At 39.0% G+C, this 72,089-nt stretch overlaps 2 pseudogenes; one reads left to right on the top strand and one right to left on the bottom strand.

Moving 5' to 3' along the window:
* Positions 1-18,071: 18,071 nt before the first annotated feature.
* Positions 18,072-44,979, bottom strand: LOC117077794 (annotated as a pseudogene).
* A 3,192-nt stretch (positions 44,980-48,171) lies between these two features.
* On the top strand, positions 48,172-55,883 carry LOC117077793 (annotated as a pseudogene).
* The last annotated feature ends 16,206 nt before the right edge of the window (positions 55,884-72,089 follow it).

Genomic DNA, 72,089 nt, shown 5'->3' with positions numbered 1-72,089 from the left:
ATGCTTCTAAAAACCTCTGAAAGGCAAATGCTAGTGGGAGGCAGTTTCCATGGTGACTTCAGGGTTTGTATTGTTTTTAGACTTCATAAATATGGGGGCTGTTTTTGCTTATTACTGTGCAGATCTTACTCATGATACGAAAGGTCATAGGGTAGAAGGTGAGAACAGTGTACCCAGCCCAGAACTGACTGTCTGATGGTGTTCATTTAGAATCTTTGTATCTCTCATGTCTACGTGTCTAACTGTATCATTTGATGCTGAATCTAATCTTGAATGGAAATACAACCAGATACCCCGGGGAAGCCTACCAGGGAGATATGCAGGCAGCATACACAAATGGAGTTGGGGGAAGGTTTGTCGTCACAAGTGAAGAAAAGTTGATGGTTACCTTAATAAAACAGAAATATATCACTGTTTTCTGGACAAACTCATTCTCTCTCTAAACAAAGCTATTTCTATGTTGCGTAAAAGTAGGAAGAAGCAGCTATTGCTTCCTTCAAAGTCAAATTTAGATACATTTCCTTTACTATCATAACATACATACTTATAAAACGTTAATATTAAGAGAATGAGAGACTGCATGTTATACAATATCTGCAATAACTTCATTTAAATTATGACAAAGACTTCCAGATAATATGCTCTTATAGAGTTTAAGTCTCTATTTTTTTTCCTTCAAATGTTACCTGGCAACTTGTAAAGAATTTAACTCTACCCAAAGTAATGTCTGGTCTTTGCCCCTGACTCCTGGGACTCTCTCAGGCCCTGGAATACCCTACCTGACAAAAGTGTCTTTGTTTGTCTGGTGACTGTGGGCCACATTTGATAGTTTAGTAATGTAATTTATGGTGGGGGCTTTGGGTCATGCAGTATCACAGGAGCTGGACCTCTAGAGGAGCTGGAGACTGAAATCAGCCACAAGAGTAGACAGACAGGTCTGTATGACTCAGCCCCAGTAAAAACTCTGGACATCAAGGTTCAGGCGAGCTTCCCTGGTTGGCAATGTTCTGTGTGTATTGCCACACATTGTTGTCAGGAAAGTTAGCACTGTCTACAACTCCACTGAGAAAGGACAACTGGAAGCTCCACATGTGGACATTTCCTGGTGTCTGCCCCATGCATCTCTTCCCTTCGCTGATTTTAATCTGTATTCTTTCACTGTAATTAACCATGAGTATAACTACTTCCAGTGAGTTCTGTGAGTCCTGTTAGCTAATTATCAACCTGAGTGTAGTCCTGAGGGACCCATGGACTTGCAATTGGTATCAGAAGTGAGTGTGGTCTTGGGGACTGTTCCCTAATTTTGCCCAACTTTAGCTCCCTAATTTTGCCCAACTTTAGCTAAACTAGAACACTAAAACATGGGGAAATTGGTGAAGTCCTCTCCTGTTGTAGATTGGGCTCCCCAGAAAGCAGATTTTGGGACTCTGAGATTTGTGTGCAGGTGATTTATTGGGGAATGCTCCAGGAACAACCTCTGTGAGGAAGCAAGGGAAGCAGGATTGGACAGAGGGAGGGGTTGAACTAATACAATCATAACAGGAGGTCTCAGCCAATCCCATGGGAAGCCCTGGAGCTGGAATGACCTTTTAGAGTTGTCATGAACTGAGGCGGATGGACTAGGCCTTTACATGAATCCTCACCATTCTCTCCACCACAAACCAGTGATTAGATATGGGTTATACCCAGGGAGTATGTGTGATCTTTGGGGCGGCAGCAACCATTAGCCAAGGTTAAGGCCTGGGGAAGGACTCAACTGTGATCTTCAGCAGCTAACACTTCTAGCAGCTGGGAAAGTTAGTACTTCCAGCGTAAAGAGAGGATCTGATTTTGCACCAGATTATTCACTACACCTTCCTTTTTAATTTTCTCTGGGTTCTACGGAGTGACTGTCAGGACCAGAGCCAACTTGACTGTCTCTCACTTTGTGAGATGAACGTCATAAAACACGGTCTAGATGTGTCTCATTTGGAAAACCTCATAAAATTATGTGTCTCTGCAAAATGAAATACTTGAGGAGAGACTGTTTCAATTCACCTCTCCACCCTTCCCTGGCAGAGGAAAGAGATGATGAAAATCTGTGGGAGCAAGGTCAGAGAAAACAAAGTTAAAGCGATAAACACAAATTCTAGTGGAAGCATAATCACAAATGAATACAAGACATCACTGAAACTGTCATGCATGTTTGTGATGAAAATAGTTTAGAATTTTAGAAAAGTTCAAGTGCAGCAGATGCTGTCACTGCCCTACCCATATCCCCTCTGCCCATGCTGGAGGTTACCCCCAGAAAGTTCCTTACATAGCTTTCTGTGTCTACCCAAGTGTTTTCTGACCACTTTCACCATCACTTGAGGTGGTCCAGAAATACTACAGTGTTAATGCCTCAGGAATTAATGTGGGACAAAAATTGGGGGATACATACCCTAGCGTCCTTGCCCCACAGAGGGGTATTTATGAAGTATATCCTAAGGGATGTCCTATACCGCCTACACTGTCCACTAGTCTGATTAGAGATGTGCTGTGAGTATAAAATACATGCTGTAGTTCAAATACTTAGTATGAAAAATAGAAAGTAAATAATGTCATTGATTATTTTATTTATTTATTTTTTATTTTATTTTATTTTATTTTTTTATTTTTTTGAGACGGAGTCTCACTCTGTCACCCACGCTGGAGTGCAGTGGCATGATCTCAGCTCACTACAACCTCTGCCTCCTGGGTTCAAGCAATTCTCTGCCTCAGCCTCCCGAGTAGCTGGGATTACGGGTGCCAGCTACCTCGCCGGTTAATTTTTTGTATTTTTAGTAGATGCGGGGTTCACCATCTTGACCAGGCTGATCTTGAACTCCTGACCTCATGATCCACCCACCTCGGCCTCCCAAAGTTCTGGGATTACAGGAGTGAGCCACCGCACCTGGCCGTCATTGATATTTTAAATACTGATTTAAAATATTATGGAAATAGTATTTTAGATATATTGTGATAAATAAAATATATTATCATTAATTTCATCTGTTCCTTTTTATTTTATTTTATTTATTTATGAGACAGAGTCTCATTCTGTCGCCCAGGCTGGAGTGCAATGTCACAGTCTTGGCTCACTGCAACCTCCATCTCCTGGGTTCAAGTGATTCTCCTGCCTCAGCCTCTTGAGTAGCTAGGACTACAGGCGTCTGCCACCACGCCCGGCTAATTTTTGTATTTTTAGTAGAGAAGGGGTTTCACCATATTGGCCAGGCTGGCCTCGAACTCCTGACCTCAGGTGATTAGCCCACTTCGGCCTCCCAAAGTGCTGGGATTACAGGCATGAGCCACCGTGCCTGGCCCCTTTTTAGTTTTAAAAATGTAGCCAGAAAATTTTTAACTAGAAAATTTTTAATTACATTTAAAAACGTAGCTTGCATTTTATTTCTATTGAACAGCACCTTTCTGAACGGTCTCAGAAAATTCTGAGAAAAATTAAAGACAGTTGCCAAGAGTGTAACCAGCTCATTAGTAAATCCTTTGTTGGTTTCCTCTCTTCTCTGTCTCACTTCCTCACTCCCTCATCATGCTCCTGGGATCACTTACCAAATAAACTGCCTATACCCAAACCCTTGATTCAGGGTCCGCTTTGCATGGGAGGGTGGGAGTGAGGGGCAAAATAAAGACATCAAGCGTCCTTGTGACAAGGACTACTATTTTATAACCTGAAATAGTGAGCTACTATTTTATAACCCAAACCCAGAAGATTCTTGGTGTTACTAGAGTTAGGATCCCTTCTTCCTTCCTCCCATCAAAAACCTCTCTTGACTCCCTAATGTACATAGGCTAAGGTCCATACAACTTAGCATAGCATATAATACCCTTTACCATCTGCTCAAGATATCCCTCACTTTGAAACTCACAGTCTTGCTACACTGCACATCTTTCATCTCTCCTTGCTCTTATACGTTCTTTCCTCCAAGCCTGAAATTTACTTTTCCTTCGTTTTTCCTCTTCCTCTTCTGCAAAACTCTTACTATATTTTAAAGCCCAGCTCAAATGTTAACTATTATGTTAGCTATTCCCCCAAAGTATCTAACCTCTTGGTATCTTACTTTTTGGTAATCACACAATTCCCTTATCCATGTTTTAAAGCATAGTAAGCCAAATGATAACTACCGGCTTTTGTCTATCTCCTACATTCTACTTACTATGTGTCCTAAGAGTAGTCTCTTTGTCCAGTAGCAAGCAGGGTCTCTGGCACAGAAAAGCTGCTAAATGAAATTTGGACTGAAGATTCTGATGGGCCTTACAACAGAACTTCTCAAAGGTTTCTGTAACTGAAGCCCTAACTGAAAGGGATGGTGGGATGTGGAGTATGGAATGCATAGAATGGGAGTATTCACTACAAGATAAACTCATGCTAATCTCAAAAATCTCTATGAATTTCGGCTTCCCAAAGTGCTAGGATTACAGGCGCCAGCCACCACGTCCAGCCAAATTTTGAATTTTGCCCTATAATCTATCGCTGTATTTTAGTATTAAAGATGTTTTAAATTGACACTAAGGAAGCAAAACATGTGAATTCTTTTCTACTTGTCTCATTAGCTAAGGGGCAGGCTGCTGCTGAGTTGAATTTATTAATTCCAAACAGAATTGTGCTGAGCTCAAGTTAGCAAGAATTACCTGAAAGATTCAGTATAAGACAAACCCTTGCAATCTCTAGACAGACACAGTATGTTGAAAGCCCAGATGCACATAAGCATGTGGATATAAATGGCAACTGCTTTGTTTCCCTCCGTTCCCCTGCCCTCCCCTCCCCTGCTCTCCTCTCCTTTCTTCTCTTTCCTTTTCTGTTGTTCTCTTTTCTTTTCTTCTTCACATAAGGGAAATTCTCCAGGAGAGATACCCCAAAAATCTGCCAGGGAGAGAAGCTCCTTGAAACTTCGTTAGGTTGAGTTTTTTTTTTTTTTTTTTTTTTTTTGAGAGGGAGTCTCGCTCTGTTGCCTGGACTGGAGTGCCGTGGCCGGATCTTGGCTCACTGCAAGCTCCGCCCCCCGGGTTCGCGCCATTCTCCTGCCTCAGCCTCCCCGAGTAGCTGGGACTACAGGCGCCCGCCACCACGCCTGGCTAATTTTTTTTCTTTTTTTTTTGTAGTTTTAGTAGAGACGGGGTTTCACCGTGTTAGCCAGGATGGTCTCGATCTCCTGACCTCGTGATCCGCCCGTCTCGGCCTTCCAAAGTGCTGGGATTACAGGCGTGAGCCTCTGCGCCCGGCAGGTTGAGTATTTTTTGAGTGTATTTGCTTGCTGATAGGTCAGCAGTGTTTTATCTTTCAAAATTAATTTTGTTTCTTATGAAATAATCCACACTAAAGAACATATATAACTTATATATAAGGTATAAAGGATAATTAATCACTCATACATTCAACACCTTTGTAGCCTCCCCTGTTTCTTCTCTAATCTTATGCATGTTCTCTCCCTGTGAGAGGAGTGACTTTTAAGTTTTTTGATTTGTATTTTATTTATATATATGTAATTTTTTGTTTTTTTGTTTGTTTTTGTTTGAGACTGAGTCTTGCTCTGTCACCCAGGCTGGAGGGCAATGGTGCAATCTCAGCTCACTGCAACCTCTGCCTCCCAGGTTCAAGCAATTCTCCTGCCTCAACCTCCTGAGTAGCTGGGATTACAGAGGCGCACCACCACGCCTGGCTAATTTTGTATTTTTAGTAGAGACGGGGTTTCACCACGTTGGCCAGGCTGGTCTCAAACTCCTGACCTCAAGCGATTCACCTGCCTCAGCCTCCCAAAGTGCTAGGATTACAGCCGTGAGCCACTGCACCCGGCCTTATTTATATATGTTGTAGGGATGGGGTCTCACTCTGTTGCCCAGGATGGAGTGCAGGACACAATCATAGCTCACTATAGCCTTCATCTTCTGGGTTCAAGTGGTTCTCACACCTCAGCCTCCCAAGTAGCTGGGACTACAGGTGTGCATCACCATGTAAAGTTTTTATTTTTATATTTATCAGTCCCATGTTTTTTATTTCCCATTTTGGTTTTACTATATATGTACGTGTCATTTAAAATGTGCTTAATTTTACCTTTATATACATTTAGGGACAGATCCAATTTTGTGGGTCTTGAAGCTTACATAATTTGGGAAGCCTTCTTTAAGCAAAAGAATGTAAAATTAGTAATACAAAATTAGATAAGGGAATATATATTAATTTAGAGAAAATGCTCACAGTAATTATAATGCCACAGTACAAGAGAAAAAGTGTGACAGAAGAGATATCAGAGTCAAAAGAAATAGTGGTCTTAATAGATTGTGGTTAATAATTTTTCCTCCATGGATCCTGCTTTTGGTGTTATATTTGAAAATTCATCATTAATCCCAAGTTAATACAGATTTCTTACTTTTCTTTCTTTCTTTCTTTTTTTCTTACCTTTTTTTCTAAAAATTTTATAGCTTTACATTTCACATTTTACATTTTATAGCTCTACATTTTAGGGCCAGGCATGGTGGCTTACACCTGTAATCCAGCACTTTGGGAGGCTGAGGTGGGAGGATCACTTGAGTCCAGGAGTTTGAGACCAGTCTGGGCAACATAGTGGGACCTCATCTCTAGAAAAAATAAGGAAAATTAGCCCGACATGATGGCTTGTGCCTGTGGTCTCAATTACTCAGGAGGCGAAAGTGGGAGAATTTCTTGAGCCCTGGAGGTCGAGGCTGCAGGAAACCAAGATCACGCCACTGCACTCCAGCCTGAGCAACTGAGTGAGATCCCATCTCAAAAAAAAAAAAAAAAAAAAAAAAATCCCACCATTTTACATTTAGGTCTATAATCCATTTTGAGTTATTTTTTTAATAAGTTGTAAGGTATGTGCCAAGGTTAATTTTTAAAATATGGATGTCCAGTTGCTCCCACACCATTTAGTGAAAAGACTATCCTTGAATTTCCTTGGCACTTTTGTCAAGTATCAGTTCCTTCTTGTGTGGGTCTATTTCTGGGCTTTCTATTCTATTCAATTGATCTATTTGTCTATCCCTTTGCCAATACCAAGCTGTCTTAATTTCTGCAAATCTATAGTAAGTCTTGAAATAAGGTAGTGTGAATCCTCCAATTTTGCTCTTCTTTTCCAGGATTCTTTAGATATTCTAGTTCATTTGTCTTTCCATATACATTTTAGAATCAATTTGTTAATGTCTACAAAATAGTTTGCAGTGTGTTGGTTAGATTTACATTGACTTTAAGGATCAATTGAGTATAATTGACGTCTTAATATTGATTCTACCACCCCATGAACATGATATACCTCTTCACTATTTTCTATCTCCTTTGACTTCTTTTATTAGTTTTTTTGAGTTTTTTGTTTGTCTGTTTTTTGGTTTTTGGTATATAGATTCTACACATATTTTATTAGATTTTATTTCTAAGTACTTCATTTTTTGGTCGCAATTGTAAATGTTATTATTTTTTAACTCAAATTCCAATGTTCATTGCTGATATTTAGAAATATGATGGACTTTTGTATATTGCCCTTATAATCCTGTCATTGTAAATATATTTATCAGTTCTAAAGCTTTTTTTAGAGACTTTAAAATATTTTCTACATAGATAACCATGTCATTTTCAAACAGAGACAGTTTTATTTCTTTCTTTCTGTATGCCTTTTCATGATATTCTTATTTTATTGCACTGGTGAGGTCTTCTGGTATGTAGTTTAATAGGAGTAGTGAGAGAAGATTCCCTTGCCTTGTTCTCTAGATGCTAGTTTCTTGTTGCCTTGTTTCTATCTTAGGCAGAAAGCAAATAGTTCCTCAGTATTAAGTATAATGTCATCTGTAGGTATTTAATAGATGCCTTTTTATTAGGTTATGGAAGTTAACTTCCATTCCTAATTTGCTGAGAATTTTTTAAAAATCATGAATAGTTGTTGAATTTTGTCAAATACATTTTCCACATTCATTAGGATGATTATATGGTTTTTAAATTTAGTTTGGTTAAATACAGTGGATTACATTGGTTGATTGTTCAATGTTAAATTAGCCTTGAATTTCAAAAATAAACTCCACTTAGTCATGATGTAATCTATTTTTTTTTTTTTTTGAGACGGAGTCTTGCTCTGTCGCCCAGGCTGGGATGTAGTGGCATGATCTTGGCTCACTGCAACCTCCACCTCCTGGGTTCAAGCAATTATCCTGTCTCAGCCTCCCGAGAAGCTGGGATTACAGGTGTCTGCCACCACGCCCAGCTAATTTTTGTATTTTTAGTAGAGACGGGGTTTCACCATATTGTCCTGGCTGGTCTAGAACTCCTGATCTCAGGTGATCCACCCGCCTCGGCTTCCAAAAGTGCTGGGATTACAGGCATGAGCCACTGCTCCCAGCCTCTTCTTTTTATATATTGCAGAAGTTGATTACTAATTGTTAGGGATTGTTGTATCTATTTTTATTAGGGACGTTGGTTCATAGTTTTCTTTTCTTGTAATATGTTTATCTTGTTTTGGCATTAGGGTAATGCTGGCCCTATCAAGTGAACTGGAAAATGTACCTTTCTCTTCTACTTTCAGGAGGGGTTTGTGTAGAATTGTTATTATTTCTCCCTTAAATAGTTGGTAGCATTTGCCAGTGAAATCATCTGAGCCTGGTGATTCTTTTCTTGGAAGATTTTTAACTACAAAATTTCTTTAATAGATATAAGACCCTTCGGGTTATATATTTTTCTTCAATAATGTTTTATAGTTTATGGCTTTCAAGGAATTAATCAATTTCATCCAAGTTGTCTAATTTATGGGCATAGAGACATTCATAGTATTTTCTTATTATCTTTTTAATGTCTGTGTAGTCTCTAGTGAAATTCCCCACTGTCATTCCTGATATAGATAATTTGTGCCTTGTATTTTCTTGGTCAGTCTCACTTGAGGTTTATCAGTTTCATTATTCTTTAAAGAACCAGATTTTAGTTTCATGATTTTTCTTTATTGCTTTTCTGTTTTCAATTTAACATATTTTATTATTTCTATTTTTTTGTTTAATTTTATAGATTTCCCTCTAAACACTGACAAAGCCTCCCTCCTTGACCAAACTTTAGCTGGGGTCCTCTGAGCCTTCTTCTCGGCTACACTATAACCTTTAAGCCTCCAAACTGTGTCTTTGCAGAAAACAGTTTAGCAAGCATTCTGCTAAGTCAGTTTAGTGAGAATCCCTTGGTATCTGATCACTCTCAATATCTGGTCAAATTCCTCACCCTCCATCATGTCCCAGGTGATATATGATCCCCCTGGCCTGCCTTCAGCAAGAATCCTGTTAGGTCAGTTTAGCAAGAATTGCCCTACTCTTAGTAACTTTTTGTCCACCAACCCTCCATGCTGATCCTGGGCTATAAATTCCCACGTTTCCTTGTTGCATTCAGAAACCAGATCAGTTCTAAACTGAGATCTCTTTTTCCCTATTGCAACCGTTCCTGAATAAAATCTGCTTTTATTACGTTGGTGCAAAAGTAACTGTGGTTTTGGCCATTACTTTTAACACTGCTTTACTGGCCAGCTCTGATTCCCTTTAAGAGCACTGTTTTAGCTACAGCCCACAGATGAATATGTTGTGTTTTCATTTTTATTTAGTTGAAAATATTTTTTAATCTTCCATGAGTGTGTGCTTAGTATTCAAATATTTGGGAATTTCATTGTGGTTTGATTTGCATTTCTCTGATGGCCAGTGATGATGAGCATTTTTTCATGTGTCTGTTGGCTGTATGAATGTCTTCTTTTGAGAAATGTCTGTTCATATCCTTTGCCCACATTTTGATGGGGTTGTTTGGTTTTTTCTTGTATATTTGTTTGAGTTCTTTGTAGATTCTGGATATTAGCCCTTTGTCAGATGAGTAGGTTGCAAAAATTTTCTCCCATTCTGTAGGTTGCCTGTTCACTCTGATGGTAGTTTCTTTTGCTGTGCAAAAGCTCTTTAGTTTAATTAAATCCCATTTGTCAATTTTGACTTTTGCTGCCGTTGCTTTTGGTGTTTTAGACATGAAGTCCTTGCCCATGCCTATGTCCTGAATGGTACTACCTAGGTTTTCTTCTAGGTTTTTATGGTATTAGGTCTAACATTTAAGTCTCTAATCCATCTTGAATTAATCTTCATATAAGGGGTAAGGAAGGATCCAGTTTCAGCTTTCTACTTATGGCTAGCCAATTTTCCCAGCACCATTTATTGAATAGGGAATCTAGAATGGCAATCATTAAGAAGTCAGGAAACAACAGGTGTTGGAGAGGATGTGGAGAAATAGGAACACTTTTACACTGTTGGTGGGATTGTAACTAGTTCAACCATTATGGAAAACAGTATGGCGATTCCTCAAGGATCTAGAACTAAATGTACCATATGACCCAGCCATCCCACTACTGGGTATATACCCAAAGGATTATAAATTATTCTACTACAAAGACACATGCACACGTATGTTTATTGCGGCACTATTCACAATAGCAAAGACTTGGAATCAACCAAATGTCCATCTGTGACAGACTGGATTAAGAAAATGAGGCTCATATACACCATGGAATACTATGCAGCCATAAAAAGGATGAGTTTGCGTCCTTTGTAGGGACATGGATGCAGCTGGAAACCATCATTCTTAGCAAACTATCACAAGAACAGAAAACCAAACACCGCATGTTCTCACTCATAGGTGGGAACTGAACAATGAGATCACTTGGACTCGGGAAGGAGAACATCACACACTGGGGCCTATCATGGGGAGGGGGGAGGAGGAGGGATTGCACTGGGGAGTTATACCTGATATAAATGATGAATTGATGGGTGCTGATGAGTTGATGGGTGCAGCACACCAACATGGCATAAGTATACATGTGTAACAACCTGCACGTTATGCACATGTACCCTAGAACTTAAAGTATAATAAAAAAAATTAAAAAAAAAAAAACAAATATTTGGGAATTTATATCTTCTTGTTAATGATTTCTAGTTTAGTTCCATTATGGTCTGAGAACATACAATGTATGATTTCTATTATTTTCAATTTGTTGAGGCTGGTTTTATAGCCCAGAATATGGTTTTGCTTTGTGCATGTTCCATGTGCATTTGAACAGAAGGATATTTTGCTGTTTCAGTTGGCATGTTCTATACATGGCGATTAGGTCTAATTGTTTGATAGTACTGCTCAAATCTTCTATAGCCTGGCTATCTCTTTCTTTCTCGTCTTGTCCTCTTCCTTAAAGCCAGATAGTTTGAATTTCTATCCCTGGCTCTGAGAGAGATTTGAAAGTTGGTATCAAGGACATGGAAGTTGCCTTTTTGACCGCAGAACAGGCCCACCTTGAAAGAGGTTCAGAGAAAACTACTGACTTTTGACTGCTTCTTGCATTATTAGTCAATGCCTCACATGCACTAGGTACACTGAAAATGTGCTGAATATGGTTGTTTGGTGAAAGTGTTCCCCTTAAGGTATTTGGTAAGTATAATCTGGTAAGAAATGTGAGTTTGTTACTTTATTATGTCTTAGTTTAAAAATATGGAAAAGAAAAAAATGCAAAATATCAAGATCCTTTTGTAGGGTGGGGTGCAGTGCAGCCATTTGGTTTCTTTTTCTTTTTTTTTTTTTTTAACAAGTGCCTGACAAAGTTTGTTTCCAGATTTAGCCAGCAATAGATTCTTCAACGTTATTGCCTGATAGTAATCTCCTGAGACTTTGGTTTTCCAACATTATGTTATCAAATGTAGTGCTTTTCTGCTAAACCCAAAGACCACTGCTCTGGTTGTCTTGAAAGGTATCACAGCAATAGTTTCTCAGTTAGCTCAGTGCATTTAAGTGTGTGTACCAGCACTAGGAAGAAACAGTCTCTTGTGCCTTAAAATCTAGGCAAATCTGAAAATGTCTGTGGGGAATTGGACGAACATAGCATAGACATAATGGAAGGGATTTTCTTAGTTTTATTTTTAAAAGCTGGTTTACCCTAACAGTCAATCCAGGCTCTGGTAACTAATCAACTTTTTCATCACCACTACCCAGATCCAAGCTACTATTATCTCTCACTTGAATTCCTGTAGCTTTCTAACCTGTCTCCCAGTTTCACCCTTGCCCCCCAACCCCCTAAAGCTTATTCTCACACAAAGTCAGGTGATTTGATGTCATTCTTCTGCTCAAAACTTGCCAGTGATTTCCCATCTCAGAGTAAAACCCAAAGATTTTATTATGATCCTCAGGGCCTGCATGGTCTGATCCCCTGATAACTCTTTGACCTAATCTCCTACCACTGTCTCCCTCAAACTCTTCATTCCAGACTCATTGGCATTTTTGCCATTCCTTGAACTCATCGCACACACTGTTACCTCATGACCTTTGCACTTGTAATTCCCTCTGTTAAGAAAGCTCTTTTCTTAGATATCCACTTGTTTCATTCTTCATTTTCTTTAGAGATCTGTTCAAAAGTTACTTTATTAAAAAGGCCTTTTTTAAAAATTTTACTTTAAGTTCTGGGATACATGTGCAGAACGTGCCGGTTTGTTACACAGGTATGCATGTGCCATGGTAGTTTGCTGCACCTATCAACCCATCATCTAGGTTTTAAGCCCCACATGCATTAGGTATTTGTCCTAATGCTCTCCCTCTCCTTGCCCCGCAGCGCCCCACAGGCCCGGTGTAATGTTCCCCTCCTGTGTCCATGTGTTCTCATTGTTCAACTCCCACTTATGAGTGAGAACATGTGATGTTTGGTTTTCTGTTACTGTGTCAGTTTGCTTCCGGCTTCAGATGACTTCCAGCTTCATCCATGTCCCTGCAAAGGACATGAACTCATTCTCTTTTATGACTGCATAAAATAAGTTCATTCTTTTTTATGGCTGCATTCTTTTTTATGGCTGCATAATATTCCAAGGTATATATGTGCCACATTTTCTTTATCCAGTCTATCATTGATGGGCATTTGGGTTGGTTCCAAGTCTTTGCTATTGTAAATAGTGCTGCAATAAACATATACCCAAAGGATTATAAATCATTCTACTATAAACCCGTGTATTTTTTTTCATCTGCTGGCAACAATCAAGGTCTTTTGGAATTTTTTTTTTTTCTTTTGAAACGGAGTCTTACTCTGTTGCCAGGTTGGAGTGGAGTGGCGTGATCTTGGCTCACTACAACCTCCGACTCCCAGGTTCAAGCGATTCTCCTGCCTCAGCCTCCTGAGTAGCTGGGATTACAGGGATGCCCCACCACGCCCAGCTAAGTTTTGGATTTTTAGTAGAGATGGGGTTTCACCATGTTGGCCAGAAAGGTCTCGATCTCCTGACCTCATGATCTGCCCGCCTCAGCCTCCCAAAGTGCTGAAATTACGGGCATGAGCCACCGCGCCAGGCCGTCTTTTGGAATTTTTAACTGATCTGACCAAACCAACAGAAGAGCTGGTACTGCTATTAATATTAAGCAGGATAGTATACTAAGGAAAGTTGAAGAGTTTTAAAAAATCATATTGTTCCTCCCCAAGGTATTTTGGTGATTGCAAATCTGTATACCAACATACATAATAGAATGTTTTCCCTCCATTTCTTACTAGTCTAGGCCAATGGCAAGAATGATATAATGGTGTGGATATCCAGGAGGCTCACCTGATTTAAGGTCTCGTTTATCATTATTGACTCATACAGCTGTAATACAAGGGCAATCAGTAGGTGTAGTGCTTCAACATCTCTATTTAAAAACTGAAAACTATGGTGATTTGTATTAATACTACAAAAAATAACTTGGTAGATTTACTCCCTGAATGCTCTGTTTGCATGAATGTTGCTAATGGGAACAGAGATGCATTAAATATGGACTTGCAGGTGTTGTCTCATGGGATTGGTAATTAATTCACACAATAAAGCACTAACATACCTTTTCATGGGTAATTACAATACTGAATCACCAATGAAGCCTAGTAATATTTTAAATCTTTTAAGTTACAACCAGATGTGCAAGCTTTGGAATAATTCCTCTCAGTTTCTTACCAACAAATGCATGCTGTTTGTTTTATTAATTTCAATTGAATATTTTTAGTCTAAAATGGAAAGAAGTTGAGTGGCAATAAAATGGTATCCATAAAAATAAGCCACTGCTCATTTTACATTTTTAAGTTAGTGTATGGTCATCATAAAGCCTGGGCTACTCAGACTCATAACTTCTCTATTACACTGAACATCTGAAATTTAGCAGTGAAAAGACCCTAAAAAGCAAATACAGGGGTTTCCCCTTAGAAAACTGCAAAAAAATAACCTCTTGGGGTGTTTCCCCACAATAATTTCCCTTTGAGTTGGGGGAGCCATTTCCCAAGTCTGCCCTCTCTTTCAATGAACATTTACTCAGCCTTTGGCCACCCATGAAAGATCATTACCATTCTTTCCCTCTCCCACCCATTGAATTTTATGAGCCCCCATCCTGTTAAGATGGTGTCACTTGACATCACAGAGATGGATTTGAATATTTTGGATAAATCTTGTACAGCTGTTTTCAAAGTAGTCATTGTAACTCTTTACCAGGTCACAAAATCAACATTTAATCATTAAACAACCGTTAAAATGTGAAATAGAATATACCAAAGTACATAGTATGTAGTAAAGATAAATATGATTTCAAAAGGGTTTTGTATGTATGTATCTATATGTAGGTATATACATATATATATGCATGTATGTATGTAGCTACATGTATGTGTATAACTATACATACATGTAGCTACATACATACATCTATGTAGCTACATACATACATGCATACAAGTATGTGTCTGCTAGGTCACCATGCATTTAATGCATATTTCTTCCTATTAGTTCCGGTCAAAAAGTTTAAAATCGTTGCTCTAGAGTAGTTTTCCACACAATGTGGTCTGGGATGCTTCTTTAAAACAGATAGCTGGGCTCCATGTCAGACCTTTTAAGCAGTTCATTTGAACTGTGGTTCAAAGAGTCCTCACCTAATCTGATAAACTCACTTTTGTTAAAGTGCTAATGAGGAAGGGCTATACTCCGGAACAATTAAATTAGAGTTCCTGGAGCCTTCTCTACAAGATTTCAATGTGCATCCAGGATTGAAAACCACTGGACTCTACAGTGGTCTTTGGAAACAGATATTGGAGTTACAAGTCAAGTAGGAAAGAGATAGTAGAATTTGCCTGTGCTGCTTATCTCACTCCATCTATGCCAGTGGTTCTTAGACCTTAGTGTTCAGCAGGGTCATCTGGAGGGCTTCTTAAAACAGATTTCTTCACCCCACCCCCACAGTTGTTGATTCCATTAGTTTAGACTGGGGCCCAAGAATTTGCATATCTAACAAATTCCTATGTGATGCTGATTCTGCCAGTCTGAAGACTACATTTTGAGAACCACTGATCTATAAAGAACCAGCTATATCCAGTTGAAAAGGGTACTTTCAGACATAATGTTAACTACAACCAACTAGGATTAACTCTAAATAGCAAGGCTGGTTAAATGCTTGAAAAGTAATGTAGTCTATCACATGAACTGGCTAAAGAAGAAAAGTTAAATGATTATATCAACAAATGCAGAAAAAGCTTTTGACAAAATCCAACATCCATGTATACAAAAACTCTCAGCAAATTTCTTAAGGCATTTAGGTTGTTGATTTGAGATAGTTCTTCTTTTATAGTGTAAGGGTTTACAGCCATAAATTTCCCTCTGAACACAGATTTGCTGCCCATGAGTCGCTTTTTCATGTTTTGATTTTAATTCATATCACTGTATTTTCTAATTTTCCTTGTGTTTTCTTCTTGACCCATTGGCTATTAAGGATTATTTTTGTTTCATTTCCTCATATTTGCTAATTTCCCCTTTTCTTGTTATTGATTTCTAATTTCATTCCACTATGGTCAGAAAACATACTTTGTGTGATTACAACCATTTAAACACATTAACACTTGTTTTATGGCCTAATATGTGATCTCTCCTGGAAAACATTCCATGTGCACTTCAGAGGAATATGTATTCTGCCATAGAGGGGTAGAATGTTCTATGATGTCTGTCAGGTCTAGTTGGTTTGTAGTGTTCTTAAGTTTTCTATTTTTTGGGCTGATCTTCTGTCTGGTTGTTCCATCCATCATTAAAAGTAGAGTGTTGGAGTCTCCAACTATTAATGTTGATTTGCTAACTTCTCCCTTCAATTCTGTCAGTTTTTACTTTTGTAATTTGAGGGCTCTGTTGTTAGAACCCTCAAAATTCAGCATATAAGTTTATAATTTTTATATCTTGAGTTGATCCTTTTGCCATTATACTATGTCCTCCTTTTTCTCTAGTAACAATTTTGCTTTAAAATCTATTTTGTCTGATATTAGTATGGCCACTTCAGCTCTTTTTTGCTTACTATTTATATGGAATATTTTGTTCTTTCCTTTTATTTTCAACCTTTTTGTATCTTTCAAGTATATATTTTGTATGCAGCATATAGTTGGATGATGTTTTAAAAATCAGTTCTGCCAATTTATGTCTTTTAATTGGAAAATTTAATATATTTATTTCTAATGTAATGAATAATAAAATAGGATTTTGTCTATAATTTTGCTATTTGTTTTCAATGTCTTGTGTTTTTTGTATTCCTCAGTTTCTCCATTACTATCTTCTTTTGTGTTACATAGAGAGATATAGTACCATTTTAATTCATTTGTCATTTCTTTTCCTATATATTTTTGAGTAATGTTTAGTTGTTACCCTGGGTGTTATCAATAATATCTTAATTCATAATAATCTAGTTCAGATTAATATCAACTTTAATTTCAATAGTATACAAAACTTTGCTCCTAAATAGCATCATTCTGCCCTCCTTATGTTGTTTTTTCTAACAAATTACACAAATTATGTCTTTATACATTGTGTGCCCATCAGCTTACATTTATATGTATTGCATTATGAGTTGTCCTTTGAATCATATACGGAAAAAAAGTTATGACAAAGAACATGTTTATACTCTCTTTTATGTTCGTCTATGTAATTACCTTAACTAGTGTTCTTTCTTTTTTTTGGAAAATTGCTATTTATTTGACAAAAAAGCTTTTGAATTTAATAAAGAATGGCAATAACTGGCACGTACATTAACTCAAAATGTTTTCACTAAGCACCAAATAGAATAGTCCCCAGTCTCTTCACCGAGAACCCCTTTGAAAGAATGCCTAAAACTTAATCAGTTTATTTAGGTTTTTAATCAAGAAATCCATTAGCAACAATCTTCCTTAATGGAAAATGTCTCACCTCCCGTAATTTAAAACAAAAATTATACAAGCAAACAAAACTCAAAACAGAAAGAAATGATCAGAGCAAGCTTCAGCCCCTCATAGCTCACCTATGCCCCAACTGTCACACTGCTGAGAACAGGGTCTGCCTCATTACTTAAACTAATTCATTACTGCAGAACATAACAACATTTAGCATATCACAGCTCCCACGACAGCCCTCCCTGTCAAAAAGTAAATAAACGGCACACAAAATATAAACTTATGCCAAATAAAAGCATCAACCTAAGGATCCTACTGTCATATTGCTACACTAACCCAGGATATTTTAATCCTCTTCTGACCTATTTATAAAAAATCCTCATTTTGAGAGCTCTGGAAGCATTACAAATATTGTTGCATTAGATTCCTCTTCTTGAGGTAGTTTGAAGTCTTGAAACAGAGCAAATTTACATATTTTTCTATACTACCACTGAAGGGTAACTGTCATAAGAGGCCTACAACAAAAATCCTCATCCCCTGATTCTCAGGCTATTACAAATTTTCCCTCAGCTCAAGCAAACAATGGGAAACACAAATGAAAAGACAATAAGTCACACAAAAATTTAAAAACAAGCACAACCACCATAAAAAAGAATCCGTACCATCACACTAACACTCTAAACTTTGCTAGACAAAAAAAAAATTACTTGGTTTACCTAAGCTATAGACATTTTATAGAGTACTCAAGGAATTAACAGCTTGTAACAGTAGTGGAAAAATTTTTGGTGGGAGCAGAAAACTAAAATCAACTCCTTCTCTTGCAAAGACTTCTTCCCAAATGCCAAGTCCACAAGAAGGGATGTATGGCAAACCTTGCACACCAGCCCTCTCTCAGGCCGACAGCCTTTGCCCTTTGCTCAGGTTGACTTCAGAGGTGCAGGGATACTGGCAGATGCCTGCTCAAGGTAGACCAAGGAGCCCTGAGGGATGTCGGCTGGCTTTTTGTGCTGCATGTTGATGTCCTTTAGCACCTGCTACCAATGCCTCAGCTTTGTCAAATGCTTCTGGATCAGTGCATCTTAATGCTGTAATTCATTCCTTAGTTCTGAGATATCCTCTTTGATAATTTACTCTGGTTTCTGGACAGATAATTGCAATCTTTTTCAGGAAAACAAAAAACAAAAAACATTGTCTCTCTTGCAGTATCCAGAAACTTCTGGATACGCTGATTGACACCAGTTCGAATTTCTTCCTGATCATGCCATTGATACAGTCCTGACTCACCAGAGAAACAAAGCAAGCCTTGAAAAATGAATCCAAGTCATCCACCAAAGTACTATTGGAAGGGCTTGGAGCATCTGAGAAGTGAAGCCTGGCCTAGGAGGCCTGTCAGGGGTGATCGGGCCCCTGGTGGCTGCCCAGAGAACATACTCCCTAGTGGAGCCTCCTGTCTGGAATGACAGGGCCTTTATTTCTTTAAGTAAATTAGGTATAATTCTAGGTATTGTCTAGCGTCCTTTCAGAAGTTCCCTTAGCATTTCTTCTTCTTTCTCTTCTTCTTTTTTCTTTTTTAGAGACAAGGTGTCACTATGTTGCCCAAACTGGTTTCTAGCTCCTGAGCTCAAGCGATCCTCCCAACTCAGCCACCCAAACGGCTGGGATTACAGGAGTGAGCCACATGCCTGGCCAGCATTTCTTTAGTGCAGGTTTACTAGTGGCAAACTCTCAGTTTTTATTTATCTGGGGCTGTCTTAATTACTCCTAGGTTTTTTAATTATGGTTTTACTACAAATAGCAGTTTTGGTTTATGGTTTTTCTTTCAGTGCTTTGAATATGTCAGTCCACTCTTTTGTGGCCTCTATGGTTTCTGATGAGTTCATCTTATTGAGGATCACTTGTATGTGATGAGTGGTTGCTCTCTCGCTCCTTTCAAGATTATCTCTTTTCTCTGGCTTTCAATAGTTTAATTATAATGTTTGCAGGTGTGGGTCTCTTTGAGCTTATCCTACTTGAAGTTTGTTGACTTCTTGGATGCACAGATTAATGTTTTAAAACCAGTTTGAAAAGCTTGGGGCCATATTTATTCATATATGTTTCTATTTCTTTCTCTTCTTCTTTCCTCCTGGCCCTCCCATTATGCATATATTGGTATGCTTCATGGTATCCCACATCACAGAGCAGATCTCTGAGACTCTGCTCATTTTTCTTCATTGTTTTTTTTTTAATCACTATACCTCAGAACAGATAATCTTCATTGATCTCTCTCTTTCTTTTTTTAATTCCCAACTTTTATTTTAAGTTCTGTGGTACATGTGCAGGATGTGCAGGTTTGTTACATAGGTAAACTTGCACCACGGTGGTTTGATGCACAGATCAGCCCATCACCCAGGTATGAAGCTCAGCATCCATTAACTATTCTTCCTGATGCTCTCCCTCCCCCGATTCCCCACCCTCCAACAGGCCCCAGTTTGTGTTGTTCCCCCCACGTGCCCATGTGTTCTCATCATTCAGCTTCCACTTATAAGTGAGAACACGCAGTATTTGGTTTTCTGTTTCTGCGTTGGTTTGCTAAGCATAATGTAATCACACTTTATGTTCTTTGATTGTTTCTTCTGCCTGCTCAAATCTGCTATTGGCTCCCCTAGTGATTATTTCCTGTCAGTTATTGTAATTTTTAAGCTCCAGAATTTCTATTTGGTTTCTTTTTATTATTCCTGTCTCTTTTTGTTTTCTATTTGGTGAGACATCTTTCTCATATTTTCCTTTAGTTCTTCGGGCATATTTTCCTTTGGCTCTTTGAAAATATTTAAAATAGCCATTTTAAAGTCTACCTAGTAAGTCCAATGTCTGGATTGCCTCAGTGACAGCTTCTACTGATTGCTTATTTTCCTGTGTGAGCCATACTTCCTTGTTTCTTTGCACATCTTCTAATTTTTTTTGTTGAAAACTGTACATTTCAAAGAATACAATGTGACAGCTCTGAAAATCAGTCCCTTACCCTCCCAGAGTTTCTCATTGCTGCTTTAAGTAGTTGTTTAATGACTTCTATGAAGAAATGTTGTAAATTCTTTATCTTTGCCTTTGTGGCACTAAAGTTTCCACTTACTTAGCTAGTGGTCAGATAATGATTAGACAGCATTTTTCATAAATGCCTGGAACCAAAACGTCTTCAAGTCTTCCAGTCATAGGGGCTCTGTATGTGCGTGTGCTGGGGCGTGCCTTCAACACTCTACCAGCCAGTTTACAGCTCTGTTTTAGCCTTCACTTCCTGCTTGTGCAGAGCCTTATGTTCAGTCAGAGTGGAACGATTATATTCATTGTTTTTCTTGAGCTTCTGAAAAGCCCTACACACATTTGTGACGTTTTAGATTCCCAAGAATATGTTGAAACTTTTCAAAACCCCGACAAACATCTCATTCCTCAGCTTTTTCTTTTAAGCTTTCTGACTACTTTATTGTTTGCCTTAACTGCTATCCATCACTTCAGGCAACTGTGAGGTTAAAACATTTGAGAAATGCCCCTCCACCATCTGGGTAGAAATGTTAGCATTAGGAGAGTTTTAGTGAGCTCTAATAATGACAAGCCTTTCAAGTGGTATCTTCCAAGGAGCCGTTTGGTAGTGATTCCTATTTTTGAGTGGAGCTTTGGAAGATCTCCAGCTCTGCTCTACTTTCTCTAGTACTGGGAAGGCAGGCTGTTATTTTTCATGGTGGTGTGGAGCATGGAAACAGATGATAGGACTAGTGTAAGTGTAAATGCCATGAAGCTTACTGTTCTTATTGAGATGCAGCTGTTTTTCTTGACTAAACACTTCCCATGTTGTTAAAGCCATTGCTTAGTTTCCAGAGAACTGAAAAAGTTGATTTTAACAATTTTGGTTAGTTTTCGCATTGCTTTTATGGAGAGCAAAATTTCAGAGTTCCTTACTCCAAAATTTTCATTGATCTTATCCCCTCATTGTTTTTTGAGACTTCATCTTATAATGGAAAATCATTTATTTTTAAAGCTGTGAATAAGTTACCTATTTGTACTTCTTATTTGTCTGTTTTGGTAACTGAGCTGTGGGCTAGAATGTCTTTGTCAATGAAAATCTTTACTTTAGAAGCCAAACGCGATAAGCCATATTATCATTCTTTTAAATATTCTCACTGAATAGAAACAAAATTAAGAAAAATTGTAAAGTATGAATCACCATTTCTAGAACCATATATACAAAGAATCATAAATATACACAATGCTTTAAAGAAGGTAAGTTATATAGTTAAAAAAAAAAGAAATTCTGCTGTGAAGAATTTACATTCTATATAGTGCTGAAATTGCAACACATAAGCTATATTCCAAGTAAAAATTAAGACTGACACAACAGTGAACCAAACTGTATTTTACCTTTCTTTGAAGAGCTATAAGTTTAGAATAATGTATCAACTTTCCTTAACGTGGACTTCTTCTTATTACTTTTAAAGTTAACCTAAAACGTACCAGTTTTGTTCTTCATCTGAGTTTTAGACTAATTCCACATTCTGTATATTCTTCCTAAAGGAAATTATAAAAACTTGCATGAAAATGTACCCACAATAGGTTTATAAAGAAACTAATTAAAATGCAATTGAAATTTGAGTTATTTTTAAACATAAACTATCTATGAATTTCTCACAAAGTGTTTATATAATGACATCATCATGAACAGATCAAAAGTGAGAGGGGGTTTCATTTCAAAATCTTGTATAGTTTGTCAGAATATGGAAATGTGTGCGTTTGTGTGTGTGTGTGTGTATGTGTGTTTTAAAAGACGGCTTGCCTTATTTGCTATTTCAGCATACTTTGTATTTCCAATTAACAGTAAAGGAAGAGTTGGCTTAAAATTGATCAGATTAGTGGCATATGGGTGGGATTCTGGCAGCATCCAAATATTCACATGAGAAATAAATGCAAACCCTGGAGGGAAATATGCCTTCTTGCATGGAGAACTTGGCCACATGTCATAGCTAGAACCTGTGAGAGACAAAATGTACAGGATGCACCACATTTGTATCCTCTGTACTTTTAGCATTGCCACAGCGTGATTCTTTCTGTGCAAAATGGTGACAGGAATTCCACTGCCAATGTGTAGATATCAGATGATAATAGAAGCTCTGAGGACAATCCCCGAGTCTTTTATCTTCAGATTTTAGCACCAGACATTGTCTTCATATGTCAGTTTGGGAAATCTAGAATTTTTATTCTAGCCTATTTGGTAAATAGGTGCTTTACTTCATGGAAGAAACAGAGGAAGTGGTCTGATTATGATGATTAAAAAATTCCAAAATGTACTGGGCCCTCCTGCATGCAAAGCAAGTCATTAAGTCATCATACAGTGAGTTAACATTCACAGCCATAGTCCTCCAGACACTTCAAGTGTGAAGTAGACAGCATTGCCATGGTTACGCATAAAGGAGATCTGTACAAAGCAAGCCCATTGCATGGCATTATGTGCATACTGTGGGGTAGTGCAGAAGGCAATTAGGAGGCTGTATGTTGAGAGGATGTGGGAATATGAAATATGCCTTGTCATAGAATTGTGCTGGCTTTCTAACTTAGTGTATGAGCTCTGATGCAGTCTCATTTCTTAATGGTTCAAGGTATAATTAAGCTGAATTCTGATTATACAGAGACTCAGAATCATTCACTTATTCAAGTATCAAATATTAATTGAGTACCCACCATGTGCCAGGAATGGTTCATGGTGAAACCACTGGGCATGGGGAAAACAGAGCTGACAAAGCATTTCCCTCCCAGTGAATGCTACGTTCAAAAGTTCTCTTTACATTACAAGAAGCAGGTTATGCAGGTGAAGTTTGTAATTGAAGAATAATAGAATTCATTTATTAATGCATACTAGTATGTTACTCCTCTTCCGCCCTGTCAACATGGACCTTGAAGGATGCATAGCATTTAGATAGATAGACAGGGAAAGCCTTTCTTATGAGAGGAACAGCACGAGTAAAGGCATAAAGGCAGGGCTAAATAGAAAACAGTGAGGAACGCAGGTTCCTTAAAACAAAATAAGTGGAAGGTCTTGGCTCTCTGATAAGTAAATGGGTTGTTTCTTGCAGGAATTCAATTCATTTAAATGAGAAATAAAATGCAACCATAAAATTGTCACATTCTACCAGTAGACCTCTTCTCCAGGAATGTAGTCCAACATTTTTATCAAACCAGACATTGTATATAAAAGGACCTTGGGCTGGGTGCAGTGGTTCATGCCTGTAATCCCAGCACTTTGGGAGACCAAGGAGGGCAGATCACTTAGGGTCAGGAGTTCGAGACCAGCCTGGCCAACATGGTGAAACTCCATCTCTACTAAAAATACAAAATTTACCCAGGCATGGTGTTGTGCACCTGTCATCCCAGCTACTCAGGGGGCAGGAGAATGGCTGGAACCTGGGATGCAGAGGCTGCAGTGAGCCGAGATCATGCCACTGCTCTCCAGCCTGGGTGGCAGAGTGAGACTCCATTAAAAAAAAAAAAGATAGCTCTTCGGAATTTTAAAGTGCTCTTACAATGTCTTATTTATTCTTATCTTCCTTACCTAACCTATCAGAGGAAGCAAAAATGAGAGCAGGAAGAAAACTGGTGTGTTGACCACTATTTGGCTGTATCTTCTTGAATCTGGAATATCTTCTGAAGGTTTTTTTTTTTCTTCTCTTTTCTTCTTTCATTTTTTCCTTTTCTTTTCCTATCTATTTATTCTTTCAACAGATATTTAATGAGTGCCTTTTTTTTTTTTTTTTGGTCAGGTATATTTTCTATGCTTAGGACATGGCAGTAAACAAAATAGACAAATATTCCTGCCGTCATGCAGCTTACATTGTAGTAAGGGGAGAAAAATAGTTTATTAGATGATGATACATGCTATGGAGATAAATTCAGCAGGGAAGAGAGTAGGAAGTGTGTATGCGGGGCGGGGAGTGGAGCTTTAACTTTGATGAGTTGACCTCATTGAGGTGACATTTCAGCAAAAATTTGAAGAAGTGATCCATTTAGATATCTGGAAGAAGGGTGTTCTAGGCAGAGGGAACAGTTAGTGCAAAGACTCTGAGGCAGGATTATGACTGGCAAGTTCAAGGAACAGCAGATTAGGCAATGTACCTAGTAACAGCAGAAGTAAGAGAGGGAGAGAGTTGAAGGGAAAGAGTTGTATTGTGTGTGTGTGTGTGTATGTGTGCATGTGTGTAAGCTTTGTGCTGGTGGAAAGGGGTGCAGATGGTATAGGGCCTTACATGCTTTTACTCTGAGTGAGATGGGAAGCCACTGTTCATTTTGGTTTTGACATGGGTCTGTTTGCTAATGCAACCCACAAAAAAGATTAACAGGCTCTAAGTGCTAATAAGATAACCAGAAATATTAATATATCAGTGATGTGGTGGGAATATGGAGCTTTGATTTGAATTCAGTGCATTAATATCTATTTGAAACCTGTAAAAATCAGAGGAAGGACGCTGATCTACTACTTTGTGATGAATCTATCCATCTCTCAACTCTACCAAAGATAGAAGGTATCTGATGGATATTCATGACTGACGATCTATGACTCTTCTAAATGTAAAGGGATGTAGGAGGAGACCACCAACATGGTTCCTCCTCAACAGTTTCCATAAATGTCTTCATCCCCATTTACTCCCTACTCTATTACTAGTCAAGTGATCTAAAAACTTTGCCTCTCCCCTATACAAGGCATGCAGACTCCACAAGAGAAGGGGCTATGCCTATTCATGATCCACAAGGTATTTCAGAGGCACAAAGAATCCTTGACCAAAGGAGTTTGTTGGGTGAATTTAGAAAATAAAAAGGTAACTTCTCAAATATAATAGCTGAGAATTCCTAATCCATGGGGAGTCATATTTTAATGCACCTTCAGGATGCCTTCTTTCATCAATAAATGACTACTGAACAGTAGTGGTGTATGGAGGGTTGGGTGGTAGAAAGCAATATGATCTGGATGCAAGCAGTAATGGAGTATATTGTCTGTTGAGAATACAAAAACAATAAAATCAACTACCACAATCTTATGTTTATTATTACCATGAGCCAGTAAGTCTAAACTATATCAGTAATAATATAATCTCCCTGTGCAATATTTTGTTTAAGTCCTAAACAATAATGGAAATTATTCATGAGTTTTTTTATTGTGATAAAATATAGGAAGGAGGAGCCAAGATGGCCCACTAGACACATCCAGGAGGAACATCTCCCAGCAAGAGACCAGGACATCAGGAACACTGACACACACGCTGAGCAGATATTCAGAGGGAAGGCATTAAGATTGGACAGAAGTTCGCAGGTATTGGCTTGAAGGGGGAGGAAGCTGGGAAGGCTGCACATTACTGCTAAGTACCAAAACTCCTTCCTGGGTCCCAGGGACCCCTGGGGAAGGGATGAGTTGAAAAGGTAGGAAATGGCTTGCTTTTGCCATGGACAACTTCTGCAAATCTAGCAGCAGAAAATCCCAAGAGCCACACGGACACTTGAACTCACAGGAAGAGCTGCTTAGAGAGGTGGCAGGGGCAAGACTCCAGCCTGTGCGGAGCCCAGAGCATTTGGTGCAGGAACATCTGCAGTGGAGCATGGCCGGGAACACCCCTCCCCCAAGTTTCTCTGTGCTCCTCTAGGAGACTTTAGCCTTAAGGTGACTGTCAGACCTGGACAAAGCTGCGTGGTCTTGCCTGTGGGACAAGGCCAGTCCCATCTGAGTGCCCCACTGTCTGCTGGCCTCTCCTGGGATCCCAGTCTGGCCACACCCACTTGCAGCCACATGCCCAACCAGACTGCTTCCCAGGGGCCCTCGTCCTAGCTTCTTTGCTGGAAGACCATGCCTGACCATTGGAGAGTTCCAGCAGACCAGCCCCCACTGACATGCACCAGCCCACACACAGGATCCCTGCACCTTGGCCTCCCCCCAGCGCTTTGCCAGCATGCACTCACCCATGGCCTTCCACCAGCACGCACCTCTCTGCACCACCACTGCCAGTGCAAGCACACCACAATGTCCCCCTGCCTGCTGACACACAGACACCCCACCAAACCATCACTGCCAGCACAAATGCACACACAAACACTGGCAACCCCACCCCGATCATGCCACAGCTGCCACCCATGTGAACACACACAGAGATGCCAGCAACCCCACTCCCACCAGCATCCCACCCCTGCTGCTGCTACTGCTGCAGCAAGTGTGTGCAAGAACAATGCCCTGCTCTCCCCTATGCCCTGCACCAGCTAAAGTGCATGAACCCTACCATGCTACCACAGCTACTGGCACACACAAGCAAGCATGGATCCTGCTGCCACCACCCAGACAAAGTGCTTTGACTGGCACCACCCACAATGTTGTGGCCAGTGGACAAGGAACACCTTGGCCCCTCCAGCACAGCAGATTCCTAACCTCAAGGGGCCAGAGAACAAAGCCAAGGGCCTCAAACCAGAACCCTAGAGTTAGAGCATGCAGATCAGGGGTGCTGACCTGAGACTTGCCCCCTAAATCTTCTAGAAATGAAGTCAGTTAGCTGAACCCACCTTATACCACAATAAGATCCCCAAGGACATCAAAGAAGATAAAAGCAAAAAACCCCATCCAAAGGACAGCAATTTCAAAGACTGAAGGAACGTCAGCCTACACAGATGAGAAAGAACTACCAAAAGAACTCTGGCAGCTCAAAAATTCAGAGTGTCTTCTTACTTTCAAATGACCACACTAGCCCCCCAGCAATGGTTCTTAACCAGGTGAAATGATTGAAATGACAGACAGAATTCAGAATATTGAATAGGTAGGCAGATCATCAACATTCAGCAGAAAGTTGAAACCCAGCCCAAGGAATCTAAGGAATACAATAAAACAATGCAAGTGCTGAAAGACGAAATGGCCATTTTTTTTTTTTTTGAGATGGAGTCTCGCTCTGTCGCCCAGGCTGGAGTGCAGTGGCCGAATCTCAGCTCACTGCAAGCTCCGCTTCCTGGGTTCACGCCATTCTCCTGCCTCAGCCTCCCGAGTAGCTGGGACTACAGGCGCCCGCCACCTCGCCTGGCTAGTTTTTTGTATTTTTTAGTAGAGACGGGGTTTCACCATGTTAGCCAGGATGGTCTCGATCTCCTGACCTCATGATCCGCCCATCTCGGCCTCCCAAAGTGCTGGGATTACAGGCTTGAGCCACCGCGCCTGGCAAAATGGCCATTTTAAGAAAGAATCAAATTGATGTGATAGAGTCGAAAAACTTACTTCAAAATTTCATAATACAATTGCAAGTGTTAACAGCAGAATAGACCAAGCTGAGGAAAGAATCTCAGAGGCCAAAGACCAGTTCTCTGAATTAACTCAGTCAAACAAAAATTAGGAAATATAATAATAAAGAATGAACAAAACCTTGGAGAAATATGGGATTATGTAGAGAGACCAAACCTATGACTCACTGACATTCCTGAAAGAGAGGGAGAGGAAGCAACTTGGAAAACATATTCTCCAAAGATGACATGAAAGAAAAATATTAAAGGCAGCTAGAGAGAAGGGACAGGCTACCTACAAAGGGAACTGTATTGGGCTAACAGTGGACATCTCAGCAGAAACTCTACAACCACTGGGCGCGGTGGCTCACGCCTATAATCCCAACACTTTGGGAGGCTAAGGCAGTTGGGATCACCTGTGGTCAGGATTTTGAGACCAGCCTGACCAACATGGAGAAACCCCAACATTTAGAAACTCTACTAAAAATACAAAATTAGCCAGGTGTGGAGGCACATGCCTGTAATCATAGCTACTCGGGAGGCTGAGGCAGGAGAATTGCTTGAACCTGGGAGGCAGAGGTTGTGGTGAGCCGAGATCACACCATTGCACTCCAGCCTGGCAACAAGAGCAAAACTCTGTCTGAGAAAAAAAAAAAAAAAAAAAATCCTACATGCCAGAAGAGATTGGGGACCTATATTGAGTATTCTTAAAAAAAAAAGAAATTCCAACAAGAAGTTCATATCCAGTCAAAATAAGCTGCATAAACGAAGGAGAAATAAGATCCTTTTCAGACAAGCAAATACTGAAGTAATTTGTTACCACCAGACCTGCCTTACAAGAGAGGTCCTGAAGGGAATGCTAACTATGGAAAGGAGAGACCATTACCAGCCACCACAAAAACACACTTAAGTACTTAGACCATTGACACTATAAAGCAACCACACAAACAAGTCTACACAATAACCAGTTAACAACATTATGACAGGAACAAATCCATGTATATCAGTATTAATCTTGAATATAAATGGGCTAAATGCCCCAGTTAACAGGCAGAGTGGCAAGTTGGATAAAGGAGCAAGACCCAACTGTAGACTGTCTTCAAGAGACCCATCTCACAAGCAATGACACCCATAGGCTCAAAGTAAAGGAATGGAGAAACATCTACAAGCAAATGGAAAACAGAGAAAAGGAGGGGTTGCTGTTCCAGTTTCAGGCAAAACAGACTTTGAAACAGACTTTAAACCAATAATTATCAAAAAAGACAAAGAAGTGCATTATGTGATGGTAAAGGCTTCAATTCAACATGAAGACCTAATTATCCTAGATATATATGCACCCATCACAGAAGCACCTAGAGTCATAAAGCTAGTTCTTAGAGACCTCTGAAGAGACTTAGATAACCACGTCATAAGAGTGGGAGATTTCAATGCCCCACTGGCCATATTAGACAGATCGTTGAGAAAGAAAACTAATGAAGATATTTGGGACCTGAACTCAACACTTAACCAAATAGACCCAACAGACATCTTCAGAACCCTCCATCCTAAAACAACAGAATATACATTCATCTCATCTGTACATGGCACATACTCTAAAATCAACCACACAATCAGCAATGAAGCAATGCTCAGCAGATGCAAAAAGCCGAAATCATACCAACCACACTCACACTCTCAGACCACAGTGCAGTAAAAATAGAAATCAATTCTAAGATTGCTCAAAACTATACAATTATTTGGAAATTAGGGAACCTGCTCCTGAATGACTTTTCAGCAAACAATTAAATTAAGACAGAAATCAAGAAATTATTTGAAACAATAGCAGAATTCATCTTCCTCTCAAATGCACAGCCTTGAAAAAGACTGATATCATGTACTTTGCAGCACATGGATGGATCTGGAGGTGATTATCCTAAGTGAACTAATTAAGGGAGAGAGAACCAAATACGGAATGTTCTTGCTTATAAGCAGGGGCTAAACATTGAGTACACATGGACATAAAGAAGGGAACAACAGACACTGGGGCCTACTTGAGAGTTGATAGTGAGAAAAGGGTGGGGATTGAAAAACTACCTACTAGATACTATGCTTATTACCTGGGTGATAAAATAATTTGTACACCAAACCCCCGTGACACCCAATGTACTTATATAACAAACCTGCACGTGTTTCCCTGGACCAAAAATAAAAGTTAAAAAAAAATAATATTTTTCAAAAATATCTATGAAACATGCAACTCATCATTTGCTTTCAATTATTTTGGATGTATATCCAGGAGATGAATTGCTGGATCATATGGTAATTCTATTTTTTAATTTCTTAAGGAACCATCACACTGTTTTCTCTAGTGGCTGCACATTTTACATTCCACCAATAATGGACAAGAGTTCCAATTTCTCTACATCCTCAGCAACACTTGTTATTTGATTTTTTAATAGTAGCCTTTCGAATGGGTGTGAAGTGGTATTTTGCTGTGGTTTTGATTTGTATTTCTCTTATAATTAGTGATGTTGGGAATATTTTTAAGTGCTTTTTGTATTCCTATGTCTTCTTTGGCGAAATATCTATTCAATTTTTTTCCCTAGTTTTAAATTGGGTTGTTTGATTTTTTTGTTCTTTAGCTATAGGAGTTTTTTAATACCTTCTGGACATTAACCTTTTATCACATATATTATTTGCAAATATTCTCTCATTTCATGGGTTGCCTCTTAATTCTGTTGATAGTGCCCTTTAGTGCACATATGTTTTTAATCTTAATGTAATTCATTTTTTTTTTTTTTGCCTCTGCTTTTGGTGTCATATTCAAGAAATCATTGCCAAATCCAATGTCATTGAAGGTATTCCCCTACATTTTATTTTAAGACTTTAGAAGACTTCAGTTTTAGCTCTTATGTTTGGGTCTTTGATACATTTTGAGTTAATTTTTGTGACTGGTATAAGGCAAAATTCTAACTTCATTCTTTTCCATATGCACATACAGTTTCCCAACTGTCTTTTCAACAAACTATTGGGAAAACTATATATGCATATGGAAAAGAATGAAGACTATTCTTTCCCCCTTCAAAAGGTCATGGAAGCATTGGCAAAAAGCATTTGATTATATGTAAGCTTATTTAGGGGTTCTCTATTCTATTTTATTGATCTATATGTCTGTCTTTATGGCAATACCCCACTGTTTTGATTTCTGTAATTTTGTTGTAAGTTTTGAAATCAGGAAGTGTGAGGCCTCAAACTTTGTTGTTCTTTTCCAAGATTATTTTGACTGTTCAGGGTTCCTTGAGATTTTATATGAATTATAGGACAGATTTTTCTATTTCTATAAAAAAAACACCATTGGTATTTTGATGAGGATTATACTGAATCTGTAGATCACTTTGAGTAGTATTGACATCTTAACATTATTAAGTCTTCCAATCCATGAAGAGGATATCTTTTCATTACGTGTGTCTTAATTTCTTTCACCAATATTTTATAGTTTTTTGGTGTAGAAGTCTCTTGCCTTTTTTGTTACATTTATTCCGAAGTATTTTACTCTTCTTGATTCTACTGTAGATGGAATTGTTTTCTTAAATTTTCTTTCTTTTCAAGTTTTTCATTGTTTATGTATAGAAATAAACTGATTTTTGTGTGTTGGTTTTGTATTCTGCAACTATGCTGAATTATTTTATATTAGTTCCTTTTTTTTTTTTTTAAGACAGGCTCTAGCTCTGTTACCCAGGCTGGAGGGCAGTGGCATGATCATAGCTCACTGCAACTTTGACCTCCAGGCTCAGATGATCCTCCTGCCTCAGCCTCCTAAGTAGCTGGGAATACAGGAACATGCCACCATGCCCAGTTAATTTTTTATATTTTTATGGAAATGGGATATTGCCATGTTGCCCAGGCTGGTCTCAAACTCCTGGGCTCAAGCAATTTACCCACCCTGACCTTCCAAAGTGCTGGGGTTACAAGTGTGAACTACCTCCTATAATAGTTCTAACAGAGTTTTGTGTGTGCATGTGAAATCTTTAGGGTTTTCTACATATGAGCTTATATTGTCTACAAACGGATAACTTTACTTCTTCCTCCAAAATTTGAATGCCTTTTCTTTTTGGTTTTCTTGTTAAATTTCTCTGGCTAGAACTTCCAGTACTATGTTGAATAGAATTGATGAAAGTGGGTATCTTTGTGTCATTTATGTTCCTGTGGAGAAAAAGCTTTCAGTCTTTCACTACTGAGTATGATGTCAAATGTGGGCTTTGTGTAAATGTTCTTTATTATGTTGAGGTAGTTTTTCATATTACCAGTTTGTTGAGTATTTTTTATCATTAAATGGTGTTGAGTTTTGTCAACTGCTTTTTTTTTTCCATTTTTTTATGATCATGGCTTTATTTATTTTTTTTTATTATACTTTAAGTTCTAGGGTACATGTGCATAATGTGCAGGTTTGTTACATATGTAGACTTGTGCCATGTTGGTGTGCTGCACCCATCAACTCGTCAGCACCCATCAATTCATCATTTATATCAGGTATAACTCCCAATGCAATCCCTCCCCTCCCCCCCTCCCCATGATAGGCCCCGGTGTGTGATGTTCCCCTTCCCGAGTCCAAGTGATCTCATTGTTCAGTTCCCACCTATGAGTGAGAACATGCGGTGTTTGGTTTTCTGTTCTTGTGATAGTTTGCTAAGAATGATGGTTTCCAGCTGCATCCATGTCCCTACAAAGGACCAACTCATCCTTTTTTATGGCTGCATAGTATTCCATGGTGTATATGTGCCACATTTTCTTAATCCAGTCTGTCACAGATGGACATTTGGGTTGATTCCAAGTCTTTGCTATTGTGAATAGTGCCGCAATAAACATACGTGTGCATGTGTCTTTATAGCAGCATGATTTATAATCCTTTGGGTATATACCCAGTAGTGGGATGGCTGGGTCATATGGTACATCTAGTTCTAGATCCTTGAGGAATTGCCATACTGTTTTCCATAATGGTTGAACTAGTTTACAATCCCACCAACAGTGTAAAAGTGTTCCTATTTCTCCACATCCTCTCCAGCACCTGTTGTTTCCTGACTTTTTAATGATTGCCATTCTAATTGGTGTGAATGGTATCTCATGTGTTTTGATTTGCATTTCTCTGATGGCGAGTGATGATGAGCATTTTTTCATGTGTCTGTTGGCTGTATGAATGTCTTCTTTTGAGAAATCTTCATATCCTTTGCCCACTTTTGATGGTTGTTTGTTTTTTTCTTGTATATTTGTTTGAGTTCTTTGTAGATTCTGGATATTAGCCCTTTGTCAGATGAGTAGATTGCAAAAATTTTCTCCCATTCTGTAGGTTGCCTGTTCACTCTGATGGTAGTTTCTTTTGCTGTGCAGAAGCTCTTTAGTTTAATTAGATCCCATTTGTCATTTTGGCTTTTGCTGCCATTGCTTTTGGTGTTTTAGACATGAAGTCCTTGCCCATGCCTATGTCCTGAATGGTATTACCTAGTTTTCTTCTAGGGTTTTTGTGGTATTAGGTCTAACATTTAAGTCTCTAATCCATCTTGAATTAATCTTTGTATAAGGAGTAAGGAAAGGATCCAGTTTCAGCTCTCTACTTATGGCTAGCCAATTTTCCCAGCACCATTTATTAAATAGGGAGTCCTTTCCCCATTTCTGCTTTCTCTCAGGTTTGTCAAAGATCAGATGGCTCTAGATGTGTGGTATTATTTCTGAGGACTCTGTTCTGTTCCATTGGTCTATATCTCTGTTTTGGTACCAGTACCATGCTGTTTTGGTTACTGTAGCCTTGTAGTATAGTTTGAAGTCAGGTAGCGTGATGCCTCCAGCTTTGTCCTTTTGACTTAGGATTGTCTTGGCAATGCGGGCTCTTTTTTGGTTCCATATGAACTTTAAAGCAGTTTTTACTAATTCTGTGAAGAAACTCATTGGTAGCTTGATGGGGATGGCATTGAATCTATAAATTACCTTGGGCAGTATGGCCATTTTCACCATATTGAATCTTCCTATCCATGAGCATGATAGGTTCTTCCATCTTTTTGTGTCCTCTTTTATTTCACTGAACAGTGGTTTGTAGTTCTCCTTGAAGAGGTCCTTTCCATCCCTTGTAAGTTGGATTCCTAGGTATTTTATTCTCTTTGAAGCACTTGTGAATGGGAGTTCAGTCATGATTTGGCTCTCTGTTTGTCTGTTACTGGTGTTTAAGAATGCTTGTGATTTTTGCACATTAATTTTGTATCCTGAGACTTTGCTGAAGTTGCTTATCAGCTTAAGGAGATTTTGGGCTGAGATGATGGGGTTTTCTAAATATACAATCATGTCATCTGCAAACAGGGACAATTTGACTTCTTCTTTTCCTAACTGAATACCTTTATTTCTTTCTCCTGCCTGATTGCCCTAGCCAGAACTTCCAACACTATGTTGAATAGGAGTGGTGAGAGAGGGCATCCCTGTCTTGTGCCAGATTTCCAAGGGAATTTTTCCAGTTTTTGCCCATTCAGTATGATATTGGCTGTGGGTTTGTCATAAATAGCTCTTACTATTTTGAGGTACATTCCATCAATACCAAATTTATTGAGCGTTTTTAGCAGGAAGGGCTGTTGAATTTTGTCAAAGGCCTTTTCTGCATCTATTGAGATAATCATGTGGTTCTTGTCTTTGTTTCTGTTTATATGCTGGATTACGTTTATTGATTTGCGAATGTTGAACCAGCCTTGCATCCCAGGGATGAAGCCCACTTGATCATGGTGGATAAGCTTTTTGATGTGCTGCTGAATCTGGTTTGCCAGTATTTTATTGAGGATTTTTGCATCGATGTTCATCAGGGATATTGTTCTAAAATTCTCTTTTCTTGTTGTGTCTCTGCCAGGCTTTGGTATCAGGATGATGTTGGCCTCATAAAATGAGTTAGGGAGGATTCCCTCTTTTTCTATTGATTGGAATAGTTTCAGAAGGAATGGTACCAGCTCCTCCTTGTACCTCTGGTAGAATTCAGCTGTGAATCCATCTGGTCCTGGACTTTTTTTGGTGGGTAGGCTATTAATTATTGCCTCAATTTCAGCGTCTGCTATTGGTCTATTCAGGGATTCAACTTCTTCCTGGTTTAGTCTTGGAAGAGTGTAAGTGTCCAGGAAATTATCCATTTCTTCTAGATTTTCTAGTTGATTTGCGAAGAGGTGTTTATAGTATTCTCTGATGGTAGTTTGTATTTCTGTGGGGTCGGTGGTGATATCCCCTTTATCATTTTTTATTGTGTCTATTTGATTTTTCTCTCTTTTCTTCTTTATTAGTCTCGCTAGCAGTCTGTCAATTTTGTTGATCTTTTCAAAAAACCAACTCCTGGATTCATTGACTTTTTGGAGGGTTTTTTGTGTCTCTATCTCCTTCAGTTCTGCTCTGATCTTAGTTATTTCTTGCCTTCTGCTAGCTTTTGAATGTATTTGCTCTTGCTTCTCTAGTTCTTTTAATTGTGATGTTAGAGTGTCAATTTTAGATCTTTCCAGCTTTCTCTTGTGGGCATTTAGTGCTATGAATTTCCCTCTACACACTGCTTTAAATGTGTCCCAGTGATTCTGGTATGTTGTATCTTTGTTCTCATTGGTTTCAAAGAACATCTTTATTTCTGCCTTCATTTCGATATGTACCCAGTAGTCATTCAGGAGCAGGTTGTTCAGTTTCCATGTAGTTGAGCGGTTTGGATTGAGTTTCTTAGTCCTGAGTTCTAGTTTGATTGCACTGTGGTCTGAGAGAGAGTTTGTTATCATTTCTTTTCTTGTATATTTGCTAAGGAGTGCTTTACTTCCAATTATGTGTCAGTTTTGGAACAAGTGTGATGTGGTGCTGAGAAAATGTATATTCTGTTGATTTGGGGTGAGAGTTCTATAGATGTCTATTAGGTCTGCTTGCTGCAGAGATGAGTTCAATTCCTGGATATCCTTGTCAACTTTCTGTCTCGTTGATCTGTTTAATGTTGACAGTGGGGTGTTGAAGTCTCCCATTATTATTGTATGGGAGTCTAAGTCTCTTTGTAAGTCTCTAAGGACTTGCTTTATGAATCTGGGTGCTCCTGTATTGGGTGCATATATATTTAGGAGAGTTAGCTCTTCCTGTGAATTGGTCCCTTTACCATTATGTAATGGCCTTCTTTGTCTCTTTTGATCTTTGATGGTTTAAAGTCTGTTTTATCAGAGACTAGGATTGCAACCCCTGTTTTTTTTTGTTCTCCATTTGCTTGGTAGATCTTTCTCCATTCCTTTATTTTGAGCCTATGTATGTCTCTGCATGTGAGATGGGTCTTCTGAATACGGCAGACTGATGGGTCTTGCCTCTTTATCCAGTTTGCCAGTCTGTGTCTTTTAATTGGACCATTTTAGTGTATTTACATTTAAGGTTAATATTGTTATGTGTGAACTTGATCCTGCCATTATGATTTTAACTGGTTATTTTGCTTGCTAGTGGATGCAGTTTCTTCCTAGCCTCGATGGTCTTTACATTTTGGCATGTTTTTGCAATGGCTGGTACCAGTTGTTCCTTTCCATGTTTAGTGCTTCCTTCAGGGTCTCTTGTCAGGCAGGCCTGGTGGTGACAAAATCTCTAAGCATTTGCTTATCTGTAAAGGATTTTGTTTCTCCTTCACTGATGAAACTTAGTTTGGCTGGATATGAAATTCTGGGTTTAAAATTCTTTTCTTTAAGAATGTTGAATATTGGCCCCCACTCTCTTCTGGCTTGGAGAGTTTCTGCCAAGAGATCTGCTGTTAGTCTGATGGGCTTCCCTTTGTGGGTAACCCGACCTTTCTCTCTGGCTGCCCTTAAGATTGTTTCTTTCATTTCAACTTTGGTGAATCTGGCAATTATGTGTCTTGGAGTTGCTCTTCTCGAGGAGTATCTTTGTGGCGTTCTCTGTATTTCCTGAATTTGAATGTTGGCCTGCCCTACTAGGTTGGGGAAATTCTCCTGGATGATATCCTGAAGAGTGTTTTCCAACTTGGTTCCATTTTCCCCCTCACTTTCAGGCACCCCAATCAGACGTAGATTTGGTCTTTTTACATAATCCCATACTTCTTGCAGGCTTTGTTCGTTCCTTTTTCTTCTTTTTTCTTTTGGTTCTCTTCTCACTTCATTTCATTCATTTGATCCTCAATCGCTGATACTCTTTCTTCCAGTTGATCGAGTCGGTTACTGACGCTTGTGCATTTGTCACGTATTTCTCGTGTCATGGTTTTCATCTCTGCCATTACGTTTATGACCTTCTCTGCATTAATTATTGTAGCTATCAATTCTTCCACTCTTTTTTCAAGATTTTTAGTTTCTTTGCTCTGGGTACGTAATTCCTCCTTTAGCTCTGAGAAGTTTGATGGACTGAAGCCTTCTTCTCTCATCTCGTCAAAGTCATTCTCCGTCCAGCTTTGATCCCTTGCTGGCGTTGAGCTGTGCTCCTTTGCAGGGGGAGATGCGCTCTTATTTTTTGAATTTCCAGCTTTTCTGCCCTGCTTCTTCCCCATCTTTGTGGTTTTATCTGCCTCTGGTCTTTGATGATGGTGACGTACTGATGGGGTTTTGGTGTAGGTGTCCTTCCTGTTTGATCGTTTTCCTTCTAACAGTCAGGACCCTCAGCTGTAGGTCTGTTGGAGATTGCTTGAGGTTCACTCCCGACCCTGTTTACCTGGGTATCAGCAGCAGAGGCTGCAGAAGATAGAATATTGCTGAACAGCGAGTGTACCTGTCTTATTCTTCCTTTGGAAGCTTCCTCTCAGGGGTGTACTCCACCTTGTGAGCTGTGGGGTGTCATTCTGCCCCTAGTGGGGAATGTCTCCCAGTTAGGCTACTCAGGGGTCAGGGACCCACTTGAGCAGGCAGTCTGTCCCTTCTCAGATCTCAACCTCCGTGTGGGGAGATCCACTGCTCTCTTCTAAGCTGTCAGACAGAGTCATTTGCGTCTGCAGAGGTTTCTGCTGCTTTTTGTTGTTGTTGTTGTTGTTGTTGTTGTTGTTTAGCTGTGCCCTGTCCCCAGAGGTGGAGTCTACAGAGACAGGCAGGCTTCCTTGAGCTGCTGTGAGCTCCACCCAGTTCGAGCTTCCCAACGGCTTTGTTTACCTACTTAAGCCTCAGCAATGGCAGGCGCCCCTCCCCCAGCCTCGCTGCTGCCTTGCGGTTAGATCGCAGACTGCTGTGTTAGCAATGAGGGAGGCTCCGTGAGCGTGGGACCCTCCCGGCCAGGTGTGGGATATAATCTCCTGGTGTCCCGTTTGCTTAAAGCGCAGTATTTAGGTGGGAGTTACCCGATTTTCCAGGTGTTGTGTGTCTCAGTTCCCCTGGCTAGGAAAAGGGATTCCCTTCCCCCTTGCGCTTCCCAGGTGAGGCGATGCCTCGCCCTGCTTCAGCTCTCGCTGGTCGGGCTGCAGCGACTGACCAGCACTGATTGTCCGGCACTCCCTAGTGAGATGAACCCAGTACCTCAGTTGAAAATGCAGAAATCACCGGTCTTCTGTGTCGCTCGCGCTGGGAGTTGGAGACTGGAGCTGTTCCTATTCGGCCATCTTGCTCCGCCCCCCCAAAAAAACTGTTTTTATGTTTTTTACTTCTTTTTGTGTGTGTGTGTGATGGAGTCTCACTCCGTGGCCCAGGCTGAAGTGCAGTGGCATGATCTCAGCTTACCACAATCTACTTCTCTCAGGTTCAAGCAATTCTGTCTGCCTCAGCCTCCTGAGTAGCTGGGATTACAGGTGCCTGTCACCACACGCAGCTGATTTTTATATTTCTAGTAGAGATGGGGTTTTGCCATGTAGGGCACGCTGGTCTTGAACTCCTGATCTCAGGCAATCCACCCACCTTGGCCTCCCAAAGTGCTGGGATTACAGGCATGAGCCACCGTGCCTGGCCTAAGTTTTTTATTTAAAGTCTATTTTGTCCAGTATTAGTTTAGTCACTCCCTGCTCTCTTCTGGTTAGTCTTTGCATGGAATATTATTTTCATCCTTTCATTTTCAATCTACGCATTTTTAAAGTTTTATGAAAGTTTCATGTGGATAACATAGTGTTGGATGTTGTTTTCTGTCCATTCAGCCAATCTATATCTTTCTATTGGGAGTTTATTCATTTACATTTAAAGCAATTACTGATAGGAAATAACTTACTATTGCTACTTAATTATTTGTTTTCTCCATGTCTTATAGTTTTTTGTTGTTGTTGTTCTTCCTCATTTCCTCCCTTACTGCCCTCCTTTGTGTGTAGTTGATGTTTTGTAGTAACACACTTTGATTTCATTTTCATTTACTTTTAGGTGTATTTTATAGATACTTTCTTTACGGCTACCATGGAGATTACATGTAACATACTAACATTATAACAATTTAAGCTGATAATTTAACATCAATTGCATACAAAAACTGTACTCGTTTACATATCTTTCTTGCCCACTTTGTGTTATTGATGTCACAAATTACATCTTTATATGTTGTTTACCCATTAATATAGATTTGTGATTATTTTTTATTCTTTTAACTCTAAAATCTTGTAGAAGAATAAAAAGCAGAATTAGGTACTAAAATGACAATAATACTGGTTTTTATATTTGTCCATGTATTTACCTGTACTTTATATCTTCATATGGCTTTCAGTTACTGTCTACCATCCTTTCATTTCAACCTAAAAGATTTCCTTTAGCATGTCATGTAATGGTGATAAAAAATGCCTTCAATTTTTGTTTATCTGAGAATTTCTTAATTTTTCTGTAATTTTTGAATGACAGTTTTAACATATGTAAAATTCTTGGTTGACAGGTTTTTTTCCCCCCTTCAACTCCTTAAATGTATCATCCTACTGCTTCTGTCCTACATGACTTCTTCTGAGAAATTATTTTATTAAGGATTCCTTGTACATGATCAGTTGCTTTTCTCACTGCTTTCAAGGTTCTCTCTTTGTCTTTTGACTGTTTGATTATAATGTGCCTTGCTGTGGATCTCTGAGTTCATGGAGCTTCTTATATTTGTATATTTATGCATTGCCTCAAATTTGGGAATTAAGCTAGGGGCAGGTGGGGCAAGGACAAGTAAAAATGTTACAAAATTTTCTACCATTTGTAATTCGGTTTTTAAAAAATTGGCTATTTGCTTGGTTGCTGTAGATCTTTGAGTGATTTCCAGACCTCCTATAGAGTCATTTTAGTCAATTCCTAGTTGTTTATTTAATGATTCCATAGGAGGACAAGGGCTTGGAGCTTCCTACTGTGCCATGTTGCTGATGTCACTCTCAGGATGAGATTTAATAATATACATGTAAGAATCAAATTAGCATATTATTACCTTTTTAATTTAAAATTATTATAGATTCAAAAGAATTTTCAAAAAAAAAAGTACAGAGAGTTCTGTATTCCTTTTGTCCAGCTTCCCTCAGTGGTGACATCTTACATAATCATATCGTAATATCAACACCAGAAAGTTGACATTTGGCAGTTAAAAAATGACATTCATGGCTGGGCGCAGTGGCTCATGCCTATAATCCCAGCACTTTGGGAGGCTGAGGTGGGTGGATCACGAAGTCAGGAGTTCTAGACCAGCCTGGCCAAAAAGGTGAAACCCAGTCTCTACTAAAAATACAAAAATCAGCTGGGCATGGTGGCTCATGCCTGTAATCCCAGCTACTCGGGAGGCTGAGGCAAAAGAATCGCTTGAAACTGGAAGGCGGAGGTTGTGGTGAGCCGAGACAGCGCCACTGCACTCCAGCCTGGGTAAAAGAGTGAAGCTCTGTCTCCAAAAAAAAAAAAAGAAAAGAAAAATGACATTCACCCAGTACTCATACTCATTCCTAGAGGAATCCTCATCTTCTCAAATTTTAAAAATTGTCTCCATCTTGCCTCAAGGTTGTAACAGAGGCCCTGCCTGTGTCAAATTCTAAAATAAGGTGCCAGAAAATTTATGGAAGACTTGCACACAAGGTGGCAAAAGTTGATTTGCTCCCCTCAGATTATTATATGCACAGGACATACAAGATTAACAAAGATAAATTGTGAGTTGATGAGGACTATTTCTTTAGAGAGCAAGTTGTTGCAATACTGTGATGTTTCCCATCTTGTTCCTTTTCCTTTAAGTCAAGTTGGGGTAATTTAAGAAAACCACCTGGATAGCTGTACCCTCTGGAATTGGGGGCTTCAGGGATTCAACTGGAATTGGATTTATAAGACTTCCTTGAGGGCAAAGTGAGAAGAGAGGCTACTGCAGAAGTGAACTGCATTCTTATCGAGTTGATGGGATGCACCGGAGTAAGATTTCTTGAGAATCTGGTCCTTAATCCTGTCAGGCTCAATGCCCTCTTTTTATAATAAATATTCTAACATACCTCTTTAATATCCTGAAATGAAATATATAGATAATACAAGCTACCTACACACACATTTCAAAAACAAAGATGTAAACAAAACTGTAATGTGAAGGTGAAATGAATAAAAGCAATTTATAATAAAATAATAAACATTTCAGTATACAAATTCTTTGGCATGACTATACTAGATCACATAATGAATGAAATGCTTGCAACTACTTGTAGTGAACAAGTCTGGATCGAAGTGAGTAACAATATTTAATTTAATATAATCAGTATCTTTTCTTTATATTTAACCATTTGAAATAAAGATTAGGTGTATTCCTATACATACATACAGAACCACCATAATTACAACAGCTACTGATGACGTCTTACACAAGTGTGTCATATTGGTTATTTATATACCACACATGGTGTGTCTGTTAGTGAAATGATTTTTTGAAATGACAAATAACTCTGGGAAAGTTCTGAACAAAACAATGTATAATCGTCCTTTGATTTTTCCAGTGTTTTCGATTTTGGAAAATTTAGTGTACAGTAAATCAAGGCAAAAATATTTTATATTTATGTTTTTTTCATGTATACATGAATGTCCAGCAGGTCATTTGAAAGCCATGCAATATCTGCAACAAGTGTTCATTTGCTGGCAGAAGCCTTGTTTCTCAGACCTGTATATAGCTAATGCCATTAAATCTCATCCCCCACCATTGCAACAGCCAAATGTGTCCCATGAATTTCCAAATGCCCCCAGAGAGTGGGCCTTTTCTGTTGAAAACCATAATTTTAGATTTTAGTGGACCTTTTCATAACTGGAAACCATCAAACAAGTTATGAGATCTGTCCAGGATTTCATCAGGGGTGAGGAAGAAATTGTTTGACAGAGGAGTAGTAGTAAGAAACAATAAAATTGTTTCTTGCTTGCACCCTGTAGAGTTTAGTAGGTTTTAACAAACTATTAACAATGTATTAACAATGATACTAGCAACATTGGTCAGTAAACAGCAAGTAAAAGCACTTTCAGGTAGAAATAAACTCACTATATTTAAGGAATAGTAAGATGGCTGGAATGAATGGAGTATGATGCCAGTATAGAAAGTAAGAGAGTGAAAAGATGTGAGGTCAAAGAGCAACTAGATTATGTAAGGCCTTGGACAAGAGTTTAAATTTTCTTTGAAATACAATGGGAGACAGAGCTGCGACATGAACTGATGTGTGTTTATAAAAAAGCGTAAAAGTTATACTGATCGGAAGATTGTGGATTGTAAGGAAATAAGAATGGTTGCAGGGGAATATTTAAGAGGCTATTTCATTCTTCTGTGCAAGAGCGGGGGCTGGGGTGGTAGCAATCAAAAACTAAAACACAGCTAGGAGGTCAAGGTGATTGTACCTCCTGATGAACAGGTGTGGATGGGAAAAGGAGGGAAGCCATAATGACTTTGACGGACTAGAAGAATGATGAGGCCCTTGACTGGGATAGGAAAACACTTGAGAATATAATTTGATAAACCATTAAAAAGACAACAGTTTTCCCCTTTTATTAAAATATGTCTTTTTAGGAGGAAGACAAACGTGTCATGTACACAGATGAGGACTTCCAATTAGAAAATAGCCATCTCAGGACCAAGCATGGTGGCTCACGCCTGTAATCCCAGCACTTTGGGAGGCGGAGGCGGGTGGGTCACAAGGTCAGGAGTTCGAGACCATCCTGGCCAACATGGCGAAATCCCATCTCTACTAAAAATACAAAAAAACAGCCAGGCATGATGGCACATGCCTGTAATCCCAGCTACTTGGGAAGCTGAGGCATGAGAATGGCTTAAAGATGGGAGGTGGAGGTTGCAGTGAGCCAAGATCGCGCCACTGCACTTCAACCTGGGTGACAGTGAGAGACTCTGTCTCAAAAAAAAAAAAAGAGAGAAAATAGACATCTCAGAATCTTCACCATCACTGTCATTAATACCTTTAAGCATAAACTGGGCTAAATCTACCTTTAAGCAATTTCCATCTGATTCAAATCTAAATTTTGCCTCTCCCTTGTTCTTAAACCAGGATTTCAACATAATTCCTTCATCTGTAAAACTTTCATAAGAATAACCAATTTCACAAGATAATATGAGAATTAATTATTGAATGATTACATAAGTCCCAGCAAATATTAAAACTGATATTTCAAGGGCTGCTATTAAAATGGAAAAGTGCTTTTTTTGCTATCTCTGGATTCAGCAGGAGAAAAATTAACAATCATATGCTCATTCTCATTAAATCTGGGGAACAATTGTGGAACTCTATGTGCCAGACACAGGTGTTGGGGGGAATTGTGCGTGGGTGGGCATAACGATGAGCCAGATGGGCATGGCTGCTCTCCCAAATAAGCCCCCAAGTTGTTGTCCATACACGGAAACAAAAACTGAAAGCAACCTGAATTAGTACTGAATTTAGACTAACTGAGGTGAACAAAAATGTCAAAGTATTATATCTGTCCAAATTGTTGCAGCTCCTTCAAGGTGCCATTTTATTTTCTGGCAGAGGCCAGATTTTTTTCTTTTTTTTAAGTTTCCTGAGGCTCCCAGTTTCCAATATGTATGTGCCCCTTTTGGGCACTGCAAGAATGAACACACACATTAGTTCAGGCTCTGTGGGACAAAGTTGAATAAGGGAAAGAAAGGCCCAGATCACAAGATAAGGTTACATTTGGTCTGATGGCAAAGGAAGGGGCACAGCATGAGGGCAGTTGGGATTCAGTGTTGGAAAGGAGGTAATGATGGGTGAGAGAAGCAAGCAGATGAGGGTACCAGAAATCATTTAGTCTATTACACTATTTTTCCTAGGGCTGGCTGATGGGGGAGCTGGCAGTGGAGTGGTTAACTTGGGGGAAACAGGATTTTATTGAGTCTCTCTAAGGTGCTAGAGCAGTGAGAAGGTTTTCTCCTCTATTCCTCTTTCCCATTGCTTCACTAGTCACCCTCTGCCCTTTGCCTACTTTTCTCAGTGGTGAAGCTGGAGGAATCAAACACAACTAAGAGAAAGCACCCACCGGTGGTACTCACTGATTAAAATCTTCCCTAGTGAGCCATTTGGCCTCACACCTCACCTCCTCACCCAGGGATTTGGAGCCTCAGGAAATCCTTTGATAAACAGACTTCCTTTTGTCTAAGTGAAAGCAACAAGGAGACAAAACCTAGACCTTAGAGGGAGTTGCAATCTATTCTTAACCTCTTTTGCAAGACAGCTTGCTTGGGCTGAGAAAATAAGTAGCGTCTGTTCTGAGCTGTTACTCATAAGTATTAGGTTGGGTTGAAGAAGTGCTCATGTGGAAAGGGAGAGTAAATTAACTACACAAGTAAGTTTTCCCTTAATATTTCTGAATTGCTTCTTCAATTTTTGGAAAAATTAACAGCCTACTGGACCTGTGCAAATTGTTGGTGGTCACGGTATGGCTGACAGAGATTATTACAAATAAAGTGCTTGCCTCTGGTCAAAGTTCACACCAGGCTTGCACATTCTTGCAGAATATTTGGCTATAGCAGGCCCCTTCAGTCTGAAGACCAAATGTATCTTTTGTACATCCATGGGACCATGCATGAATTTGCTTAATGAGGCCTGGGGCTCTCAGTGTTATCTGGGCATAGGGCTTAATCAGCTGCACACAATTAGACACACAGCATGTGCTCAAGAAGTGTTGGGGTGGGGACTCCAGTGTTATTTCTTTGCCTTATTCCATTGTCCTATACTCCCCTGCCCACATACACATACACATTCCCTGATACATCTTCCCCCCTCCTCATTCTTACAGCTGTTTATTGGCCCATGCCTGCACTCCCTCGGGTTCCCTTAGACTATCTCAATACCATCCCAGTTGATCTTGCTGCCTCTGGTTTCTCCTCAGAAGAGCCCTCTCACTGCTCACTGGATGTTCACTGTAAACCAGGCATTAGGCCAAGTACTTCACATGTATTATCTCATTAACTTCAAAACAACCCTGTGAAGATGCCCAATTTACAGATGTGAAAGCCAAGGCCCAGGGAGCTTATGCAAAATGCCCTAGGAAACAGAGATAGTTGAGGTGGAATCAGCATTGCACTCAAGACTGCCTGAGCCCCAATCCCGAGATCGGAACCATCACAAGTTCTCTAGTTCATCTTTCACACTGATCTTTGTAGTATGATCTTTGTAAAGCACACTTAGTCCCATGTTATTCACCTCCTTAAAGCCTTCAATCATCCACCCCAGTACCATGCCCGTAAATCAAATTAAACCATTTGCCTCAGATACTCAGACTGTTTCCATGAAATTGTTGTAACTTCCCAACTTTGCTTGGCTCTAGTTTCTTATTCCATTTCAGCTGTGCCTAGGTCCCAACCTGTGGGATGTTTCTCTTCTATGTTTTCTGTCTCCTGTCTGCTTGGATTTGACAATTAAGCTCAGCTTTTCCAGATTTGACTCTTGTAGTCCTCTAAGTATTCATGTGTCTCCCTTTTCTGCTCTTGGTTTCTTTAAGCAAATGGCCCCTCATATGACTCCTTGGGCTTCCGGGATCTCATCCTGACATTTGTTCCATCAGTGTTCCCATCTGCCCACATGCCAAAATTTAGCTGCATGGATTGATGGAGTCCTTGACACTCTGACTCCAAATGAGTTTTCCAGCCTCACTTTCTGCTTCTTCCTTAGGGTATATAAGCCTTTATAAATGATTTTTTAAAAAATTCAGTAAATTATCAGCTATTATATCCTTAAATATTGTGTCTATACTGTTATTTCTCTTTTCTTCTCCTGAGACTTCAATTAAATGTAAACAAATATTATTATGGAGTTCTCTATGTCATTATTCTCTCTTCTGTATTTTCTATCCTTTTTTTCTCTCCATATTTCAATTTGAATATTTTCTGATTTACCTTCTAGTTCACTAAATCTCCCTTCATCTGGAATGCTTATACATGGCTGGTGAGAATGTAAATTAGTACAACCTCTATGAAAAACAGTTTGGAGATTTCTTACATAACTAAAAGTAGATCTACTGTTTGATCCAGCAATCCCACTACTGGGTATCTACCCCCCAAAAAGAAGTCACTATATCAAAAAAGACACCACAAAAAAAGATATCACTGCATGTTTATTGCAGTATAATTCACAACTGTGGACATTGTATTTGCAAAACTGTTGTAAGAAGTAATTTGAAGTCAAAATGAATGTTATTGTCCTCCAGAGAGGATTTATGTTTGATTCCATCAAGTGCTTGTTGGCACTAGCAATAGGGAATAGCTTCAATTCAAGTCTAGTGATTGAGGCAATGATTCAAAGCTGAGCTAAAGTCTGAAAAATGAATATCTTCTTTAGGTCCCTTTTACGGACCCTAAAGGAGACTCCAATCTCTGTCTACCCAGCCCTGCGAAGCTGCTAATAATGTTATTCAATGTCTCAACTACTTAGTCTTCTCCTGAAATGAGAAAACACCCCAAGAGAAAATGAGGTCCCAGTGATGGTCTTACTTTCTGGAACCTCTGCTCTCACCCCATCTTGGCACTGTAATTTTTCACTCTTTTTTTTTAGTTTTCTGATGCCTTTATGAAGATGGTTTTTATATTTTGTCCAGCTTTGTTAATCGTCATGAATGGGAGGGTTGGTTTGACCTTTCTAGTCCCTGATTATCTGAACTGCAGTGAAATCATATCATTTTATAAGCTGCTGGCTTTCATTATAGAGAATTTCACAGATGTCTCACCCTCCAAAAATCTACAGTGCAAACTGGAAATTGCTGACAACTCTGTCATTTAAAGGATACAATTCAGCGCATCTTGAAACAATATAAACAAATAAATTTACACATAAGCAAACTAGTTACAGTGCACCAAGATTTTCACTAACCCTCATTTTGCTCATAGCACAGGCTTCCTTATTCCCTAGTTACATTAACCTTATCTTACAGCTTTGTTTAATGAAGCATTACAGTATTTTGCCATGTTGGTTACTAGTAACCCACTGCCCACAATATTTAAACCTCAGGATCCAGTTTACAAAATGTAAACACAAGGAGGGGAGGTGGATATACAGCAAATTGAGATTTGTCAGTGGTCACTGGTCCCAAATGGAGTGTAGGTCATTCTGTTTCAAGGGATTCTTAGGCTATGAAGATATTGGTAGAATGTGGAAGATGTACAACAATTAATCTTCTTTAAAAGTACATTTAAATCTGAGTTAGCAAAATGGATTAAGGACTTAAACCTAAGACCTGCAACTATAAAAATTCTAGAAGATAATATTGGAAAACCCCTTTTAGACACTGGCTTAGGCAAGGATTTCATGACCAAAAACCCAAAAGCAATGCAATAAAAACAAAGATAAATAGCTGGGATCTAATTGAACTAAAGAGCTTTTGCACGGCAAAAGGAACAGTCAGAAGAGTAAACAGACAACCCACAGAGTGGGAGAAAATCTTCACAATCAATGCATCTGACAAAGGATTAATATCCAGAATCTACTGCAAACTCAAACAAACCAGTAAGGAAAAAACAAACAATCCCATGAAAAAATGGGCTAAGGACATGAATAGACAATTCTCAAAAGAAGATATACAATGGTCAACAAACATAAGAAAAAATGCTCACATCACTAACGACCAGGGAAATGCAACCAAAACCACAATGCGATACCACCTTACTCATGCAAGAATGGCCATAATCAAAGAATAAAAAACAGTAGATGTTGGTGTGGATGCGGTCAACAGGGAACACTTCTACACTGCTGGTGGGAATGTAAACTAGCACAGCAGCTATGGAAAACAGTGTGGAGATTCCTTAAAGAACTAAAAGTAGAACTACCGTTTGATCCAGCAATCCCACTACTGAGTATCTACCCAGAGGAAAAGAAGTCATATTGAAAAAGATACTTGCACACGCATGTTTATAGCAGCACAATTCACAACTGCAAAATTGTGGAACAACCGAAATGCCCATCAATCAACGAGTAGATAAAGAAACTGTGAGATATATATATATACACATACACACACAACACAATATCTATATATGTGCAATGGAATACTACTCAGCCATAAAGAGGAATTAATTAACAGCATTTGCAATGACCTGGATGAGACTGGAGACTGGAGACTATTATTCTAGTAAAGTAACTCAGGAATGGAAAATCAAACATCGTAAGTTCTCACAATATGTGGAAGCTAAGCTATGAGGACACAAAGACGTAAGAATGATACAACGGACTTCGGGGACTTAGGAGGAAGAGTGGGAGGGGGCGAGGGATAAAAGACTACAAATACACTGCAGTGTATACTGCTCGGGTGATGGGCGCACCAGGATTTCACAAATCATCATAAAATACTTCCTCATGTAACCAAATACCACTTGTACCCCAATAACTTATGGAAAACTTCAAATAAAATGAATATGGTAAAATAATAGTTTGAAATCTAGAATGGGAAATAAAGCCATCAGTGGAAATACCAGAAAGATTGCTAAATTTGGAGGTCAGTATCTGAAATGGTTTTTCCTCTAGATAGATATTAGTTTTTTAGTACAAATAATTTATAAGTACTTAAAATCATATTTGGTTTAACTTTTAAAATATTTCTGAAAGTGCATTTGGATTATTCTATTTTACTATCATTCAGTTTCCTCGTAAACAGTTATGATCAATATATTGATAATACATGGACAATATTTTTTAAAGAAAAACTATCTTACCTCTCAAGTTAGTTTTTCTCTCTTTCCCATCAGAATCAAACTCAAAACTTCAAGACTACTATACTAAAGTATTCTCCTACTTAAAAGCAAACAAACAAACAACAAAAACACAATAGCTTTTTCATGAAGGGAGAGGGAAGCAACATGCCCCATCACATTAAATCTTTCTTATTGATGCTTCCCTTAATCTACGGTTGCGCCAGCCCATCAAAAATCAATTATGGATCTCCCCAACAGTTCTCACACTTGTACTCTTGAGAGCTCCTAGAGAAAATCTTACAACACACAAATATTTGCAACTGGAAATTCAAGACCTCTAACCTCAGCTGGATCATCAACTCTTTCTCCCAGAGCAGTGATTTCAAACTTTCACCAATCTTATTAAACCTTCAACCCACAACCTTAACTCTCAGAAGATAATTTTTCCTCCTACTTCACATCAGAAACTTAAGCTATCCCCTGAGTAACAGCAATTTTTTACCCCAGGGTTTTTTTATCATTTTTTTTAACTTTTTTATTGTGGAAACTTTTAAACATACACAAAACTTGAGGGGATGGTATAATGAACCCTCATGTATGTATCATCCAGCTTCAATAATTATCAACTCATAGCCAGTATTGTTTCATTGCTCACACTGATCGCAGTTTTTTTTAAAATTTTTAACTGCCTTTTTAATCATTCTTTCTTACTTTCCTCCCATCATTTGTCTCAGTCCACTTTGTGTTGATATAAAAGAATACCTGAGACTGGGTAATTTATTTTAAAAAAGAGAGATTTATTTAGCTCATAGTTCTGCAAGCTGAGAAGTTCAAGGACATGGTCCTGGCTTCTGGTGAGGGCTTTTGTGCTGCCTTACAACATGGTGGAGGAGGTAAAGAGGTCCAACCAAGAGGAAAAACATTGCCTTATAACAACTTGCTCTCTCAGGAACTAATGTATTCCCTCAAGAACTAATCTAGTTTTGCATTAGCGAGAACTCACTACCGGGAGAACAGCATCAAGCCATTCATGAAGGATCCAGTCCTATGACCCAAATACCTCTCACGAGGCCTCATCTCCCAACACCACCACATGGGGGATCAAATTTCAACATGAATTTAGATGGGGACAACAGACCACATCCAAACCACAGCATCACTGTAAAAGAAGTTTTTCCCTTCTGAGGTTATTCTCTATATCAAGATCTGGATGCTATCCCTTCCAGCCTCTTGAAACATTTGTTCTATTTAAAACACTCCCTGTATATTAAGTGATTTCAGTCAGTATTTAAATATTAATTTATTTTTGTTTTAGGATGCTGTGTGCTCTCTCTCTCTCTCTCTCTCTCTCCACTGTATACCTTTTTGGCTAATATCCCATTTTTCACCTTCCGTTTTTAGCCAAGAATCTAGAAAAGGTATTCCACACTCACTGCTTCTGTTGTATTATTCCCTCCCACACCTCAATTCAAGCAAAAGGGTTTCCAGCCACACCACGCTGCTGAAACTGCTCTTATTGAGTTCAGTGATGCTAACTCATTTCAGTAAGCCTTCTCAACTCATGTCCGGTGACTTGTGAAGCATTTGACATTGTTCCCTCTCGTGACTAGCAAAGCTTCCTTGAACCCTTTCTTCTCCTTGATCCATGAGTACACTTTCTCCTGTATTTCCTCCTACATTGCTGGCTTCTCCTTTCTCAGCTTCCTTCGCTGACTCTTTGTTTCTTTCATGTGGGTGTTCCCTGGGATCTTTCCTTGGTTCTCTTTGCTTCTCATTTACACTATTTTGGAGCAATCTAACCCACTGCCTTTGTCATCACCATCTGTATAGTTTTTCTCAAACATTTGGAATCAAATGCAATAATGACACACTAGGATCAACAATTTTTTAATTGAAAGATACGTTTCTATTTGTAAAATGAAAAAATGTAAAATTATTACCAATGAAATACTCACAATAGTTTCATAACAGAGAAAGTGATGACATTTGTAACCTCTCTTGCCATATCTGTATCTCACTGAATGTTGAATAGCTTGAGTTTTCGGCATAATACCATAGTTATCTGCTGCTGCTTCTTCCTCCTTTTATACTCATTTAGAAGGTCCTAATTCACAATTTCGAGATGTAGAAATGATGTCATGTGTTTGTTGCATTTACCAGTTTTGATACTGGATTAAAGATAGACCAAAAAATTATGAAGAGGATTCTAACTAAAAATTAATGTTTTGTCAGATGCTAAGCTGAATCACATATCAGAAAAATTTAGAGGGATGAATGTTTTAGCTTGGAAACAGCATTAAATATATTACTGATCTGTTCTTTCGTCGTATTCCTCTCTGAACGTATTTCATCATATTCAGATGCAGTACTTGGAGGTGATTTAAAAATATGCTCCATGATACGTCAATGACTAGTTTTTTAACAAGTGAAGAAAATCACCCAGTGTTGGGAAAGAGTCAACTCTTGGAATTGAAAATTTTACATCACAATTTAGTCATCATAAGACATCCTATCTTACTATCACTGGAAAACCATGACTCTTGGTCCTAACAATTACATTGTTGTAATTGTTGAGTATATTTCTAAGTAATTCAACTTGAATAAGCCACTTAGAATCAGAGACTTAGTCTTTACTGGCATTATCTGTGATGAAGAGATATTATTATCTCAACTATCATTTCGAATTATCATGTGACCAACTTCCTCCAACAGCCAGTTTAATTGAAAGTGGAAAAGCAGGCTTGAAATGATACATGTTCAGTGACCACATTTGAGCTGTCTTCACATTCTTCACTGAGAGGGGAGTGTTGTTATTCCTAATTTATAGATGATACAACCGAGATTTAAAGAGGTTAACTGACTATGCCATTGCTTACACAGTAGCAAACTGGAACTTGACCCTCATCATTCTAAGTGCTAATCTTTACCAATGTCCTATGCAGTCTCCCATGAGAGTCCCGCTGCATGTAGCCAGAGTTCTTTTCTGATTTTCTTTTTCTGAGACAAGTTTTCGCTCTGTCACCCAGGCTAGAGTGCAGTGGTGCAATCACAGCTCACTGCATCCCCAAACTCCTGGGCTCAAGCAATCCTCCCACCTCAGTCTCCCAAGTAACTGGGACTACAGGCATGCACCACAACACTTGGCTAACTAAAAAAAATTTTTTCCAGGCACAGTGGCTCACACCTGTAATCCCGGCACTTTGGGAGGCCGAGGTGGGCGGATCACGAGGTCAGGAGATCGAGACCATCCTGGCTAACACGGTGAAACCCCCTCTCTACTGAAAATACAAAAACTTAGCCGGGTGAGGCAGTGTGCGCCTGTAGTCCCAGCTACTCGTGAGGCTGAGGCAAGAGAATGGCGTGAACCCGGGAGGCAGAGCTTGCAGTGAGCCGAGATCGTGCCACTGCACTCCAGCCTGGGTGACAGAGCGAGACTCTCTCAAAAAAAAAAAAAACAGACTGTGACAGACTGGATTAAGAAAATGTGGCACATATACACCATGGATACTATGCAGCCATCAAAAGGATGAGTTTGCGTCCTTTGTAGGGACATGGATGCAGCTGGAAACCATCATTCTTAGCAAACTATCACAAGAAGAGAAAACCAACACCGCATGTTCTCACTCATAGGTGGGAACTGAACAATGAGATCACTTGGACTCGGGAAGGGGAACATCACACACTGGGGCCTATCATGGGGAGGGGGGAGGAGGGAGGGATTGCATTGGGGAGTTATACATGATATAAACGTCATGCACATGTACCCTAGAACTTAAAGTATAATAAAAAAAAAAAAAAAAAAAAAACTTTTTTTTTTTTTGGTGGAGACAAGGTCTCACTGTGTTGCCTAAGCTGATCTCGCACTTCTGGGCTCAAGTGATACCCCTGCCTTGGCCTCCCAAAGTGTTGGGATTATAGACATGAGCCACTGTTCCCAGGCAGAGTTATTTTCTAAAACTCAAATAGAGCTGTCCCTTTCTTCTGGCTAAAACCTTTCCATATCTCTCCATAGCCCTAGGGAGAGTACAAACTCCCCCTCATTCATGTAAAGTGCCTCTAAGTCTGAATCTTGCTTCTTTCTCTGTTCTAATTACTATGGTTGCATAACAACTCTCCAAAACCTAGTAGCATAAAACAACCATTTATTATGTTTACAAATTCTTTTGGTCAAGAATTCAGATAGGATGCAGACACAGAGAAGAAGGCTCATCTCTGCTCCATGCAGCATCAGCTAAGGCAGCTTGAAGGCTGGGGACTGGAATCATCTGAGGCTTGTTCACTCACACATCTGGTGGTTGATGCTGGAAGACTCCAACAGCTGAAGCTAAAACAGCTGGGATTTCTCAAGCTCCTCTCTGTCTTTCTCTCTCTCTTCTCAAGCTCTCTCTCTCTCTCTCTGTCTCTCTCATCTCTCAGTGTGGTCTCTCCAGCATGGCAGCACCAGAGCTCCAACGTGTGTATAGCTAGGAAGAGAGCCAGGCAGACACTTTGGTAACCTAACCTCTGAAGTCACATAGAGTCAGTTATGTGTATCTTTCTTTAGAAGTGAATCTCTAAAGCTGGCCCAATATTCAAGAGGATTCTATGATCCTGTATGGGAAAGAGATGGTAATCAAATAGTCTCACAAATATATAATAAAGTACTGTGATACAAGGAGTAGTGACAGCATAGGTCAGGATACCTGAACTGGTATGAGGGATCCATGGCCCAAGAAAAGTGGGATTTGAGCTGGTCCACCCACCTATCTGTCTCTCGTATGGGCATCCAAAATAGCTTTATGTGTGTGTAGCATGACTCTAATGATTATTTCCTCTAACTATTCATATTTGAGGACAAAGACTATGTCTTATTCATCTTGATATCCCCTACATCTAGTACAGTGACTGGCATGTAAGCACATTCAATATTTGTTAAGAAGAAGAAAGTATTTTGGGAAATAAGAGTGACATTTGAAAGAACTTCTTTCCATTTAAGTATGTAGGGAAAATCCCCCATGTTTCCCATTTTTGTGACAAGATCTTAGAAAGTGTGCTAACTCTACTTGGAATGGTTTTTCTTGACTAACCAAGGAAGGAGTGTTTGCTTTCTTCCTGGTTGAACCGGCCTTGGCAAAATACACAAAGTTTGTTTTTCATGTTCTCAGTCTTTCCTTTGTCTGTCCCTGTGCAATTTTAAAGCATGGCTCCAATGTTTTCTGACACTCCTACAACTAAAAGGTGAAATCTATATCCCTTTCCTTTGAATCTGGGATCTGTGACTGCTTAGCCAGTTGAATATGATAGAAGCGATGTGTGTGTTTCTGAGGCTAGGCCTTAAGAAATTGGAAGTTTCCACTTCTTGTCCCTTGAGATTATCACCCTCATTACCCAGCCACCATGCTGTGAGGAAGCCCAAACCACCTTATGGAGAACCCAACATGAAGAGGAATCAATAGCTAGTATCAATTTGTCAGCTATATGAGTGAGCCATCTTGGAAGTAGATTCCCTGGCCCAGGTTAAGCCACCCCAGATGACAAACACATGGAGCAAAGACAAACTGTCCCCACTGAGCCCTGCCCAAATTTCAGATTCATAAACAAATGAAATGATTTTTGCCTTTTAATCCATTAAGTCTCTTAGTAGTTTTGTATACAGCAAGAGATAGAACATTCCCCTTCTTTGACCCCTCCTTTTCCCATCTTTTCCCTCCCTGTTAGTTTCACTTGCTTTTTCCCAAATCTGTCACACAATCAACACATACTTTTTACTTCTTGGGAAAGGATTTGTTCAATATTTTTATTCTTTTTATAAGGTGAACAACAAAGACTCTATTTTGTTAATTTCCATATGGACTTAGTAGAAACACAATACATTTTACTTATTTGGATTAGATTGATTTCAGTCACTTTCACCAGTTTTCTATTATTTTTAATAAAAGATGTTCACATCACTCCCTATACCTACTGAATCAGATGTTCTAGAGTGGAGCCTGGAAAGCTACATTTTTATAAACTTCCCAGGTAATTTTTACACATATCAAAATTTGAAAATCTTGCTGTACTGGTTACTTAAAGGTTGTTTGCTATTATTAAAAGTCCAATAATAACAGATGTTGGTGAGGCTGCCGAGAAAAGGAAATGATTGTATACTGTTGTTGGGAATGTAAATTAGTTCAGCTACTGTGGAAAGCAGTTTGGAAATTTCCCAAAGAACTTAAAACAGCTACTGTTTGACCTAGCAGTCCCATTACTGGGTATATACTCCAAAGAAAATCAAGCTTTCTACCATAAAGACACATGTATTTGTGTGTACATTGCAGCATTATTCACAATAGCAAAGACATGGAATGAGCCTAGGTGCCCATCAGTGGTGGATTGGATTAAGAAAATGTGGTACATATATACCATGGAATATTATGCAGTCATGAAAAGAATGAAATCATGTCCTTTGCAGCAACATGGATGCAGCTGAAGGCCATAATCCTCAGCAAATTAACTCAGGAACAGAAAACCAAGTATCACATGTTCTCACTTATAAGTGGGAGCTAAACATTGGTTACTCATGAACATAAAGATGGGAACAATGGGTCGTCGACAAAGCCTAAGTCCTGTCCTCTCACTCTCCTCCCCAGTTAGCATGAGCTTCACACTTGCTCCACCTTTACCAACTACCGGTCCCAGGGCTCTGTCCAGGTGCCCAGCTATGGCACCCCGCCAGTCAGCAGTGCAGGCAGTGTCTATGCAGGCGTGGGGGGCTCTGGTTCCCGAATCTCTGTGTCCCGCTCCACCAGCTTCCGGGGGAGCATGGGGTCCGGGGGCCTGGCCACAGGGATGGCTGGAGGTCTGACAGGAATGGGAGGCATCCAGAACGAGAAGGAGACCATGCAAAGCCTGAAAGACTGCCTGGCCTCCTACCTGGACAGGATGAGGGGCCTGGAGACCGAGAACTGGAAGCTGGAGAGCAAAATCTGGGAGCACCTGGAGAAGAAGGGACCCCAGGTCAGAGACTGGAGCCATTATTTCAAGACCATGGAGGACCTGAGGGCTCAGATCTTCACAAATACTGTGGACACTATGGACAATGCCCGTCTTGCTGTTGATGACTTTAGAGTTAAGTATGAGACAGAGCTGGCCATGCACCAGTCTCTGGAGAGCGACATCCGTGGGCTCCACAAGGTCATTGATGACACCAATGTCACTCGGCTGCAGCTGGAGACAGAGATCGAGGCTCTCAAGGAGGAGCTGCTCTTCATGAAGAAGAACAACGAAGAGGAAGTAAAAGGCCTACAAAGCCCAGATTGCCAGCTCTGGGTTGACCGTGGGGGTAGATGCTCCCAAATCTCAGGACTTGCCAAGATCATGCCAGACATCCGGGCCCAATATGATGTGCTGGCTTGGAAGACCGAGAGGGACTGGACAAGTACTGGTCTCAGCAGATTGAGGAGAGCACCACACAGTCCACCAAGGTTGGAGCTGCTGAGATGATGCTCACAGAGCTGAGACGTACAGTCCAGTCCTTAGAGATCGACCTGGACTCCATGAGAAATCTGCAGGCCAGCTTGGAGAACAGCCTGAGGGAGGTGGAGGCCCGCTACGCCCTGCAGAAGGAGCAGCTCAACGGGATCCTGCTGCACCTGGAGTCTGAGCCAGCGCAGACCAGGGCAGAGGGACAGCGCCAGGTCTAGGAATACGTGGCCCTGCTGAACATCAAAGTCAAGCTGGAGGCTGAGATCACCACCTACTGCCGCCTGCTGGAAGATGGCAAGAACTTCAAACTTGGTGATGCCCTGGACAGCAGCAACTCCATCCAAACCATCCAAAAGACCACCACCCGCCAGATAGTGGATGGCAAAGTGGTGTCTGAGACCAACCACACCAAAGTTCTGAGATATTAAGCCAGCAGAAGCAGGGGACCCTTTGAGGAGTAGGAGGACAATAAAAAGTTCAGAGGTTAAAAAAAGATAGGAACAATGGACACTGTAGGCTACTAGAGTGGGAGAGAGGGAGAGGAACATATTAGGTCCTGTGCTCACTACCTGAGTGATGGGATCATTCACACTCCAAACTCAGCATCATGCAATATACCCATGTAACAAACCTGCACAGGTACCTTCTGTATCTAAAATAAAAGTTGAAATTATAAAAAATAAAGTTCTTTGTAAAAAAAGATCATTGTGAAATTTAAATTTTAAAAGACTATAAATGCTATAAAGCATTAAATGTGAAGCCTGACATATTGTAAGAGGTCAATAAAGGTCCGCTTTTACTATCATCACCAACATCATCATTGTTTTTAATTTTTTAATTTTTTTAAAGGCAGGGTCTCACTTTGTCACCCAGGCTGGAGTGCAGTGGCATAATCTTAGCTCACTGCAGCCCCAAACTCCTGGACTCAAGCAGTCTTCTTACCTCAGGCTCCTGAATAGCTGGGATTATAGGCAAGAGCCATCGCACCCAGGCATCATTGTTATTTTCAAAGATTATCTTTGGGAGAGTTTGGGAGATATCATACTGACATGTCTTTGAGAGCAAGCAAGTTGTATGCTGGTTTGCTTATTAAATCAGGTAGACAGTTGTTGCCTACAGAATGCTCTTGGCTCCAGGTATCAGGTGGAGGATTGCAGTTACTTACAGGAGATCAGAGTAAGTTTAAGCAAAACATTCTTCAGTATTTACCCACCTGGCTCAAGTACACACATGCACATGCAAGAGACAGGACGTAATGGCTCATCTGGTACATGTTCTGGCAAATGGAGTAAATCACTGAATCTGAGCCTCTTTAGGACACCCCCAACTGGGGATCTTCATATATTTGGAAGAAGATGCCTACAAGGAAATCCTAGTAAACATTTGGCCAAATTCCCCTGATTTCTTCTGGGAATATTAGGGGCTTGACATCCTACTTCAATATTGAAGCAGATGTACTGGCTTATGGGCTGAAAGTTTGAAAAGAGATTTGGACAGGCTGACTGAAAATCAGCCACAGTTTTTAAGAAAAGTCAACACACTCTGCAATTTATTTTCCTTTGGATGTGGCTTTTATGAGCATCTGTTTAAGTGGAAAAGATTCAGTCTAGATTATTAAATCTCGATTAGACTGAATGCTTAGAGAACAGGGTATTTTGACATCGAAATTTATCAATTTACTTATGATTAAAAACATCCTATTCTCTTTCAACCCTTGTTATTAAAAAATAACAACACTCTAGAGTATTCTGTCTTAATAAGATTAGTGTAGCAAATAGTCTGAATCTGTGTGAATTACTTAACCTCTCTGTGCCTCAGTTTCCTTATTTTTTTTAAAAAAGAAGAATAATAGTAACTCAAAAGATTGTTGGAGATTAAATTAGTTAACATATGAAAGTGCGTAGAACACTTTTTGGCACACAGTAAGCACAAGGTAAGTGTTAGCTATTTTATTATTGTTTTTGTTATTAATTATTGTTATTTGTAAAGAAATTATATCACTAGGCAACTTTTCTTTTGGTACAGACCTATAGCTAAAGATGTAACTGGAAGAACTATGGAAATCAGATTGATGCAAGGAAAACTCGACTATTCCCTAGGAGTGAGATAAGGATCTTTTTGTTCACCTCTAAATCTTCATAATCTTGCATCATGCCTTATCTGGCACACGATCGTGTGCTCAATAAACCATTGAATAAATGATGGTTCCTAAAAGGTGGATAGTTGTTGTTTTTCTTGTCTTCTGAACCTCTGCTTAGAGCTTGAGTGTGGCAAGAGGGATCTTTAATGATTATCATTAATTAGATTCTGTGTCATTGAATGTGACTATTTTCTTTCTTTTTTGATATAGCAACAACATTTATTATTTTTTGTCTCCCCTCAGCTTTATTAAGGTGTACTTGACGAATAAAAATAGTACATATTGACAGTGTACAACATGATGTTTTGATAGATGCATACATTGTGAACCGACTAAGTCAAGCTAACTAACGTGACCTGTCACCTCACTCATCATTTTTCATTTCTTATTTCTTGTTAGAGGAACTTGGTGGAAGTAAAGAGGAGATAAGTGGAACCAGAAACCAAGAAAGAGCTGAAACAGCTCACTGCAAACTTTGTAGTCTAAAGACTTTTGATTTATCTTTGAAGTGTATCTAAATGATAAAAGAAAACATCTCTACTAACCAGAATGTGATTACAGGGACTAAATGTATAAAAGATAATAACCCCCTGCCCCCCTCCCCCTCTCCTTTCTGGGAAAGAGTGTAGGCGTGTAATTGCAACACTCAAATATCATCCAGCTTAATGTTTTGCTGTGCTGCAGAGCTCAGGCTCAGTTCTTGGTACAATCTCATTGAACTAAATATCAAACTTGATTACAAGATTGAATCACTGAATGTTGAAAGTACATGAACTTTATTACTTAGTCCACCAAATATGGACATTTTCCATAAGCTTGTTTTTATAAAGAGTTAGTTTGTATCAAATTAGAGATACCAATGGAAATGAAGAGCTATGAGTAATAAATCCCTAAAGCCTTTGACAGGAGTAGGAGTTTCCAGTCTGTTCATCTGCCATGCTCCAGATCAGGAATATATGCATTCTGTTTTGTTTTCCTCAGTGCACCACTTGGGGAGATACTTCTGCAGTGTTTATTTAGAAAGCTTCAGGCTAGATTCAAACTAAGAAAAAAAATCACTGCTGTGTCCTAACTCACAGTAAAGCTACCTTCCTCCTCCTTCCCCCTTTTAGTCCCACCTTGATCCATATGTACAGATCTTTGTTGAATGTCTTGAGATGTGGGCAGGAGAAGGGGAGATTGTTGGTAAAAATAAAGGACTCTACCAACCGTTCTTTTCAAAGCAGATGGCTTGCAAGGAGCTGAACATAGACTTGCATGTCCAAAAACATTATTCTATAAATTGCCTTTTGAAACTTAGATATCTAAATGAAATATAAAACAAAAATAAGGCAGGAAAAAAATACATTTCCTCACCTCCTGATTCAAGAAACCATGAGACATGAAGTATGATTTACTCTAATGGAGTGGGTTATCAGCACAATGAAGAAACCTATGCATCAGTTGGCTTTTGCAATGTAAAAAAACAAAACAAAACAAAACAAAAAATCCCACCTCAAAACATAGTGCTTTAAAACAACCAATTATTTCACTCTTGATTCTACAGGTTGATGGAACAGTTCTTCTGGTCTGGGCAGGCTCTACTAATCTCTGCTGGCAGGTTGGCTGGAGGCTGGATGATCTAGGACAGACTCACTCACATAGTCGGTGTTTGGCAGGACAACAATGATGACTCATGATTCAGCAGGCTAGCCCTGGGTTGATCCTAGGGTTCTAAGAGTGTGAGGGAAGAAGCCGCAAACCTTCTTAAGGCTTAGGCTAACAATTATACATCACTTCCATAATATTATGGCCAAAGCAAGTCACAAGATTCAAAGGATGGGTAAGTAGATCTTATTTCTTGAAGGTAAAAAGCTACAGACTATTGTGGCTATTTTTGCTGTCTCCAAGAAGAGGTGTACATGTGATACATGGCACTTTAATCACAATTGTGCTAAACAAACCTGCTGCTGGAGTCTGAGGTGTGATGGTGGCAAGAGTGCTGGAAACTGGACTCTAAAGACCAAGGTCCTAGAGAAGATCCTACCATCAATTACTTTGTGACCTTAGATCAGTCCACTCTCCCTCTCTGGTGTCAATCAAATCATTTCTAAAACAAAGGATTGGATAAGATCATCTCTAAAGTTTCTTTCAGATTTCTAAGGACTAAAAATTTAACACACTCTCAGTTTTCAAAGGCAAGATTTCCTTGTTCTAAGGATTTCAAAGAGATGGTTCAAAATTCTAAAGATTTTTTTCTTTATGTTGTGACTCTAATTTGGGGGGAAAATCACATGCTATGATTACAACCATGTACAAAGTATACTTATGCAAGAACATATTTTAAAAATAATGGTATTGTGGTGGGATTTGGAGCTTTAAAAATTCTTTTAAAAAACTAAAAAAAAAAATTGTTATTATCTTAACTTTTCAATAAGATAGAGTAAGTGCATTCCGTGCACTCTTCCTAGGAAGAAAATTGTTGCTAGAACAACAGGACCACAATTCTCACAGCTCTCAGGAGTGACAGGGAATTATTGCTTGTTTGACCTTTTCCATTCTCCAGTAGGCAGCAAAGAAATTGGTGAGAGGGATTCTTGCCTCCATCCCCTTCTCTCCCTGTTACATGCCCTGCCCAGACTCCCCACCAAGAGCATCAGAGTTCTTGCTCAGAGGTGTACACTTAAACCTTGAATTGGAAGTTATTTTCCCCCAAATTGATAAAACTTTCAGGACAGATGCTCTGAGAAGTAAAGAAAAGAGGCAAAATCAAGGATTTGGTTAAGATTATTTATTTCTATTTCAGGCAGGCAATGGTCATCAGTGGCCTCTTATTGCTCTTGATTATATTCAGGCTTATTTTACTTGACCTCGCAGGTGAGTTTGACCTTTTTGATCACCCACTTTTTCTTGATGGTCCTGTCTCCCTTAGTTTCTGAAACATCACTTTAACTTCTCCCTCATAGCTGTCTTTTTCATCACCATTCACTCAAATGTTGGTGATAGCTAACCTTTGTTTCTGATCATCCTACATTGACCCTGAGTGAATTCACTCACTCCCATAATTTTTCATGACTGTTTACTTTCTGTTGACACCTAGTTATATATCTTTATCACAGACTTCTCTCCTCAACTTCAGACTGCATCCTGGGCAGCTCTACCACAACATCCCACAGGCACCTTAAACTCAATACGTTCCCAAATTTCTATGTGCTCAGCTTAGTGAATTACTATCCACTTAGTCACCCAAGATAGAAAATGGGGAAGCCACTTTCTCTCTCTTACTCTGCATTCAGAAAACCAGGCCTATTTTCTTTCAGAACTGCTCCCTGCCAATCCTCTGCTCTACTCAAAAGTATTTAGTCCCCTGCAGGCTGCATCCTTCAGTTTCTTGTATCAGCTTGTGGCTAGGTTTATCCAATGAGAAACCCTGCTGCTAGAGACTAGCAAGACTCAAGCATGTGGACTTTGTTTTTAACCAATAATGTTCTGCCACTCTGCTACTGAGTGCCCAGCCCACCAAATCAGAGGTCAACATTAAGCTCTTAACTTGGCACCATTCTCTTGGGGAACCAACCAGTCACTTGGTAACAAGTTGATTACATTTGACCCTTTCCTGTCATGGAGGAGCCACCGTTTGTTGTTACTATTATGGGTATGGATATGCCTTCTCAAAACCACCATCTATGGGCTTATAGAATGCCTAATTCACCATCATGTTATCACACATAACAATGCTTCTGTCCAAGGGACATATTTTATTACAAAGAAAGTACAGTAGTAAACCATGCCATGAAAATTTGCTGATTTTAGCATGCACCCGTTACTCAGGAGCTGCTGACCTGATTAAATGGTGAAATGGCTTATGGTATCACCTGGGAGGTCACATTCCGTGGAGCTTGTATACATCCTGCAGGATGTAGCACATGCTTTGAACCAGTGATGAATATATGGTATGTCTCTCCCTTATGTAGAATGCATGGGTTCAGGAATTAAGGGGCAGGAATGGGAATGGCTTTTCTCACTATTATATCTAATAATCCACTTGCAGAATTTTCACTTCCTGTCCACAACCTTCAGCTCTACTAGTCTAGAAGTCTTTGTTCCCAATGAAGAAATTTTTTCCACCCAGCCTCGTTATAAACTAGAAGTTGAAGCTCTCACCTGGCATTTGGAGCTCCTTATACCACTGAACCAACAAGCAACGGAAGGGCAAATTATATTGGTTGAAGTGATTGGTCATGATTAATAATGGGAAATTGGTTTGCTGCTACACAATAAGAGCATAAAGACTATGGCTGAAACCCAGGAGATATATGGGTGCATCTTTTAGTACTTCCATGTCTGATAGTCAAAGTCAATTAAAATCTACAGCAACCCAATTAAGTACCGGACCACCAAAGATTCAGACTTTGTAAGAATAAAGGGTTGGATTACCCCACTGAGCAAAGAATGGCAACCAACATGCTGGTTACAAGGGCAAGAAGAAACAAAACATGTGGTGGAAGAAGAAAGTCATATGTATATACTATGGCCACATGACCAGTTATAGAACAAGAATTGTAACTACCAGGTACATTTTATTATGTGTGTGTTAATCAACAACCTTTTTCCTACTATTTTGTATAAGGAGTGTTAGTAATAAGCACTTGGTAATTTAATTTATAAGTCACCAGACTACAGGGAGCCACACTTGCTATTTACAGGAGGAATTCCATAATGCCTGGAGATCTGGACTTGAGATAGAAAAATGACAAATCAGACTTTGTTCCTCCCCTTGTTGCAGAGAGCTGGTGAGTTGTGTCATGGATAGTTGTCTCATGTCTGGCAAAGACGTGAATTTGTTAGATATGGATATGAGGTAAGAATGAATGCTGAGTAGTGAAATAGATGGACTATGTCAGTGTTGGGCGTGTTTGCCATCAGATTGGTTTCATGCCCTTCTTCAGCTCTACTCTATGTCTTAGGGGTACATTTCCATTTCCCAGGGTCTCAAGTCATCTGACCTCAACTGAACTTGGCATTGGTAGGAGACTGGAGCACTAGAAGGAGAAAGAACCTAGGGTGCTTTCACCCTTTCTCTCTGATGTCGGCAGATTTTCCAGTTGTGGCTACATCTGTGGCTTTAGCTCTTGCCAAGAAAGCTACTGTACTTCCAGTTTCCTCTGGGCAATCCTGGCTTCAGTACTGTGGCTGAAGCCCTTGTTTCATCAGTTGAAGGCTGGTGGAAGCTTCTTACTATTGCCAATCTCTGGAGTCCTTCACTGAGCTCTGTTTTACTCCCAGCTCCTCTCTCACTTGTGTAACCAAGTCTCTGCATTAAATCTCCTTACAGATACAATCAAATCTCTGTTCTTTAACACATCTTACGGCTGTTCCCTCCTGTCCACTTCTTACAGCGACTGCCTTACACATATCAGGCTCTCATTAACTTTTACCTGGGCTACTGGTTACACTTTTTAAACTCCATTCTACCATTCCTCCTCCTGCTAAATAACATATGTAGGCTCTATCTCTTTAGTGTTCCTTTTCCTGTACTTCAAACAAGAATACATTTTAGAAATGTAGGTTCACAAATACAATTGGTCCTTGAACAACATGGGGGTTGGGACACTGACCCCCCTGCACAGTTGAAAATCCAGATATAACTTTTGACTCCCCCAGAACATAACTACTAATAGCCTACTGTTGACTGGAAGCATTACTGATAATACAGTTGATTAACTCACACTTTGTGTTATATGATTGTACACTGTATTCTTACAATAAAGTAAGCTAGAGAGAGGAAAATGTTATTAAGAAAATCATAATAAGAGAAAACATATTTACTGTTCATTAAGTGGAAGTGGATCGTCATGAAAGTCTTCATCTTCATTGTCATCATGTTGAGTAGGCTGAGGAGGAAGAGGAGGAAGAGGAGGAGTTCGTCTTGCTATCTCAGGGATGGCAGAGGTGGAAAAAATCCACATGTAAGTAGACCTGTGCAGCTCAGATCCATGCTGTTAAAGCTCAATTGTAATCTTGTTTTAAAAACTAAACTGTTTAACAGTATGACCTAGTGAATTATGCCTTCTACTCAGTAAAGAAGGTGTCTTTAAAAACTGTGAAACCAGGAAAGAACACAGACCTACATAGTGGCAGAAATGACATTGGAAGTTCAAAATTCTTTCTTGTCCATCTTTGCTGAAATGGAGGTATTACTAGATTCAATTTGTCTCCCTAGCCTCAGTCTTACTTTTTCTATACTGCTCCAAGACATTGTTACAATGATGGTCAGATCAAATACTTTATTTTAGCTTTTATTTTTAAAAATATTTTTTCTATTTTTAATTTTTGTGGCTACATAGCACGTGTATATACTCATGGGATACATTAGATGTTTTGATACAGGCACATGATGCATAGTAATCATATCATGGAAAATGGGATGCCCATCTCCTCAAGAACTTATCCTTTGTGTTACAAACAATCTAATTATACTCTTTCAGTTGTATTAAAATATACAATTAAATTATTATTGACTATAGTCACCCTACTGTGCTGTAAAATGCTAGGCTTTATTCATTCATTCATTCTATTTTTCTGCACTCATTTACCCACCTCTCCCCAAACACCCCCACTACTCTTCCCAGCCTCTGGTAACCATCCTTCTACTCTCTACCTCCATGGGTTCAATTGTTTTGGTTTTTACATCCCATAAATAAGTGAGAATATGCAATATTTGTCTTTCTGTACCTGGCTTATTTCACTTAACATAATGACCTCCAATTCCACCCATATTGTTGCAAATGACTGGATCTCATTATATTTTATGGTTGAATAGTACTCCATTGTATTTCTTTATCAATTCATCTGTTGATGGACACTTACGTTGCTTCCAAATCTTGGCTATCGTGAACAGAGCTGCAACAAACATGGGAGTGCAGATATCTCTTCAATATACTGATTTCCTTCTTTTGGATGGATACCCAGCAGTGAAATTGCTGGATTATATGGTAGCTCAATTTTCAGTTTTTTTGTGGAACCTCCAAACTGTTCTCCATGGTGGTTGTACTAGTTTACATTCCTACCAACAGTGTATGACTGTTCCCTTTTTCCACATACTTGCCAGCATTTAATGCCTGTCTTTTGGATGAGTTATTTTAAATAGGGTGAGATAACATCTCACTGTAGTTTTGATTTGCATTACTCTGATGATCAGTGATGTTGAGCACCTTTTCATATGCCTGTTTGCCATCTGTATGTCTTCTTTTGAGAAATATCTATTCAAACATTTCCCCCACTTTTTTTTATCAGATTATTAGATTTTTTCCTATAGAGTTTTTTTTTTGAGCTATTGATATATTCTGGTTATTAATCCTTGTCAGATGGGTAGTTTGCAAATATTTTCTTCATTCTGTAGGTTATCTCATCACTTTGTTGATTGCTTCCTTTTATGTGCAGAAGCTTTTTAACTTGTGATCTCATTATCCATTTTTGCTTTGGTTGCCTGTGCTCGTGGGGTATTGCTCAAGAAATCTTTGCCCAGACCAATATCCTAGTGAGTTTCCCCAATGTTTTCTTATAGTAGTTTCATAGTTTGAGGTCTTTGATTTAAGTCTTTAATCTATTGATTTCATTTTTGCATATGGCAAGAGATGGGCACTGGTTTCATTCTTCTGTATATGTATGTTCAGTTTCCCAGCATCATGTATTGATTATTGATTATTAATGTCAAAAATTAGTTCACTGTAGGTGTATGGATTTGTTTCTGCATTCTCTATTCTGTTACATTGGTTTATGTGTCTGTTTCTATGCCAGTACCATGCTGTTTGGGTTACTATAGCTCTGTAGTATAATTTGAAGTCAGGTAATGTGATTCCTCCAGTTTTGTTCTTTCTGCTTAGGATAGCTTTGGCTGTATTGAGCCTTTTGTAGTTCCATATAAATTCCAGGATTGCTTTTTCTAGCTCTGTGAAGAATGTCTTTGGTATCTTAATAGAGATTGCATTGAATACGTAGATTGTTTTGGGTAGTATGGAATTTTTAACAATATTGATTCTTCCAATCCATGAACATGGAATGTCTTTCAATATTTTGGTACCCTTTTCAATTTCTTTCATCAGTGTTTTATAGTTTTCATTATAGAGATATTTCACTTCTGTGGTTAAGTTAATTCTTAGATATTTAATTTTATGTGTGGCTTTTGTAAATGAGACTACTTCTTAAATTTCTTTTTTAGATTGTTCACTGTTGGCATACAGAAATGCTACTGATTTTTGTATGTTGATTTTGTATCCTTCAACTTTACTGAATTTATCAGTTTGAATAGATTTTTCATAGAGTCTTCAGATTTTTCCAAATATAAGATCATATCATCTGCAAACAAGAATAATTTGACCTCTTCCTTTCCAATTTGGATGCCTTTTATTTCTTTCTCATGTCTAATTGCTCTAGCTAGGACTTCCAGCACTATTTGAAAAACAATGGTGAAAGTGGGCATCCTTGTTGTGTTCCAGATATTAGAGGAAAGACTTTCAGTTTTTGCCCGTTCAGTATGATGCTAGCCATGAATCTGTTTTATATGGCTTTTATTATGTTGAGGTATGTTTGTTTTATACCTAATTTTTTGAGGGTTTTTATCATGAAGAGTTGTTGAATTTTATCTAATGCTTTTTTAGCATCATTTGAAATAATCATATGATTTTTGTTCTTCATTCTGTTGGTATGATGTATCTCATTGATGGATTTGCCTATGTTGAACCATCCTTGCATCCCAGGGATAAATCTCACTTGGTCATGACGAATGATCTTTCTAATGTATTGTTGAATTCAGTTTCCTAATATTTTGTTGAGGAGTTTTGCATCAATGTTCATCACAGATATTGGCCTGTAGTTCCTTTTTTTTTTTTTTTTTAATGTGTCTTTGTCTGGTTTTGGTATCAGGGTGATACCGGCCTCATAGAGTAAGTTTGGGTATTTCCTTCCCTATTTTTTTGAATAGTTTGAATAGGATGGTACTAGTTCTTCTTTAGATGTTTTGTAATGTCTCTTTTTTCACTTCTGATTTTATATATTTGGATTTTTTCTCTTTTGTTCTTAGTCTGAATAAAGGTTTGTCCATTTTGTTTAACCTTTCAAAAACAAGCTCAAGCTTTTGTATTGTTTTCTTTATTTCAAGTTCATTCATTTCTGTCTAGTTTTTATTATTTCTTTTCTCCTACTAATTTTGAGTTTGTTTTGCTCTTGCTTTTCTAGTTCTTTGGGATGTGTCATCAGATTTTTCATTGACATTTTTTTCCTCTTTTTTGATGTGGGGACTTATGACTATGAACTTCTCTCTTAGTACTGCTTTTGCTGTATCCCATAAGTTTTGGTATGCTGTGTTTCTATTAACATTTGTTCAAAATTTTTTCAAATTCCTTCTTAATTTCTTCATTGACCCACTGCTCATTCAAGAGCATATTGTTTAATTTCCATAAATTTGTATAGTTTTCAAAATTTCTCTTGTTATTAATGCCTAGTTTTATTTCCCTGTATTCAGAGAAGATGCTTGGTATTATTTCAATTTTTTTTAATGCTTTAAGACTTGTTTTGTGACATAACATATGATCTATTCTTGAGAATCATCCATGTACTGAGGAAAAGAATGTGTTTTCTGCAGTCATTGGATGAAATGTTCTGTAAATATCTATTAGATTCATTTAATCTATAGTGTAGATTAAGTCTGATGCTTCTTTGTTGATTTTCTGTCCAATGTAAGAACTGTTCAATGCTGAAAGTGGGGTTTGAATTCTCTAGCTGCTATTGTATTGGGGTCTATCTCTCTCTTTAGCTCTAATAATATTTTATTTGTATATCTGGGTGCTCCAGTGTTGGGTGCATGTATATTTAAAATTGTTATATCCCTTTGCTGAATTGACCCATTTATCGTTATATAATGACCTTCTTTTTCTCTTGTAATAGTTTTTGTCATGAAATCTATTTTGTCTAATGTAAGTATAGCTATTCCTACTCCTTTTTGGTTTCCATTGGCATGGATATCTTTTGCAATTCCTTTATTTTCAGTCCAAGTGTGTCTTATAGGTGAAGTGTGTTTCTTATAGGCAACAGATCAATAGGTCTTGTTTTTTCATCCATTCAACCACTCCATGTCTTTTGATTGAAGAGTTTAGTCCACTTACATCCAATTTTACTAGTAGCAAGTAAAGACTCCTGCCATTTTGTTATTTGCTTTCTGGTTGTTTTTGGTCTTTTCTTCCTTCTTGTTTTCCTTTTAGCAAAGGTGGTTTTCTCTGATGATATGATTTAGTTTCTTGTTTTTTTATTTTTTGTGTACCCATTTTGTGATTCTTGAATTCCTCAAATCAGGGTCCCCAAGAGCCTGCTTGGTGGCAAAACTTATACCTAAAGTACAAGACAGAGTCCCCTTTTCCCTCTGTTTGTCTCAAGCAGTAGGAGTCTTGATCCGTAGCCACCATAGCTGGGAATGTGCTGAGTCTCATCTGCCTGCAAATCTGAGTCTCAAAGCCCTCAACATAGTACTTTGGTGTCACTGCTGTTTATTCAGGATCCAAGTGCTCTTCTGTTAACAGGTGATGAATCCTGCCAGGACTGGGCCCTTCCTTTCAAGGAAGCAGGTTCCCTTCTGGCCCAGAGTGTGTCTAGAAATGTTATCCAGGAGCTTGGGCCTGGAAAGAGGGCTTCACGACTCTGACTAGTGCCCTATCCTGCTGTGACTAAGCTGGTATCCAACATGCAAGGCAAAGTCCTCCCCTGTCTCTCCTCTCCTCTCCTCAAGTGGAAAGAAGGGGTCTCTTTTGGAGCTATGAGATGTGCAGCCTGGGGTTAGGAGAGGGGTGATGCCAACACTTCATTTGCTGCCCTTGCTGGTGTCTCAGTAGGTCATCTTCTCTCCCTGCCCCTCCCCCACCCATCCATTGTCTCTGGGCCCAATTCAGCCCTAGGACTCACTTCGATGTAGCAGTTATTGTGGCCTAGACTGCCTTTCCAGTTTATTTGGGGCCCCAGAACACTTAAGCCCACAGTGGCAAGTTTTGCCAGAACTCAAGTTCCCATCACTGGGATCAGCAATTGCCTCTGGCTAGGGCTGGTTTAAATGTTCCCTTTGTGGGTGGGCATCAGCTGAGTTTAGTCAGGTTTTGCTTTCTGCTACAACAAGGGCAGCACTGAGTTCAATACCTCACAATTGGTGGCTGTCCTTCTCTCCCCAGGGCACAGAACCATTCTCCCCACCACACCACTGTTGCTGGGGAATGGGAGAGGAGTGGCACCAGTGATTCACGACTGCTTTTCCTACTTCTTTGGCACCTCTTTCAGTGACATGAAGTGAAACCCAGGTACTGTGAGTGTTCATGTGACTTTTGATTCTTATGAAGGTGCTTTATTTGTGTAGATAGCTGTTAAATTGGTGTCCCTGTGGGGAGATCAGTGGAGACTTCTACTCAGCCATCTTGCTTCAGTCCTCCAGATAGTTTATTTTTCTCACAGTACCATCTTTGGATGCTCATTATGAATATTTTTGAGAATCCAGCATAATACAAAGGAAAAAACCCATCATCTATAATTCCACAACTCCAAAATAATCACTGTTAGCAGATCACAAAATTGGGATCCTACTGTCAATCTTACTTTTTAACTGAACTGTTATTGTGATATTAATTGATTCATATGCAGTTGTAAGAAAACTTACAACAATCTTTGTGTACTTTATTAAGTTTCATCCAATGATAATATTTTGCAAAACAAAGTATAATAACACAACCAGGATATTGACATTGATACAATGTAGTCCTGATTCATTTTTCTCTACTTCTGGTAGCCATTTGTGTATGTGTGTGTGTGTGTGTGCGCGCGCGCGCATGTGTGTGTGGTGTTTCTATGTATTAGAAACATGAATTAATATTAGTATTACATTCTACACAATTATATCATCTATGTAGTTTCATGTATCCACCACCACTGTCAAGATACAGAACAATTCCAGCACTATAAATATCTCTCATGTTATTCTTTTATAACCACACTCACTTTCATCCTCTCCCTCAATGTCTCCAGCCTCTGGTAATTGCTAATCTGTTCTTCATTTCTAAAGTGTTGTCATTTCAAAAAGGTAAATAAATGGATTTATATAGTGTGTAACCTTTTGAGATTAACCATTTTTTACTCAGCATAATTTCCTGGAGATTCATTAGCGTAGTTATACATATCAATAGTTCTTTCCTTTTGATTGCTGAGTAGTAGTCCATGGTATGGATATACCATAGTCTATTTAACCATTCACCTGTTGAAAGACATATAGGCTGGTTCCAGTTTGGGGCTATTATGAATAAAGCTGCTATGAACATTTGTGTACAGGTTTTTGTGTGAATATAAGTTGTCATTTATTTAGGTAATATGGTAACTGCATGTATTTTTTTTAAGAAACTGCCAAACTATTTTCAGAAGGATCGTACCATCTTACATTTCTACCAGCAATGTACGCATGAACCTGTTTTTCCACGTTCTTATCAGCAGTTGGTGGTGTTGCTATTTCTTATTTTTGCCATTTTGATAAGTATATAGGAATATCTCATTATGGTTTTAATTTACATTTCTTTAATTGCTATTGATGTTGAAATAGCATTTTATTTGCTCATTAGCCATCTGGATATCCTCTTTGGTAAAATGTCTGTTCATATCTTTTGCCCAGTTGTTAAGAGTTGTCTTTCCTTTTTTACTGTTGAGTGTTGTGATTTCTTTATATATTTGAGATACAACTCCTCTATTGCATATGTGGTTTGCACATATTTTCTCCCAGTCCATAGCTTGTTTTATCCTCTTAAAGGGTCTTTCACAAAGCAAAAGTTTTAAATTTTGATGAATGCCAAGTTATCAGTTTTTCCTTTTGTGGCTTGTTCTTTTGGCATCAATCTCTAACAACTCTTTGCTAGGCCAGGTGTGGTGGCTCATGCCTGTAATCCCAGAACTTTGGGAGGCCTGGGCAGGCAGGAGTTTGAGACCAGCCTGGCCAACATGGCAAAACCTCATCTCTACTAAAAATACAAAAATTAGCCTGATTACAGGTGCACACCTGTAATCCCAGCTACTTCGGAAGCTGAGACATGAGAATTGCTTGAACCTGGGAGGCGGAGGCTGCAGTGAGTGGAGATGGCACCACTGCACTCACTCCAGCCTGGGCAATGGAGTAAGATTCAGTCTCAAACAAAAAAGAAGTATTTTCTAGCCCCAGATTCCCCAAATTTTCTCCTATTTTGTTCTAAAAGTTTTATAATTTTATATTTTACATTTAATTACTGATTTACTTTGAGTTAATTTTTGTATAAGGTGTGAGATTTAGGTTGAGGTTCATCTTTTTTGCCTATGGTTGTCCACCTGCTCCAGCAACATTTGTTGAAAAGGCTCTCATTTCTCCATTGAATTACTTTTGCACCTTTGTCAAAAGTCAGTTGGGTGTATTGTGTAGCTCTGTTTCTGGATTCTCTGCTCTGTTCTACTGTTCTCTGTCTGTCCGTTACCAATACCACACAGTCTTGATTACTGTATAGCTAGATGATAAGTCTTAAAGTCAGGTAGACTGTTTTCTCCAACTTTATTTCTTTTCTTTTTTTTTTTTTGAAAATTTTAGTCATTGCAGTTCATTTACATTTCCATATACATTTTAGAATATTATTGTCTGTATCTAGAAAAAAATCTTGTGAGACTTTCATAGGAATGATATTAAATCTATATATCAATTTGAGCAGAACTGACAGTTAATTTTTTAAGTTTTTGAGGGTACATAGAACCCACAAAATATCTCATGAGGTACATGAGGTATTTTGGTACAAGCATGCAATGAATAATAATCTCATCATGAAAAATTGGGTATCTATGACCTCAAGCATTTATCCTTTGTGTTACAAACAATACAATGATACTCTTAGTTATTTTTAAATATACAATTAAATAATTATTGACTACAGTCTCTCTGTTGTGCTATCAAATACTAGGTATTATTTATTCTTTCTATTTTTTTTTGGTATCCATTAACCATCCCCACCTCCCCCCACTGCCCCTCCCCACAACCCTTCCCAGCCTCTGGTAACCATCCTTCTAATAAAACT

The sequence above is a fragment of the Trachypithecus francoisi genome, unplaced genomic scaffold, assembly GCF_009764315.1.
Source record: "Trachypithecus francoisi isolate TF-2019V2 unplaced genomic scaffold, Tfra_2.0 Lachesis_group6, whole genome shotgun sequence".
Taxonomy (NCBI): Eukaryota; Metazoa; Chordata; class Mammalia; order Primates; family Cercopithecidae; genus Trachypithecus; species Trachypithecus francoisi.
Note: the sequence above shows the minus strand (reverse complement) of the source record. Positions and strands in the feature narration are given on the sequence as shown.